A 72,089-nucleotide genomic window follows, 5' to 3' on the forward strand; every position below is an offset into this window, starting at 1 on the left:
GCTATTGGAGAGTTCCAGTTAAGAAGGATTCCAGCTAACAAAGATATTACTTATCAGTTGGAAAAATACACGAACTATCAGGTACCACAGCAAACAATTGTACGAGGAAACACACCTACTGTACCTTCACAAAAGTACACATGCAACTTTCATAAAAAAATTGATAATGATTTGTATGGTCACATTGCAGTCAGGTCTTACCCATCTCCCATAAGAACATACCCAGTAACAAATTCAGGGGGTTAGGGACCAGCCACCCTCCCAAAACTCCCATTTACCCATGATATATCTCTGTACTGCACACTGTCAAGCAAGAAAATAAAGCAGACATATAAAGCAAGCATTTTAAGCCTTAAATAAGCAATGTAAAGCATAAATCGCGACTATTATTTACCTGTGTTGAGGATGGTAGAGACGGTCTAGGGTAGCAAGTTTAAGTCTCTACCACTCTTTGCTGGTCCATCACCACTCTTATTAAGCCTTATCACATCACATCAAGTTGCTCACCACACAAGAGGAACTAACACTGGGGTGTTTAGGCTTGATTGAGTAACACATTAAGTCAGAAATAATGAAAAAACACAGTCAGAGACATAGAGTAAGTGAAAACAAGAGCAAAGATGGTGGGAATGAGTCCGAGGCAGCAAGCAGAGCTCTCTGGTGGTAAGAATTTGCACTACACCAGCTCTGCCGATCATCTGATCTCCGGGGTATCACCGAAACTTGCAGGGTATTTCCCCTATACAGTATGTAATCGTCGGTTGTGCGATTCGGCTGTCAACGGGACATCGGTTATCAGGGTTCACCTGTATTTGGCTTAGGAATAGACAGTAAATTATACTGTCTATCCTCAATGATACGTGAATGTTTAAATTATGTGGACTAAAATAATGCTCTTAAGCCTCTACAGTATTTGGACCCCTGTTTTAGGCTCATTTGCTTGTCTCTCTCAGGCCCCCCTTGGGTCGAGGCCTGGATCAAGATGAAGAGCACTAGATATGAAAAATCTATAAAATATATTAGTAATTCTGAGATTTAAAAAAAGAAAGAAATGTAAAGACAGGAATAATGTGTGGGGTAAAAAAAAGTCTCTTAAGAGTTGACTGGATGAAAATGTACTAAGGGAAAGTGGGCGTAAGAGTTCATGGGAAGCAAGAGATTGGTAAGGAAGGTCTTGACAGTATAATACTGTATAGTTGGGGGCATGGAAGTGAAAGACTGAGCAAGGGGTGGACAGTCTGTAATGGTGAAGTAGTGAGGTCAAGAGATTTAATGTTAGATAAGACTAAAAGAATATACAGTGATGTCATTTTGTACATGAGATTGTTAGTATGAGCGAGCCTGAAGACACAACTTCATATGCTCAGTGAATTGTTATAAAACACTGTAATTAGTATGATGGTTAAGGATTCACTTTGTGTGGCAAAAGAGAAGATAAGAGGTAATGTGTGTGTGGAGGGTTTGTACAGGCGTCCCCCGGGTTACGTAAGGTATGTGTCCTTGAAAATTTGTCCGTAACGTGAAATTCTATAACGCAAAATCAATTTTCTCATTGACTTCCATTATATAATTGGAGATGTGTTCCCAAGGAAATATTTTCGGCAAAAAGACGTAACACGAGCACATTTATGAATGATTTTTTTTTTAACACATACATTGAAAATTTTATGATATAATATGATAATAAATATATAAAACACTTGAATTAAACTTATCACAAATGATGTTGAGTGCTGCGTTAGGTGAGGTAGTGAGGTAAGGTGGTGCAATCAGAGTTACTGGCAGGGAGATGGAGGGGCACTACTGGCTCCTGCCTCGCCCTGTACAGTATTGTAGCAACCACCAAGAAATCCACACGAAATAAATTTTATAATTTCTGAATTTTTTTTCTCATACAGAGCGTCTTCACTTAACATCGAGGTTACGTTCCTGAAAACGCGATGTTATGCAAAACATTGTTAAGCGGATCAATTTTCCTCATAAGAAATAGGTAAAATACGGGAGTTATGTTCCTGAGCCTCCCTTTACCCCCATGAAAAAAGTTACATATACAGAAAATCATTGCCATTTCTATAGAAAATAATACTAAGTTTGTTTTGGTACTCGCTGATGGGCGGAGGTGGTAGAGCGAGTGTGTGGTGGTAGTGAAGCGAAGTTAAGTTGGAGGATGGCGGGATCGGACGAGGAAGGTGGGAGCGGAGGAGGGCAGGAGAGGAGGAGGGTGGTGAGTCACTGAGACTCTGCGGCTGCCTCCTCCTCCTGCTCTGACTGGGGCTCCTCTGCCGCTGCTTGCTCCTCCTCCGTTGATGTTTGCTCCTCCTCTGTTGTTGTTTGCTCCTCCTCAGCTGCTGGCTGTTGTGAAGAAGCTCCTTCTGCCGTCCCGAGACGAAAACATTAATTCAGTATTGACTGCTTGGTGCTACTCATCTTCTTTTCCGTTTAGATCTCGGTGTAAAAACCAAGACTGTCCTCAATGCTGCGTTGAACCTTTGAGCTACGTTCTCTGTTTGGGTCGTTCATCTAGAAGCATTTGCATTGCTTGCTGGAACATGTTCAATGATTCTGCCAACCTTTTGGAAGTTAGCATTCGTTGAGGTTCTTCTTCTTCGTCGTCGTCGTCTTCAACGGGACTGTGTTCTGTTAATTGTTGCAGATCTTCGTTGGTGAGCTCTTCTGTATAGGATGCCAGGACGTCCTCAATATCCTCTGATTCCAGCTCATCAAAGCCTGCCTGTCTAGTCAAGCTGAGGCTATCCCTATTCACAGCTGGGACTAAGTCAGTGAATCCCGTAAAACTGTTGATGCACTCGGGGCACAGTTTACGCCACACATCATTCAGGCAACTTTCTGAAACCTCTTCCCATGCCTTGCCAATGTTGTCAATTGCATGAAGAATGTTGAAGCCGCGCCAATATTCTCGGATTGTTGGTATATTTTCTCCATCTGCAGCCTTGAGCAGCTAGGACATGGTACCATGTAAATAATAAGCCTTGAATGCAGCGATGATGCCTTGGTCCATAGACTGCATCAGTGCTGTCGTGTTGGGAGGCAGGAATACAACTTTTACACTTTCATGCAAGTCATCGAGATTGGGAGGAAGAACTGGAGCATTGTCAAGAAAAAGAAAAATTTTGAAGTTAAGGTTCTCCTTGGCACAGTATTTCTTCAGTGCAGGGACGGCGTACACGTTTAACCACTGGCTAAATATGGCGCCGGTTATCCAAGCCTTTTTGTTTGCCTTATAAATGACAGGAAGGTGATCCTTAGAGTAACCTTTCAGGGCCCGTGGGTTGGCAGCGCGAGAAATCAGCATAGGCTTCAGCTTGAAGTCACCGGCGGCGTTCGCGCCAAGCAGCAGCATCAAGCTGTCTTTTGCCGCTTTAAAACCTGGCGCTCTTTTCTCCTCGGAGATATAGGTCCTCTCAGGCATCCTCTTCCAAAGGAAACCAGTCTCATCAACATTGAAGACTTGCTTCAGTGAGTAGCCTCCTTGCTGGAGGGAATGTCTTGACAGCAACCGTATCTGAACTGGCAGCTTCACCAGTCATCTTTGTGTTGTGAAAGGTATACCCACGCTTAAATCGTTGAAACCATCCTCGGCTGGCCATAAAGGTCTCTTCCTTCGATCCTTCACCCTCTTCTGCCTTTAAGTAGTCAAACAAGGATCTGGCCTTATGCTGCATAACCATAAGGCTCATAGGGGCATTGCGTTGTTTTCCACCTTCTCTATCACAGTGCTTCTAGTACGAGTCGTCTTAGTAGCACTCAGAGAAAAACCACTTCCAGCACTAACCTTAATATTGTCAGTGTTGGTCCGGATAGTACGCACCGTTGTGGGGGTTAGACCAAGCACAGCGGCTATGTCCACAGCACGTTCCCCTTTTTCAAATCGGGTTAATACATCCATTTTCTTAGCAAGGTCTTCACTACACTAGCATCGGTAGCACTTGATGGGCGCTTGGAAGCCATTTCAAATGGTTAGAGTACAGTTTTAGAGCAAAAACACTTAAGCACCCACGAATGATGTGAAGTCCTAACAGAGACTGGCTTGGTTGCTTGGGGACACTGTGACGCTCTGCGAGTGAGGGCAGCATGCCAAGCTGAGAGAGCAGAGCGCGGCCACACAAGAGCGGGTAATGCGCCGTAGAAAGTAGTCTGTGACGACGCAAAACGACGTAGTATCGGATCACCGGGACGTTAAAAAACTTTTGGTCTCTAAAATTCAGCGACTTAGTACCAAAACAAAGTTAAGCGGGGCTACGTTAAGCGAGGACTTACTGTAGTATTGAGAAAAAACAATTACTTAAAAATTTACCCAATTTCCGTAAGGGCGAATTTTTTGTCCGTATCCTGAATTTATTGGTCATAATTTACAAAATCCGAAAGAGCGAATTTCAGTAACCAGAGTTTTTGTGACATTTTCTTGCTCTACCCTTCCCTACAATTTCCTCCCATTCTTGAGGCTTCTGTTTTCATTCATCAACCTCATCCAAAAGTGGAAACAGAAGAAAGTAATAGTAATTAAACAGACAGAAAATTTACTAATTAAAACTATTGTATTCCTTTCACATCTTCCTTTAGTACTTATCTTTTACCTATCTCAAGGGAAGGTGACTGGATTCAAATTTATTTTCATTGTAGAAGATTGAATGATACTGTACAGTGCTGGCAAAAAGATTAAAGTAAATTAAAGTGAAAATTATAACCACCCAGTACTGCATACCGGTAACAATTCTGTAAGTTCTGTAGTTAATCTCAGTGGAGTTACGTTCTTTGATTTACAATATTTGCACTGTAATTAAATATTTTAATTATATAGAAATAAAATCTTTTAATCAGGAATGTGTTTTCACTTCAGGCTTCAGAGAATTACCTGCATCATTATATGATGGCATCATTTGGACTTTGTAATTCACCTGTAGATTTCTGTGCATAGTGATACTGGTGTTAGTTACACATGCGGATGTTGAGGACAAAAATAATTTTTGCTAAGGCTAAAGATACAGTAATGACAATTTTTTAATAATTTTAATGATGATTGTACTGTAATGGTATATTGTGATGATGATGATAGTGTAGGTGATGATAATTTTGTTCTTGATAATTTTTGTGATGATAATAATAATTTTATTAATGACATTGATGATGAGGAGGAGGCAGATGATGATTCTATAGCTGCTGCTGATACTGTGGGCTGTTGTTGCCCTTATAAACTGCTTACCCTTTAAGGTTGATAGTGGTTGTGGTGGTTAGAGTACAATCAATAATGACATAAGTATATAGAAACTACAAGGACAAGTTCTTAGTTAAACCGAGAAATTTTTTCACTAGATTCAGGGAATGTTGATTAGATAATCCCCTAAAGAACCCTTGAGTTTTAGAGGAAAAGTTAGCATAATTTGATTGTGGAATTTTGGAAGAGGGATTATGGCAAGATCCCTCATGTGGACAAATATGTAACTCTATAAACCATAAACTGTGCAAGACTTATAAACATTTGAGGTATGATATATTTTTATAGATATATGTGATCCCTAATTGTTTTTATCCCATAAACCCATTAGTTCTACCAATCTTGTCACAAGAAAAAAGGTAAAATAAAGAGTTTGTAGGATGTGAGGTGCCAAAATGCTTGAGAGCTTGACCACCAAACCACCAAATTTAATTTGATTTGTCCCAGTATACTGTATTAGTTACATCTGCCTTTACCTAAAGACAATATTAATGTTGACTCTCACTTAAAAAAGGCTGAAACAAGGCTGTCTGAACTGTAATACATTACTAAAAAGTTTAAACAGTCAGATTTGCAGCCATATGTTTTTGTACATTATTTATGGTTGTCTCCGGTTATCATTAAAGCTGAACATCTAAGTATAATATTAAACAGTCGTGAAGAGTATTTGCCCTTGAACAAGTCAAGGCCACAATGAACTTTGGAGTATTGCTAGTACTTTATTGCTTATTACATGTCTATAAACCAGTGATATAAAATGCATACCCTGTATGCATATTTCTTGTCAATTTTGTTGGAAAATTCCTCAAATAGGATTTAATCAATCTTTTCATAAACTCACACACATTTAAAGGTGGAGTATCACTTGGCAGGCTGAGGTGTAAAAGCCTCTACACATTCCTGGGGTTGTGACTCTTAAGAGGCACTTCTGCATGTGCTAAAATGTTTCATTGAATTAATATATGATACAAGAAAAGAATTACAGAAAAGTACTTTTACAAGTGTGCTGGATTTTGGGTTAAAAATTAGCTTGTCACGAATTTTATGCCAGATAAGGTAAGGGCAAATAGGTTTGCTGTTAGGTGTTGCCATAAGGTACAGTCAGTGTCAATATATACAATTCATAACATTATATGGTAATGTACTGTTGTTAGTATGAATTGTTCTGTGTGCATCTGTCAAAAACTTATTTTTAAAACACATTTTAACATTGCATAATGTTGTTATACATAAAATAAGAAAATAATATTGCTAAGGCAACTTTCTCATTGATCTGAAGACTAAGCCTTCAGCACATACTGTAGTCAGCATGGTTGGAACTGCACTTGACTTTACTGCCTTTTTTGTAAAGTCAGGTGCATTCTGTATCTGTGTTGACAGGCAGGAAGGATACGGTTAATAATCGTAACTATGAAATAAAAATCATAATCACGTATCAGAAGTCAGATTAAATTTACCGTAATTCTGCATAAACAGTGTAAGAGATAAATGAGTTTACTGATTCATTAGTAACTTGCCCTGTAGTGAGAGAACTGGCCACCACATGTGTTGTACGTATGTGTTTATCTGAAGCTGAACACACGATACACCTCTGAATGCCCTCAATCCTTTGATTTGAATAATAAAATCGTACCTTTTATCAACCTCATCTAAGCTCTTTGAGGACTAATATCTTTGTAAAATTTAAAGAAAATCTATCCATTCCTTCACAAAGTATTGTGATTCAATATAATTTCACAAATTTATTTGTGATTACTGTATACAGTATGCCTGGATAATTCGCGGTCATCTATTATTCGCATGACACTCTGGATGTACCGAAGAATGTCTGCGGGTAGTTTTATAGTTGCCGGCATTTTCACGGCCCGGACAAGGAGCCATTCGTTCTAGACACAGTAATTTCCTTTACCTGTATTGTATGTATGTGTGTGTATGTAGACACATACACACAAAACACATACAGTACAAATAAATAATAATGAGAAAATCCTCTCACAATTAATCGGAAACAAATGTAGTATTAAAAATGTTGAGTACCGTCAAATCTACTGGCAGTCCCCGACTTACGACGGGGTTAGGGACCCAAATCCAGGTCGTAAGTCGAATTGGTCGTAAGTCGAAAATGCAAAAAATAATACATAGAAAATCTAAAATGAAATACAGTACAGTATAAGTAATCAATAATGAAAAATGAATAAAGGGTTACTGTGCACTTACCTTTAATGTAGTCAGCTGAATGCACATGGGGCCCCAATAATTTTTTAATTAAACATGGAGACTACATTAATTGGATGAAGCAGAGGAGGAGACAGGGCTGGGTAGGTCACCAATTTCGTTTTCTTCAGACAGGCTAACATACTTGCTTGTTGAAGGTATTGGATCATCTTTAGGGAGTGAAGAAAAAAAAGCAGGTGGGGCGTGAGGAGACAGCAGTGGGGGACTTCTTAAAATATATGTCCAATTTAGACTGCACAGTTTGCCTTTTCTTTTCACTGTAAATCTCCCTGTAGCAAGCAAGTGCATCTTGGATCATTCTGTCAACTTTTGCAAAACGCTCAACACTTTGATCCATTTCGTTAAACATTTGCATCCCCTTATTAATAGTAGCAAATGCCTCTGCCATTTGTTTCTTCTGATCACCACCAGAACTCTCACTTTTATGCTTGCCAGTCATTTTAAAGGGAATTAGAACCAAAAATATTGAAAATGTTGTCAGTACACAGCGCGATCACTACCGGCAACAACGACGGCCAAACACCAACTGAGCACGCTATGGCGTGGACACTGTACACCACGAGGCGGCCCAGCCCAGCCCACGCCACGCTCTTGTACGAGACGGAAACATTTCGGTACTGGAAAATACGTACGTAATTTGAATTTTTTTTGGTACGACTGCGGCGGTCGTATGTCCGGGTGGTCGTATGTCGAAAGTTGAGGAGTACCTGTATTCCGTGCTTTATTAATAACAAAGCAAAAGCACGGTGTAGACTTCAGGGCGGACTCAACATTTTTAATACTGCATTTGTTTCAGATTATTTGTGAGAGGATTTTTCCATTATTATTTATCTGTACAGTACTGTATGTGTTTTGTGTGTGTGTGTCTACACACACACATATATACAATACAGGTAAAAAAAATAATTACCCTAAGGGCAAACACATAAAGGGAATACAGTATGCATTTCTTTGCACACAAGTAAAAATGCAACCCCCCCCCCCATGGTCAGCGAATGTTATTCGCGGATTTGGCGATTCGTGGCCATTTTGAGAACCTAATCCCCAGGAATTTGAAGGGCCTACTGTATCTGTAATCATTCTATTTAGGCAGGGATATGGGAAAGGATTGATTTTACTCCTTTATGACCTCTCCAGCTATATTGCTGAGTTGCAGTAAGAAGTGACATGTAAGCTACAGTAGGAGGATTCATAAGAAAAATATAGTACTGTAACTGTATTCATAAATATTAAATTTAAAAAAGGGACAAGTTGTGGAGTGTTGTACAGAAATTTCCAACTGATTGAATATACTGTAGTATGAAGAAATTGACTCTTGGGAAGTGAATGTGGTATAGTGAGAAGGAGTGTTCAAGAGAGGTGAAAAATTAACATGATATTTAAACCTTGACAAATATTATCAGATTTTATGAGAACTATACAATATCAGAAAATATATAACAAATTTAAAACAGTCCAATATGGAACAATAACAACACATCTGTTATGGTTTTTTTTCTTTAAATATGTTTATACTCAGTACAGGTCAAATTTAAATGTACAATACAAAGCAAATATGACAATAAATAAATTTGGTATTATTAATGCTTTAAATATAATAATATTAGTGTACAGTATAGCATATTTAATAGCAGTACAGTACTGTATTTACAAGTGTGTGAAATGAGTAACATATACAACCTTAAGTACTGCACATAGTGCAGGTAAACAATAGGATAACACATTGGAAGACTGATCTACAGTATTTAAACCTGTATAGTACTGTTTATTGCATCCTGGATAATGATAAAAACTGTCTCACATAACACAAAGAAAAAACTCCAGTATTATGTCTTTAACTTTATACTAATATTTAGTAAAGATTATACCTGTATCATACTACAGGTTGTACCTCTCTAGTCCGGCATTCTGTGGTCTGGAAACTCCAGTGGTCCGGAACGATTTTAGTTTGCCCAATAGCCAACATCCCTGATGTAACTCAAATGAAATTTTAGTTACAGTACCATCACTTCACTTTGGAAGCAGAATTATGGTAGCATTAAAGGTAAATGAAATAGTATTTTAACCGTATTACTTTTTCCTATTTATTTATTTCCTATCTTATGTTTTTATGCTTTATGTAGGGTGTTTCGAGGGTGAATTTCCATGGTCCGGCACCGGTCAGGTCCTGAGGTTGCCGGACTAGAGAGGTACAACCTGTACTGTACTGTGTATTTCACATTAGTATACTGTACAAGACATTGTTTGAAACTGTACTCTTCAGGTTTAAAATAGTTGCTGATGAAACCTTGACAAGACATATGGTATGGCATTGTATTCTAACAAAGTATTTATTCCTATATCTGAGTACTTTATAATATTGCACTTACAAAGCTAGCTATTGAAGAAATTGCACTACAGTACTGTACAGTGTACAGTATTGTATACTGCATGTATTGTCATAATCATCAATGTTTTATGGGCGTCTTCCACAGAATATGTCTAGTTTTTGAGTAGTGTACCTGTATAATATATTGTTCTTACATAGCATACAGGAATACCTCGCTATTCGAAACCCCACTTATCCACAGTTGATATTTTAACACCTCCATTCGATATTCGCAAAGCATACCCTACTTATTCGCAAAGGAAAATTTTGATACCCTACAGTAATATTTCAAATTGGGTGGACTAGATGGAGCTTTCATTATCTGCTGTAAGTCCCACTTCACATGAGTGTGTTTTTCCCCCCACGCGCGAGGACCCGCACAGTTTAAAAATTAATGAAATTCAATGGGACAGTTCACACAGAGAACGCGCATGAAAATTCACAAACGAGACGCTCACCCTATGCCTGTACAGTACTTGTACTTCCAAACTGCAGCATAAAAAAACATGCTGAGTATGCTAGAATTCTTCATATAGCAATGGTAAATGCTAGTTTAAATGTTAACACTCAAATCAGTGTAAACATTTAAACTAGCATTTACCATTGCTATATGAAGAATTCTAGAGTGCTTGCATACACACACACATACACATAGTATTCTATACCGCCCTTCAGGATTTATTGAACAGTCTCCAAAACTGGGCCACCAACAACCATGTCACCATCAACCATACCAAGACCATGGTTATGCACATCAACCTCTCCTCCAACATTGTCCCACCTCCTTCCATTACTTTAGGTCCGAACACACTCCAGGTTGTAGATTCCACGAAGCTCCTCGGCATCACCATAGACAACAAACTAAATTGGAAACCACACGTCAGTGAAGTTGTCAAATCCTCCAGTTTCCGTCTCCACCTCCTCCGCCGACTCAAGTCCCTCGGAGTTCCTGCACACGAGCTCCTCAGTGTTTACACAACATTCATACTTCCCAAGCTCACCTATGCCTCCCCTATCTGGTCTTCCTCCCTAAATGCCACACAATGTAAACACCTAGAAAAAGTGCAAAAGAGGGCATGCAAGATTATTCTCTCCCCTTCCTACTCCACATATCAAGAAGCGCTCAACACACTGACCCTTTTGACTCTCACTGACCATCACCACGACCTCATCTGCAAATTTGGTAAGAAGCTTCTACACCATCCTCGACACCGGCTCCTACTACCACCTAAGATCCCTAGCCCGAGAATTGCTGTTCGACACCAGAACCGCATCCAGCCCATACGTGCACGAACTGATCGCTATAAGAACAGCCCAGTCCCAACCATTGTAAAAATTATCAATAACTTGTAATAAACCAGTGTATTCACTCCCAGTAAATACTACTTCTTGCACTGTCACTATGTTGAAATGCACTTTAGTTTGAGCTTTTCCCCATCTAGTTATTATAGATCTTATTTGTATCACTTATGTTACTTGTATATTATTTGTAATTCGAAACCCATTCCCCAAATATGTAACTGTATATTTTCAGCCTTCTGGCTGCCAAGCTCTTTGAATAAACCGTTAATTATTATTATTATTATTATTCTTTTGTATTGTTTTTATGGTTGAAGTTATTTTATTGCATTTCAGTATATGGAGAGTACCTATACTGTATATCGAAAAATATGTTCCTTTAAAATAAGAAATTTAGAAGAGCATGCGTGTGTATGTGTATGTGAATGTATGTGGGGACTTGGCATGTCGCTAAGTTAGAGTGTCCCTGTAGCTACATCCTCTTAGCTCTCCACCTACCAGGACAGTATTTATATAAAGTGCTGAGAGTGTGTGAGCTTTTAGATGATGTACAGTAACTTCCTTTTACAAGGTCTTTAACATTTGATTTACGTAGAAGGAACTCGGATAGATTGAAGTGCAGCAACTTTACAACTCAAGGTCAATTACATAAAATATTGTTATATATATTTCTAGGATTATGGTCTGAGAATAGGTCCTCTAAATATCTTGCATGTCATAGAGGCAATTAAAATGGAGGGTTGAGGTTAGGGACCTCTTCCCTGAGTATGATACCTCATGAACAGAATAGTCAGTGAGAGAATATAACGTGTGTGTGTGTGTGTGCGTGTGCACGCGCGTGTTTCACAAAAGAATGGAAGCGGTATATGTTTGTAGAAATAAGAATTTTTACACGTTACGGGTGTGTCAAAAATAATTAAGTATTATAGTGAGAAGTTTGCATAGAACAAGGTGAATGGTGTAATGTAAGGATTGGCTTGCTGGAGAATGTTGCAAGTTTTGGCAGAGAAAAGAATGATGTATGAAAGAAAGTTTCCTGTAAGTAGATGAAATCTAACATCTTCGTTGTGATTATCATGTATGCTCCATATAATGATAGGAAAAATAAAGCTAAGGACAGCAGTTGTTTGAAGAAATTGTAAGTGTACAGAAGTGATTCTGAAATTTCGTTTTGTGGCTTTGGGCCCCTGCACACGAGCCACTTTGTGGTACACAGACCACTATTTTGTGGCAGCCACAAAAACATGGCAACCAGATGCATTTACTCTGCCACACCACAGTGGCTGGCCACCAGTAGCCAGTGGTAGAAATAAGTACAGTACAGTATTTTAAATGAGAGTGCGCACACGAACCACTATTTTGTGGTTAGCTTCAGATACGTCAGTACAGTCCAGTACACAGTACTGTAGGTATTTGCCTGATGTTGAGGTGCAGAACATCTCACTCATGCTGTCTCCTCATATGACAATAAATATACTGTATCTTGTAAAGAACTATTTGACTGAATAATTAATTAAGTTCAGAAGTGTCCAGCTTTTTACAATTTAAAATGAAAGTAATACAGTACTGTATACTAGTAGAAACTTAAAAGAAAAACTGTAGATTGAAGTATGTGAAGCCATCATCAGTGACTAGAGTAATCTTCCTTCAATAGAAAAAAGTGAGAATAGTAAGTATTACATAAAACAATACAGTAATATCCCCGTTAGCCGGAACAATTGGTGCAGAGCACTTTCGGGAATGATTGATTTCCGGGTAATGAGACGACTCGCAAAGCTGGAAAAAATCCCTCATCCCCGGAATTTTCTGGTTAACGGATTTTTTTTCTCGCAATTCCCAGAAAATGCGCCTGATTTTCATCTCTCAATCCCTGAGAAAAACTCCCTATCTCCATAATTTTCCGGGTATCGGGAATTTTTTTTTTAGAATTTTCTGGAAAATGTGCCCCTCGGAAAATTTCAATTCTGGCTATCGGAGAGTTCCGGGTTTGAGGGATTCTGGCTGACAGAGATATTACTGTAGTTATAAATGCATATACCCTCTACTGTAATCTTATTTGATTTATACTATAAAATAACATATAAACTGACCTATTTAGCATCTGTATGCAATCTAGGATCATGAAATATTAGCCAAAATAAAATCTGGAACTGTCTATAGCCTCTCATGTAATATACCAACAAATTCCATATACAGTAATACAATAATATAAAAATTTTCCGTCTATTTAGCAAGTGTATGTAGCCTAGGATCATAAAGAGTATAAAACTGACTTCTGAGCGCCTATAACTAAAAATGGGATTTACAGTAACGTAAGTACCGGGTACTCCGTACTGTTTTTTTTTTTTATGTTTCTACCCTCTTCTTTTTTAGCAGTAGAGCACAAATACATACCACCTCTTCGAAGTCCATGTTGTGACACTGCTAATGGAAGCCCATATGTGGCCGCCACAAAAAGTGGCTCGTTTGTGGAGATAGGAAAATATCATCTGCCACTTTTTTGTCCCACCACAAAAAGTCGCTGGAAAGTGGCTCTTTGTGCAGGGGGGACCCTTAGCCTGGTACGAAGCTGAATGAGATTTACAACCTTGAGTCCTGGGTTGTAATTTCAGGTTTAACTCTTAGTTTTGTTTATCCATCACAACCAAGTCCCAGTAGAGACCTTTAGAAGCAACAGCTCACCATTTAAAGCTAGAAGCAACAAGCTGTTAACACTGTCAGTAGACAAGCATTTTGAACTTTGTATGATTCAGTTTAGCCATAGAGGGCTGTCAGGCACTAAGTGTTTCAGTTCAAGTTGTCTTCACACCATCTTGTGGGAGGAGGAAGGGCATCTGAGTCATGCATTTATGGGCCCAGCCATAAAATAGGATTTCATAGTCAATCCTAAATCTATGGCTGCACTGAACCCCTTAACTACACAGTTTATAATTTCTAAAAGCAGCTCCAAAATGAGAGGTGGTGGTTTCAAGTGCTGGTGGTCCAACGGTAGTGTTCATGTCTTTCATCATTGCATTCCGGGTTCAATAGCCAGTTAGGATGTTATCCAGTGTGACCCAACCAAACACCCCAGGTTTTCTCAAAGAACTCCAGTTTCCCTCCTGCACTAACACTGAACAGTGAAGGCCAAATTCATCAAAAAACAATGGGGGGGACTAAACAAAGCACCCATTTTGGGAGTTGATCTGTATGTAACTTTTAAGGATACAAGGAAATGAATCTCACCATTTCCTACAACTCATTAGTATTGTTTTGGATATCAAGATGCTTTATTGACCTGATGACTCAGAGTCTCATGGATCATGTAAAGCCATAAGCCTTTTGGATAGGGAACCAATCCACTCACATTTAAGATAAAATACCCCCTCCCACATAGGTTGCTCAAGGTAAACAAGATTAATACTACCTTGATACTTCTACAACCTAACATTAAAGGAATATGTTCATCTGTGAGAAGCACCTAATCTCTCATTAAAATACAATACAACAATCCCGTGGCAAAATCTTCCAAGACAAAGCTCTCGGTAATCATAACTGAAGGTCCAACATGAATCTTATAAAACTGAGGGATAGAACATGATGCCATTTCATTTCCAACTTGCTGATGTGAAGTCAGAAAATTGGTCTGTATTGGTTATAGACTAAACTGAATAGGGAGAGGAAACCAGATCTGGTAGTGTCAGAGAGGATCCACAAAAGTAATATTTGCCCCCAATTTTTCTGTTTCTTCAATACTGTACATACCTGTAAAATTTAAAGATAGATGTGGAAAATTTTATTTTATTCTATAGAAAAGGCAAAAACCCCAACAAAGCCTTCCTGTTGAGTTAGGGAAAAAAAAAAAACTGTGATTAGATGCTTATCTGCCATTGCAAGGAGATCAGTGGGTGGCTCAACACCTCAGTAGAGTACCTGTACTATATCTGCCTTGACATTCAGCATCCCCACAACAGACAGTGTAGCAAGAAAGCTTCATTATCCTAGAAAAATTATCCACATTTTCTCACACTGAAAAACAAAAATAGAAGAAACTTGTTATCCAGTAAGTACAAGAAACTACTGACACATTATCTTTATGCTGAACAACTCCAAAAATCCCTTTGGATTCACACGAATTCCTTTCAAAATAGGTTTCAGAAATCACACCAGTAGACAAGTTCATCCAAATGTAGTAAACAAATCTCCTTGACCCAGTACGTACAGTGAAGTTGGTCCCCCTAAACCAACATGCTGGCTGGGCCCTGGTTTAAGTTATCACATTTATACTACCCTTGCAGTGTGAAGTCAGGGATCTGTGTTCATAAGTGGACCAATACAAGAAATGTAAGTTAGAATGTGTGACTGCAGAATGCAATTGTGAAATGGTAACAAAAGCTATTAGCTGATCTAAGGAAAATTTGGAGAAAGGTATAAAATTTTGGTAAGTTATGAGAAGAAAATTTAAGGAAGATACTAGAAGGGACAGTTACACTGCTTGAAAGAGGAGAGTCAAATGAGTAGTGCCTCTATGAATGGAGAGTTTGTGAATTAATTTAGGCATTTTGTAGTACACTAATATGCCAGATGGATGAAAACAGAAAATTGGAAGTTAATTACTGTACTGTAAGTATAGAATGTGCAAGAAGGCTTCATGGAGTTGGGATCTTTCCAATCGTTCTTTACCAGTACTGTATGTGTGTACGAGTTACTGTACTATAATGCTGTGAGGAAAAACAAGTGATGACCTGATAACATTGTTAAAGGAGAAGTGTTTAAGAGTAAATTGTGGAAGAAGGCTTCTTTATGAATGTGAAGCTCTGGTATATAAGACAAACTGTATGCAAGTTAAGGATACAATATACAGAAGCATGTGTGAAGTATTTGTACTTGTTATTTGAGCCTTTTCTTGCTTCTTTTTAAAAAAATTTGCACCATTTTCCCTGACTATTTCCTCTTTTCTTGGTTTTCAAGGCTTTTATCACCCCAAGAAAAACTGGAAACAGAAGATAAATAACAAAAAGTTACTTAGATATTTTTATACTTTGGGCCTCTGCATGGTAGCTGTTGAAAATCGTTTTAATACCAAAGTTTTATCATTGTTTTGCATGTTCCCTCATCACGATCCCCATGACTTGTACTCCTTCACTCTGTCTTTCCATCATATTCTCAATCTTTCTCTAAATGTTCACCCATTCCTTGGGATTATTCTAAGTACAGAACAGGGTACTGTACTATAATATATACTGAATCCACAACAGCTCAATAGTCAACTCTCTGCTTCATCAGTCATTCCTCACATTCCATACGTTTTTTGACTCCCCAAATATTCTTTGCATTTCTTATAAACTCTGTCTCCAAGTCTTAACACTCAAGTCAGTTGACCATTCACTTCATTAACATACACTAGTTAGCAGGATATAAATAATGTAGCTAATATTTTTGTACAGTTTAACATTTACAGTTATCCTCATTACCATTGTCTCACACATTCACATACCCTGTACTTGTTGTTCCCACTTCTACAAGTACAATAAAGTCCTTTATTGCAATGACAGAGTGTGGTCAGAGTCAAGTGTAACACAGAATCTCCCTCAGTTGCTGCAATTTGTTCTTTCAAGTTGCCTTAACAAATTAGTTCCACTGATAATGGCCTAAATTAAATGGCTGTTACATTATATGTATACCAATAAATTGCCATTTGTCTTCCTAAATATCCCTTTTTTATTTGTATTCAAAGCAAGGAAATGCCATTGAAGAATTTTCCTCAAACAATATGGCTCCCAACATTATCTGCATGTTTGACCAATGAAAATCCATTATCACAGCTTGAAATATTTACTAAAGAATCATACATGCTTGTACAGCTGTCAAGTGCAGAAAGAAAATGTAACTTGCTTGTGCTACGAAGAGAGGTAGTGTAAAATGAGTAAGTACTGTAGTTTTTGGAAGTATTACAACTTAAGGGGATATGAAAGATAGAAGTTGTACTGTCACTTTTTGTGATCTTTTATTGTAGTACAGTACGTACCGAATGTATATTTTTATTTTCAAGTCTTTGACTTTGTTGTGTTTCGAGTGCTAGTGAATTCTTTAGAAGAACTGGTGCTTTTGAGAAACAAAAGACCAGCTATTATTATTATTATTATTATTATTATTATTATTGTAAGAATTAGGGACTATGGAAAAATAATAGAAAAAGAACAACAGAAATGTAGGGAACTAATGCAACATAGGGAAAACGGCAAATTGTATGACAGTATTCAAAGGATGGGACACATAAGCTGCATTAATGAAAACAACTGTACAGTATGACAATAAAAATTATGAGTGACAACACCCACATCATACAGATGTATACAATATACAGTAATTAATCACACTATCTTTCTAATAAAGTGATAATTTTACTGTACATATGTACTGTACATGCAACAAAATGAGGAGACCAAGGTATCACCAACTTTTCCAGCTATTTCCACACTTGCATGGGTTAGCTGTAGTTACCTGATGCTGCACAGCCTCTTGCAGCCTTTCTGTATATACAACTGACTGTATACCGTATTCCTAAATGAGTTTACAGTATACAGTATATTAATTGGCAATAACTTAATAATATCTGACTCTTAACCCTTAAAGCGCAGCAGACTTCATATGATGTTTGAGAGGAAAATGCGTAAAAGGGGGCAGACATCATAATATGAGGTTTAGGTTTTTCGCGCTATTGTTTGGGTGCACTCGTGACTGTTGTTGTTGTCTGGTTACTTTGATGACGCTGGTGGATCGGTCCAGACACCACCCACCCTCCTCCCCAGTTCAAATTGTGACTTTCCAAGAAATTATTATTTTTCATATTTTTTGACTAAATATAAATTTGTAGAGAAAAGATTCTGCTTTCTAATGATACCAAAAAAAAATCTCATTTAGGGTGTGTTCTACATATATTACATATATTTGAACATTATCTTCTGAAATTTGCTCCATTTTCTATGTACAATACTGAAATACAGTATACCCCGTCCTGGACAGACAGCCCACATAAATATACTACCAATAAAGGGTTAGCCCACATTTCTACCCACAGCTGCACCAAAATTGATTTTTTATAATTGATAAATCAACCAAACCAGTGAGCTGCCATGCATTCACGTGTCCACTCAGTCTGACACACCCAGCACCAGTGAAAGCCACACGAGCCACGTGTACACACCATGTGCATGCATCCTCCATCACGTTCTGTCGGTGTCCGACATTTAGGACAAGGCTTGGTAGTGACACGGATGGCCACAGATGTAGCCTCATCCCAGCGAGAGCTTGCAGCTCTGGAAGGATCAACAGCAAACCCTCCACTGCCTTCTGCAAAATTAGGCCCATTCCCATCTTCTGGATGACATTCTCCTATATGATACCCCTGTAAGCAGAGTCGGCAAAATACATAGCCACAACCACCCATACAAACTACTCTGCGACAGTCTTGGTCCGGAATGATGCCCTGCCCACACCCTGGGTATGGGCACAATACACCCCCAACTGCCAATACAGCTTCTTCAGTGCCCCATCGCTGATAACGCTCATAGTGATTGTCACCCATCAACTTAAAGTGATGCACTTCACGAATGAATGAATTCTGGCAACCAATTGGACAAGATAAAGTATAACCTAATTCTGGATCTTGTATAAACTGTCGTTCACTAAGTCTTGATACACAAAATGTGACAAAACAATCAAGGCACATTACATGAGCATCTACACACTCAAATACAACAACAGGAATGAGAAACATCTGTACAAGCCAGGCAGGGAATAGCTGGAAGATTTGCACGAACCAAGTACAGGGCCACAGAAGTGTCATCCTCTCCACTTGTTTCGTGGCCCCGACACTTGAAGAAGAATTCGGCCTTGGAACCATTGCAGCCTAAAGTCTCACAGGTAGCACTGATCTGCAAAGATTACTATCATTAACAGTTGAATATTTTAGTATAGTGTAAATTTCAGGCACAAAACTTTACAAAAATAGCATAGGTGCCAAAGGCAGATAATTTTTTCTCTTGTCTATACTGAGCTTAGTGTTGCCTGTACAGGTAGATAAATGAATGACTGAAGCAGGAAATTCAGTTGTTTGGTTGAAAGGGCAAAACAAATGACTAATGAATATACAGTATAACACCACTAAGATTTCTCACTATAGAGGACTTTTCATCTCTTATGATCTGAATGTTTTCATGCATATAACAATACTGTAGATGACTGTACCATGTTTCAAATGTCTGCTTTATTGAGGTGGGGCAGCATGGCCCTGTAATTTCCAGCAGTTTGCAATATTTGAAAATGATGATAATGCAATAAATAAAGAGCTAAACTACCTGTCTGCATAATACTCATAAAAATCCCCAGAACTACAAAGAATATATCTGTTCTACTTTACTGTATGTGGTATTTGTTAGGGTTCCAGTATAGGCAAAAAAAAAAATAAACAAATAAAATAAAATAATTCCACAATGATCATTCATGAAGCAAACAAGCAACTAACATCTTCATATAAAAACCAGTCAACTAAAACATCCAAGCAGCGTAAGAGAGACATGACCAACCAGTCGTCAAGATGATAATGTAGTAAAGTAAATGCCAAATGCAATATAAACTTTATACTGTACCATGAAGCGAGATGGTTACGGCTAGTGCAGTGATAAGATGAAGTGACGCGATAAAATCTATATTTCATTGTGTCACAGACCCAAGAGGATGGGGTGAGGGCTAGTGGCATGGAACTGAAAGTACAGTATTATACAGTAAATCCTTGATATAATGTGAGTGTGTGACTGAGAATTGTTGCACAATATCAAATTGCATTATTTTGTTCAATATATTTCAATTGGAAATACAAGTCACGGACACCATCACAATAACATACACAAAAAATTCCTTTAAGACACCATTATTTTTCACTTCAATACAAATAACTTTATATATATATATATATATATATATATATATATATATATATATATATATATATATATATATATATATATATATATATATATATATATATATATATATATATATATATATATATATATATATATATATATATATATATATATATATATATATATATATATATATATATATATAACTTCTTAAGCCTAAACAACTGCTTCCTCCAGCAAAAATTTTGTCCACATGGATAATGTGTCCTACCACTGAATTACTGTAGAGTATGTACTTTTCAAACATTGGTAGGACTTACTGATGGATTATCTGAAAGGGCACTTATGAAGACGTACTGCCATGAAAATTGGGAAGTATCCACATAACTTTCTAAACTACAGTTTTCTGATAAGTGACAGTTTTCATACTTATTAAAAATTTCAGAACAAATACCTGTACAACTACAGTATATTTACTAAAGAAAATTCTAATGATTGATTAGATATCTAATTTGTAAATGAATTGCCAGTACAGTACAGAACTGCACTATTAATATTAGATATGTCATTTCCATCCACAGTTGATTTGTGGGAATTAAATTTATCCTTACCAACTGTCATCTCCAGTTAAATTTTCAGTTCTACATCATCCATGTTGTGAGTAAGAGGACAACTGTGTACAGATTAGTACCTGCTTATAATTATGAATGATTATTGTATCATGTTTATATCTGATGATTTTGCCAGTTAATTTGCCTTTCCTTAATTTTAGTAATAATTTAATGTTTAATGACAAGTACTGGACAGATAAATGGGCAGAATTTTATAAGTAATCTCCCCGTTGTGAATCCCCGGTCCCTGGAACTTTCCAATAGCCTGAATGGAAATCGAGCCAGAAAATTTTCAGAAAACTCTCTCCATTCTAGGTTTGTGAACAAGTTTCCAGTGATGAAAATTATGTGCATTTTCTGGAAAAATTCACAAAAATCTGTCCAAATCTCTCCATTCCAGGCCTAGGAACAATTTCCAAGGATGGAATCATCGTTATTTTCTTGAAAAATTCAGAGAAAATCTCTCCAAACCTTTCTGTTCCGGGCATGGAAACAAATTTTCCGGGAGTTACGAAATACTGTCTTACATTCTGCTTTGACACTGTCACATGTTTCCCCACGTTCAGGTGCTTGGGTGGGCTAGCAGCTTGGGTAACTTGGGCTCGTGTGTTGTGATTGACTAAAACTGTCATGTGACTGCATGGGATGCCTGTGATAGCTTACCCCCCTCAAAGCCTAGCAACAAGACATGTTATGTTCATTGTAGAAGGTTGATCCTTCGCTGCTGTTTTTTGTGTAAATTTGCATTCTGTAGTAATGTACTGCACATTACTGTTCCAGGACACAATCAGCCAAGAATAGTGTTGAGACATACAAATTTATTATACAGTCAACCCTCACTTTCTGCGGTTAATGTAACCCGGAGGGTACCGCGGAAAGTGAGAAACGCGTAAAGTGAATAACATAACATATGGGATTAATTGAAATGGAGTCCGGGCCGATCCCCAAACTCCACTTTTTGACGACACACAACTATGTTGTAGTAAAAATATTATCTTAACTTTATGATGGTATGCACACACAATTAATAATTTACAGAAATATCAATAATATTAGGTTTTTTAACACATACATTAGTAGAAAAGATGGCTGGGCACACGGGGATGGGCGGTTGGTTCCGAGGCAGAGGGCAGATTATTGGCCCTCACCTGTATCACTTGTAACAATTGTATCACTATCCACCACAGAGGCTTGTAGGGCCTCTTTGTTAAACCCCCCAAAGTTCATATAAGTCCATATCCTCACTATAATTATCACTATCACTGACTTGGGCCAGCTGTAGTGGGTGGCGGGTGAAGAACTGATAATGTTTTGATGACTGGGCGACCTTGTGCGCACCATGTTCACGCAGCTTACACAACATGGCGGATGGCGGGAGGTTTGGATCCAAAAATGGCGCGGCTCGCCAGCCGCTCTCCGCATAATGGGGTACACGCACCGCGGAATGTGAGCATGTTAGGTTCCGGCAGGGCACCGCTTAAACGTGGAAACGCGGAATGTGGGACCGCTTAAAGTGAGGGTTGACTGTAATTATGTATACTATACATGTAGTAAGTGTGAAAGTGCTGTACTTACAGTATTCTACATGGCAGAGTGGACAGTGTATGCCTACTGTAAGCTAGTATAGAGGTTTATGTATAGTATTCAGTGCATGTACAATCCCCCCTTCATGGAGGGAGAGGAGAGTGACAGCTAGCACCACCAGTTGTCTTAAGATGGCACAGTACAAAGTAGGCCATCCTGGATCATTATATCACCCCATTTGGCCTGCCTACATCACAAGCTCAAGACGATAGCATCTGGTGGTGAGTACTATAGAAAACATTTTATTAGATTTTTATATAGTGTGTACAATATTATATATACAGTAGTATAGTACATTACAGTACAGTACTTTGTTTATTTACCATAATGTACTGTACATGTACAGTGTCTTTGCATAAATAAATACAGCTCTGTGTCTGTCAGCAAGATACAGTTTTACCCCGCCTAACGCGGTTTCACTTAACGCGTTTTCGCATATACGCGGTGCCTTGCCAAGACATGCGGTTTTACATATCTGGCGTGTGAGTGTCGAATATTTTTAGATTTGCCCCACCAGCCACCTGACTGCCTGTTTTAGCTCATAAAATTCATACAAATTACCAGGCCAGAATATAATTTACATTGCTGGAATTCTTATAATTTGGTGATCATTTTGAATATAAACATCATATATTTTGAATTAAACTTACAATTTTAGATAAAATTTTTCTCTAGGTAACATTGGTATCTTTTGTGCAAAATATATGACTATTCAAAATATTCCTGGTCTTACAAGGAATCCAGCAATGTCAATTATATTATCTAACAGTTTGAGGTATTATTTATTAAAATTTAGTGGTTATCCCACATCTCCTTGGGACGGTTGGTGGGGGGTGGGGAGGAGGCCGACCGACCATCTGTTACCCTGTGAAGAATTATTATTTTTTTTAACTGAAGATATTTGTTTTAGCTCATAAAATTCATACAAATTACCGGTCAGAATATAATTTACATTGCTGGAATTCTTATAATTTGGTGATCATTTTGAATATAAACATCATATATTTTCTTTAAACTTACAATTTTAGATAAAATTTTTCTCTAGGTAACTATGGTATCTTTTGTGCAAAATGACATTTATATTCAAAATATTCCTGGTCTTACAAGGAATCCAGCAATGTCAATTATATTATCCTAACTTTACTGAGGTATTATTTAATACTAAATGTTAAAAACTCTGGAGGAGGATTGTGGGGGAGGGTTGGGACTGACCACGCGGTTGGAAGAGGCAAGGTGGGGTACTTTGATTGAAGATAGTGTCGTGAAGATTATTTATTAACTGAAGATATTTGTTTTAGCTCATAAAATTCATACAAATTACCGGTCAGAATATAATTTACATTGCTGGAATTCTTATAATTTGGTGATCATTTTGAATATAAACATCATATATTTTGTTTTTAAACTTACAATTTTTGAAAAAAAATTGTTCTCTAAATAACTATGTTATCTTTTGTGCAAAATATATGACATTTATATTCAAAATATTGATCTTACAAGGAATCCAGCAATGTCAATTATATCCTTTAAGTTTGAGGTTATCCCACACATCTCCTTGGGGACGGTTGGTGGGGGGGTGGGGGGAGAGGGGCGACCGACCATCTGTTAGCCGGCTGTGTAGTGTGAGAGGGAGAGGGAGTTGAGTCCATTATTTGAATGGACATTAACTTGCGACTGTATTTCTCTATCTTTATTAAGTATTAATTGTGCATGTACCATCATAAAATTAAGATGTTATTTTTACTACAACATAGGTATGTGCCTTCAAAAAGTGGAGTTTGGGGGTCGGGCCGGTTTCTATTGGAATTAATCCCATATGTTCTGTTGTTCACTTAGCAGCAGTTTCAACTTGCTTGGGCCCCTCTGGGTTCAATTGACCGCGTTAAGTGGGGGTAACTGTATATAATTTAGACTCTCAGAAAACTTTTCACAGTACCCAGAAAATTTTTTGGGATGTGGGATTTTTTCCAAGTTGAGAAAGTTGTCTTGTTTTCGATCTCATTCCCGGAAGAGCTCTGCACCATTTATTCTGGGCAATAGGGATACCACTGTTTATCTGTTGAACAATTGTGAAGGCTGATAGAGGTATATTGCCTTGTATGTGAAGCAGCTACTAACTGATTGCATTAAAAAGTGTGAATGTTGGAAAATTATCAAACTTACAGGTGCTTCACCATACAGTACAGTATATTCTAAAGTAAGATAATAGACAAAAACTATAGATAATTAACCCATTCAATATTAAGCTCATTTTATTTTTGCATCCCCCCCAGCCTAAGCTTTTTTTAAAACAAAATAAGAATGAATAAATTGGTCTTATAAATTAATAAACATTAAAAGCCTTAAAACAAACAAATAAATACTGTACATCATAGTTAGCAGCTGCAGTTTCTTTGTTTCCTTTGCTGTAAAATAGTTTGGCCCTTATGCTTCACTGTGCTGACAGGCTGGTTGTAGGCTCAAGCTAAACTTCATCATCATCATATTCCTCTGTATCATTGTTTTTTATTAAAATTGTTTCTATTTCTTCTTATGTTACTGTGCATTTATACAGGTACATTCCCGGGCCCAGAAGGGTTCAATTCCTGAAAATTTATTCATAAGGCAAAATTCCAGAACATGGGACTATTTTTACCATTGACCCCATTACTGTACTGTACTCCTTAATAATTTATAATAAGTTTGTTATAAATGCTTTTGAAGTTAAATAATTGATTTATTAACACTAAACTTCTATATCTGAGGTGTGATCCAAAAGTTCCAAGACTGCCTTCATAAAACCTTTCTCTTAGCAGACATTGAAATGAATCATCAGCAGTTACTCACCTTTAGGTAGAAGTTGTTTGTATCGATTTGGTAGGAATTGGTGGCGTCAACTGGCTGTAGTGCAAATTTGTGAGTGTGTGTGTGTGCCGGACCATCTGCGAAGATGAGTCAGTCGCCACTTAACCTCAACATGGAGGAAAGTATCAAGCAATGCTGCACCATCAGATTTTGCTTCAGACTAGGAAAAATGGTGCATAAACCCATGAGATGACCAGGGAAGCCAACAAAGATGAAGCATGCCCAGGGCCAAATTTTCAGGTGGTACAAGCGCTTCAAAAAGGGTGCATCTCCTTCGAAAATAAGCATCATTCCAGGCGCCCTTCCACTGAGAGAAATTATGAAAATGACCAGCTTGACCATGAATATCGTAGGGTGACCATCTGTGAGATTGCCGAGCAATTGGACCTCTCATATGGAAATGTTAACCGAATTCTGACTGACGACTAGCAATTGTCTGCTTAACCAGGACAACGCACCTGCACACATTGTCCTCTCTGTGAACGATTTTCTGGCCAAGCACGGCATCCCAGTGGTCCCCCACCCTCTTTTCTTTCCAGATCTGGCTGGCCCCCTGTGACTTCTGGCAGTTTCTGAAGTTCAATTTGAACCTCAAGGGGAAGAAGTTCATGGACAGAATGGAGATGCAGGACACATCGCAGAAGGTGGTGTCCAGCCTCACCAATGAGGACTTCTAGATCTGCTTCCAGAAATGGGAGGAGCAGATTTAGTGCTGCATTGAGGCCTCTGGATATTATTTTTAGGGTGACTAAAGTTTCACTGTAATATCTTGAAAAATAAAGATTTTATGAAGCCAGTCCGGGAACTTTTGGATCACACCTCGTATAAATGATGTGGCTTGGAGTTAAATGATTTAGTGAGCAAACGGTGAGCTTAATTTAAAAAAAATTCAAATTGCATGTAAAAAAAAATTGCGATGATAAACAATAAAACTGATACATTACATAGCATCTCACAAAATACAATACTGTACTGTAGCACTCAAATCATCCTCTGGGTGATGTAACACAGTTCAGCTTGGCAATCACCCAGCTAACTCAGAGACGTGTGGCAGCTACTGCCGTGTGTGTATATGCAAAGACATCATATTGGGAGAGGGAGTCAGCGACCATGGTTGGGGTTGTGATGCAGTTGCAGCCCACACACACACACACACACACACACATACATATATGCTCTTCATATTTCTTATTTTATAGTTTTATATATTTTCTTTATTTTTAACTTCATCAGATAATTGTACTGTAATGATTTTTCCACAACTTTTATAATTTGATTACATGTAACAATGGCATCTTGTAGGCTGCCTCATCCCCAGTTTTTTCCCCTTCTCATTGAGTCAAGGTATTGTTAAACCAAATTTTGACCTAATGTTAATTGAGAAAGGGTGTCCAAATTTGTTTATTGCTAAACCGAATTAACGTTAACTGAAATAATACTAAATAAAGGATACTGGTACACTTCTCAACATTAAAATCCAGTCTCTTCCAAAATCAGTACAGGTATTTGTACAGTAGCTAAAACAACTATCTGTGCAGGTAGGGATTCGATATGCTCCGAATTGCTGTGACTAGTGACAACCCTCATATGCCCAAATTTATCGTCCATGGTCTCATATTGTTTCCCTAAAATATGCACAGGTAGTTGTTTTAGCTACTGTACCTTCCAGATATATCTATTTTACAATTTAAACTTTTGAAATGACTTTTTTTTTTTTACCACCTAGACATACAGCATAGTCTATGCTGTAGATCCACCAGCATCACCTGAACTACCCCTGTATTTTCTTACCGTCACATAATTACCATGAGGAATATTCTTAGCACTAAAGATGAAGTATATACAGTACAGGAAATATGTACAGTACTAACCTGCCCTGGGTTGAGAACATCTTGCCAGTTGCATGGGTCACGGTGAAGGGTCAAAGCACCTTGTTTACAAGATGCACATCGTACCCGTAATTTTCCCACTTGGACTGAGTTACACGGTCTTACACAATATACGTAAAAGTGGGGACGCTCGCCTGATCCATCATAGGTCTGAAAGACAAGATAGGTATTACAATAAAATACTGTAATATGTAATTGTAAGTGTGATTGAGGTTCCTTTTCACCATGTGTCACAGCTTGTGTGTTGGTGATCAGCTGAATGAGTCATTGTTTAAGTGTGAGGTCCTCGCTGTGTGACAACAGTTACTGTGTACTTGTAGTGTCATCTGCCATGCAGGAGAGAGTTGAGGTACTGTACTGGTATTTTGAATATTTGATCGACTGCAGTTGAATAACACTTCTAATTGTTAAAAGTTCAACTGACAATTTTTGTGAAGCCAAGGAACAACCTGAAAGTGGCAACTGTTAGTCACATTGTTGCAAAGCAGAATGTAACAGTATTTTAATGTACCTAATATTTATTGTAACATTTTATGTACCAAATTACTCATATATTGTCTTTTTAATTCTTTTTATTTATTTATTTATTTATTTATTTATTTATTCTTACTTTCACTTTTTCTTTATTATCCAATTCCTTTTTCTTCTGTGTTCGTTATATGTGTGTGGTTAGTCTGAGGGGTAGAAATGTAGGCCTACAGTGGCCCCTCACACACCAGCAAGGGAGATGGGAGGCTGGTCAGGGGAACTAAGATGCAACACTTCAGAGGAGAAAATATGAAATACTTATTATTTAGGACTCACTGTATTACTGCGTAATACCAAAGACATGCATGACAATATTTTAGTCAACACAAGGGAATTGAGAACTAATCATAATGGTTCTTCATTTTAATGCGACGTTACTCAAATTGAACAGTTACACTTTCGAAACAATAACCTATCTTCCAAGCTAACTACCTAGGGGTCATATGAATCACAATACATTTCGGGAAATGGAGCAAACCTATCGTACTCACATTATAGCTGCCATATGAGGAGGTGACACCCAGGACACAACCACACTTAACTCTGACCAAACACAGACTCAGCTTTTCAAACTGCATCAGCCCACAAGGGACGCCATAACTTTCATGATGTCACGCCTCAAAGGCTTTCTCATTGGTCGAAGACAGGCCTAAGGCCTTTATACTATTGGCTCGAAATTGGCGGGAACTCTCTGGTGGCAGGAAACTCATGACATTGTTACAAGAAGATGGTGAACTAATTAAGGAAGGGGCTGTTGATGCATTTCTTTGTTTGACAACTACAAGAAGATAGAAAGTGTTATTATATAAGTGATAATTAGTTCTTATGAAACACAGAAACAAGAAGAATTATAGTAGTGTCAGTGAACTTAAGAGTAACATAAAAAATAAAAGATTGCAAATTTTCTCTTCAGTTGGATGAATCAGTGAACATCAGCAACACAGTTCAGTTGTGTCTTCATATTAATAAAAAATCTGCACAGTTTCAGACTGAAAGTGTGTGCAAAAATTCAAGCTTGATTTTGGGAGTTTAGTCACTAATATTTTTGGAATACCCCTGCAGTTATTGTTTCACAGCCTACTGCATTATACTTTTCACTCTTGACTGCAATTTTCTCTTATTTCAGAAATTCTATTCTATCAATGGCTTCCACAAAAAGCCCAGGCAATGAAACCTGCAGTGGTGTGAAGAGGAAGAAATTTTTTCTTAATATCATTCAAAAAAGCTGTACATGTATGTAAAAAACTAGACAAAGAAATTTCAGTTTAAAAAATTTACTCGACAACATAGTGTTGGAAACAACAGATAGCTTGACAAGATTTTGCAATTCTGTGCTGACAGTAAAACAAACAAGGGCCAGGTTAGCATAAATCATTGCATGGAAGAAGGTCAGCACACTTTGAAGCAGTGTTGTATAAGTGGATGAAGCAGCACAGAAGTAAAGGGGTGCCTAAACCCGGTCCCCTTTTGTATGAAAAATCCAGTGTGTTTCACCACAATTTTAAAATAAATGCATAGTATGGTGCATAATGGTGACTGCAGCTACACACACCTTTAACTTCATAATCATAATTATCATAATTTTTTGTATTCTTGCATATATTGGGTGATTGTTTATGCAAGAGCTCTATATAATTCCCATACACTAAAAACTATATCATTAAGAAGCTAAAGTTTTGGAGTTATCAGGTATCACGTGATTTATCATGTGACCCGTAAGTGATGTTTTAACAGTTTTTACTTGATGTCGCCATGGCGCTCACTGTGGAAGAACGTGTTTTTGTCGTCGAACATTACATCACGAATGCATATTTTAGGGAATGTCAAATTATATTTAAAGGTTGCTTTGGTGGTCATACGAAACCTACAAATCAGTGGTATGGAAGCTGGTGAAGCATTTCAGAGAAACAGGTTGCATTAAAGTTAAAAAAACACATGTGACAGCCAAGTGTTGTTGCACCGGAGAAAGTGGATGAAGTGTGGAAAAGAATGGAAGCAAGTTCAAAAAAATCTCTCGAGACGTTTAGCACAAGCTCATTGTTCATATTCTAGTGCAAGGAAGGCGGTCAAGTCACTCAAAATTCATCCTAAAAACAATAATCAGTGATGGCAATATATCCCAAGAAATGCGACATGCTGTAGCATGACGCAAATAATAAATTTGTGGTGGACACTTTCAGCACTTCATTTAAGGTAATTAGTTATGTGGATTATGTCATGTTTTTTATGTAACAGTCATCAAGCTACATTTATGCAAAATAATAGGTTCTTAACTTATATATTTTTTAGTGTGAGAATTATTTAGGGTTCTCGAATAAAAAAAATCACCCTGTATTTACTTTAAACTAGTACCCTTTAATCCCTGGTGGACATATCTCACAATTGCAGGACAGAGGGTCACACTCTTCTGAATACATCCCACAAATTCCCCATGTTTTGTATTTACTGAGCATCTTTGTGGAGTTTTCTGGCAACTTCCCAAGGGCAGTGTAGTCCTCTTCCCTATTAGTAATGGATGGATCCATGGCCAAGTCAAGACATATTGCCTTTGCTCATGTACGGCACCCCTTGTAGGAGGAATTTCATGCCACTATACCCTGTACAAGAGTATTTGATCCTGGAGATAAAGATTACTCTCCCATGTATAGTGACATTGATACATGTGAAGATGGTGATTTTTATCAAGATCTGACAAGTGATTCTAATAAAAGAGAAAACTTGAGGACAGGGCATTTACATTATTTTCAAGCTTTTCATCAGAGATGAATATATGACAATTTACACGCTTGTATCAGTTACAATACCACTGATGGAACACTTCCCATGATTGAATCTCATAATGTTCTTTTTAGCATTTTGCTAGTAAGATCCAGGTTTCCCTTTATTTTTTAAATATCAGTGTTATTCACCAACAAACTCTTTGTGGCATATTGTTTTTAGTGTAAAAGAGTGAAGGATGTAGAACAAAGAAGAGTCAATCCACAAATTTTAAGCCAAGAGATTGTTGTTCAAGTCACTCCTTGAAGTACTTAAAGCTTACTATGATATATAACCTGTACAGTACACAGTGGTTAAACATATATAAAATTCTGCAGCAGTTTAGGGGTCTTGGTGATGTCTTACCTAATATAAAATATTGTCTGAAAACCAGGTGTGGTCTTCAAAATAAACTTAAAAAATAATAAGTAATTAATGGATACAGCTTTTTTTTACATACTGTACAGTAATGGCAAAGTTGAATTAACAGAATTTGAAACGTCAAGTGTACCAAACATGATCATCTCCCTTATTTATTTTAAAACAGAAATAAACACAAGTACATACTGTATAATTTACTATACAGGAATACCTGGTTATCACAAAGGATGCAGTCTTAAAAGTTGCAAACATCGTGGCAATTTTCCCCATAAGATATAATGTACGTAAATGGGTGGGTGGGGGTGATGTATTCCCAGGTGGCTAATTTCTCCACATATTTTACAATATACACTCCTAATATCTGAGGCTATAAGGGATTACGATCGTGTGTGTAATGTAGTACAGTACAGGCATCCCCCGGGGTACAGAAGGTATGTGTCCTTGAAAATTTGTCCGTAACGTGAAATTCTGTAGGGCGAAACTAATTTTACCATTGACTTCCATTATATAATTGGAGATGTGTTCCCAAGGAAATATTTTTGGCAAAAAGACATAATACGAGCACATATATGATTTTTTTTTTAACACATACATTGATTATTTTATGATTATTCCCTTTATGTTTTTGACCTTATGATAATCATTTCTCTTATTTTTTGCACATTCTGTTTGAACGTTTATGTGTGCATGTAACAGAGTAACAAAAAAAATGAAGAACATTACATATATCTACCCGAAAATACGAGGTGAAAAATAACAATAACGCAGCTAAAGCTTGGCCTGGTAGGGGGAGGCTATGATCCCTGACACTACACCCAGCTTCTCCCCTCCCAAAACTACCACACTAACTTCTGCAGACATTAGAAATGTTTATACTCTTTGTTTTTAACCTTATGGTACCAGTAATAATCATTTTTATTTTGTTATTATCTGCACATTATGTATGAAAAATTTTGTGTGTGCATGTAACTGTAAAAATAAATAAATAAAATTACATATATCTACCGAAAGTACAGTGGTCCCTCGGTTAACTGACGCCTCGGTTCTTAATTACCTTCCATAAGAATCTTCAATTCGGTTAACGAACAAAATTTGATTAACGAAATCCTTAAGAAAATCACATTTTGTTTTGAACATCAGCTGATAAGCTGAGGAGGTACTCAGCCAATTCAGTGATCTCTTCTATGTTTACATTCAAATTAATCACTTCTATTAAATTTTATAGAAAAACAAAAACTCAATCTAAAGGACATAAATTAACAATTAAGTAAATACTTCACACAACAGGCGCCAATTGTCAAACGTGTCACTGTCACCCTCCTCCCTACCCCCCACTTTCCTGAGAAATGTTTGGGGAAAAAGACTAGGTTTACACATTTAAAAATAAATAATACCTCAGACTAAAGTTAGGATAATATAATTTGCATTGCTGAAATCCTTGCAAGACAGGGAATATTTTGAATATAGTGTATATTTTGCACAAAGATAAAATTTTGCTCTCCTAATAAAATTCTTGTTAGATCTAAAATTTGTATGCATACAAATTTTAGCTTGTTTTATTCAAATTAATCACTATCTTATAAGAATTCCAGCAATGTAAATTATATTCTGGCCGGTAAAATTTCTATGTATTTTATGAGCTAAAAGAAAAATCTCAAATAAATAAACAAATTATACTTCACCAGACACTCTGTCACCTGCCTCCGCTCCCCTCTTCCCATGCTCGCTGGCTACCTCCCTCGCTAGTTCCCAGACAAAATATTGGTGATTTCTTTGTAACAGGTGTTTATTTTATATAATATCTCAGACTAAAGTTAGGATAATATAATTTGCATTGCTGAAATCCTTGCAAGACAGGGATAAATTTGAATATAAATCTCATATTTTTGCTACGAGATAAAATTAATCACCTGTATCACATTACAGTAATGATTTGAGAGTTCTAGTGTATATGTACGATATATATATAGTGATTTAAGGGCGATAGGAGTGTTTCTGACTTTATGCATTTTTGGCTTTACTTTGTATATACGTTTTTGTGAGCTGGAACCAATTACCCAATATCCCATTGAAACAATGGTTTCGGTTAACAAAATTTTCGGTTAACGAACGACCTTCTGGAACGAATTGTGTTCGTAAACCGAGGGACCACTGTACAATTAAAAAAACAATAAAACAGCTTGGCCTGGTAGGGGGAGAGCTAGGGGCTACAGTGTGTGTGAGTGAATACGCATGCATGAGTGTGTGTGTGTGTGGATTTAGACACTCGGCACCATTGACATAATCTTTGCTGCCTGTCAGATACAGGAAAAGTGCAGAGAACAGCGTCATGACCTGTACATGGCTTTCATCGACCTAACCAAGGCCTTCGACTCAGTCAACAGGGAAGTCCTCTGGTGGACCCTCAGCCGTTTTGGCTGCCCACCAAAATTCATCGCCATTGTGAGGCAACTTCAAGATGGCATGAACGGCAGTGTCCTGCACAATGGCACCCAATCTGAGTTCTTCACCATCCAAATGGGGGATAAACAAGGGTGCATACTGGCACCAATTCTCTTTTCTATTTTCTTGGCTGCCTTCCTTACTCATGCCAGCGCAAATCCAGCTGACGGGGTGGACATCCGGCACCGGATGAAGGGTCTTTTCAACAAAAGACGACTCCAGGCAAGAACAAAGGTGTCGGCAGCTTCTAATACTGAACTTCAGTATGCAGACGACCTCACCCTTGTGTCGCTCAAGCTGAACGTGACCTACAGGAGATCCTGAACACCTATGCAGATGTGTATGCACATTTAGGCCTTGAGGTGAATGTATGTAAGACTCAGATTCTCATTCAGCCTGCCCCTGGTTCAGCCACGTCTCCACCATCCATCAAGCTTAATGGTACTACCCTCACTAATGTTACCCACTTTCTGAAACCGTGTCTTCGGCTGTAGGGAGCTGAAACTATCTACAAAGTTACACACACATATCGAACAATGGTCCTCCCCACTGCGATATGGCAGCGAGACATGGGTCACATACAGGAGGTACATCAAGGCACTTGAAAACTTTAACCAACATAATCTACAGTACTTTCCATCCTCTGAGTTCGCTGGGAAGATAAAGAGAACAAATGCCAATATTCTTGCTGACGCCAACTGTAGAAGCATCGAGGCTACCATTATCCATGAACAAGTGGCTGGATTGGCCATGTACATGGACGACACAGTAGACTGCCAAAGCAGCTACTTTACTGTCACCTAACGAATAGTAAACGTAATGTTGGCGGGCAACTGAAGAGGTATAAGGATAGTCTTAGACAAACCTGAAAAAGTGCCAAATCGGCCCCCCTCACCTGGGAGACGATTACTCCACACACCCAACGCTTGGAGGAGCACCACAAAAAGGGGTGTCAATATTTCTCAGCTAGCCCGACTGCATAACGAGGCAGAGAAGCCAACGCCGAAAGACGCTGCTACAGCCCTCCTCCACTAGATGTAGCCCCACACAAATGTTACTTCTGTGACCGATCCTGTCAGTCTCAGATCAGCCTTTTTAGTTACCTCAGAACTCACCAACAACCTTAATAACTCATATCATAGCTGGATGGTCGTTATACTCGATTCTGAGTGACAGCAAAGTAGTAGTAGTGTGTGTGTGTGGGTGTTTAACTAGTATTTACCCTTGCCATATGAAGAATTCTAGAACACTCAGCATGTTTTTCACACTGTGGTTTGGAAGTACAGGTACTAGGCGTGGGGTGAGCGTCTCCAGGGCATGAATTTTCCTGCGCATACTTCATGTGAACGGTCCCATTGAACTTCATTAATTTCTAAACTGTAGTGGTGAAGGGGGACTTACAGCGGAATATGAGAGCTGCAGCTAGTTCACACTGTTTGAAATATTACTGTAGGGTATCATAATTTTTTTTTGCAAATAAACGGGATAAGCTTTATAATATCAAATCGGGGTGTTAAAATATCAATTGTGGATACTGTAAGTGGGGTTGCAAATAGCGAGGTATTCCTGTATTTTAGCTTTATTGTATTTGTGTTTACTTCTTATGATCCAACCTGTCATACACTATTTACCAGAAAATGTGAAAGTTCACAATTTTCCAACAAAATAAGATAAAAATATTTTAAATAATGCCTGTATTGTTTGTCCATATTTTATTACTGTTCAGTATATGAATTATTGGTGGCTGTAATGAAGAAAAAAAAATGTATAATTTAATAATCTTACTTTTATTTTTCCTTCATAATGAAAAACTTAAAGATCAACCGTGATAGAGATTTTTAAGGTTGCTACAGTACAGTAAAGTAAATAGACAAAACTTCTGTAGAAGACTAAAATTTTATATTTATTATCACCAAATAGACACAACTGTTACAAATTAGCATTAGAAAATCTGTTAACCCCTTCATTATGGTGATGCCACTTTTAATATTTATTTGTTAACGTCAGATGATTTTGTTCAGTAGAGAGGGGACCCCCATACAACGTAGTTAAACAAATAATAAGTTATTTTAAGGTGGCAGCATGGAAACATCCAATCCCACCATCTGCTAAGTGACTACTGAGCTTGTGAGACAGTCAGTCACTGCTGCCACACTAGAAGTAATAACTTGCCTTTTGTGGCAAGAGTAAACGTGCACAGATAGTTAAAAAAATAATTGAACAAAATTAAAGACCTAACACTGATAATGCCCAAAAAGCCTTTAACCCTTATGTCCTGGGCGACGCCTTGTACGCCTGACTGGCGTGTTCCCGGATGACGCCCGAATGCGCGCCTTTTCCCGCCACTGTTTAAATGCCCAGTGCGGGTTATCAGGTTCCAGTGTGACTATTTGTCTGTCATGCCAAATGCTCGGCCACAGGGAAGCTTCCTGAACATAATTACCTACTTTTTCTTTTTTTTATCATATTCGCCACTTATCAGCTTACTAGCCGTTTGGTCTATTGTTTGTCCATTTTGTCTTGTTGCATCAAAGTAATAATGCTAAAAGTAGTGTAGTTGTATTGAGGTGTAGTATTACTGGAAAATAATGCTATGATTATGTTATTCCGATAATTATTTCTACGCATCCTGTTCCTCCTAAACACACAGACAGCCTGGCTACAGACTGCGTGTATGTCCCCGAGCACTTTTAAGAAAATAATGCAAATAAAATAAATTCTAAATTAATGATTTATAAGAAATATGTATTATGATCAGTAAATATGTGCATTACTGGCCATCCCGGACACAAAGACAAGCTGAGTGTGTAGGTGACCACAAGCGCTCACCATCATAACAAGCTGTCCCTCCCTCTGCACTGCCAGGGAAGTTTCTAGAGGGTCAATATATTGTTTTTCTTACTTTTTTTATATTATTTTATCATGTAAAAAGGTTAAAAATAATTTTGGGGAAAGTTGATTTTTATTGATTTACCCCGTGTGGGGGGTAATGCCAGAGGCACCCTAACCCGGGGCTTAAGGTTTAATATAATTCTTATCCACTTCAGGAGATTTAAAAACAGATAAAAAAAAACCCAATCAGTGGCATTTATCACATGGTCACTGCGACTCTTGCAACAGATTTTTGTTCATTGAGGCATACAAAGGAAATCAACAATACAGTATTTTGCAAAATTTCATCCAAAATTGCTCCTTACTGATATATTATATTTTAGTTTTACTCTAATTTTTTCATGCACATTAAGTTTAAGGTAGTGTATTCACCTTCAGGTCACGAATGGTCTTTTGTTCTGCCTCAGTCATCTGTATGGTCATGACAGTAGAGGCATCACAAAGAAGCCGTCCACAACTCCCTGTTTGCATGATGCCTGGTGGAGGAGGTTCTGTCGGTTGTGATGGTGACATGGCTGCTCCACCATCTTCAACTCTAGTTTCCTTCACTGCTGATTTTTCAGGGTAAGAACTTGATGATTGAATCGCTTTATTCTGTGATTCTTTTACTGATTTTTCAGTCTGTGAAACAAAAATATGACATTAGGAATAATCCATAATGTGTTAATAACATATATATTTACCTCTACACTTCTTGTCAAAATATGGTGTTACATGTTTCTTGTTATCTTAGAAAATGATTCTAAGAGTCTATACCAGGGGTGGGCAATTATTTTTGATGGAGGGCCACTTCATGAATGGTGGCACACTTCGGCCACACTTAATGTAGATGCAGATGTATTATATTAACACAAAGTAAAGCCTTGTATTTGTAAATACAAATGCAGTGGCGGGCCACAAAAATAATTTGGCGGGCCAAATGTGGCCCTGGGCCGTACTTTGCCCACCCCTGGTCTATAACACTGAATGTGTACTATGTATAATGTAAACCATCATGTATCCAACTTTAAATCTAAGTTTCACTGGTTACATTACTCCTCCACAGTGTACAGATATCTTGTAGGTCATGTACTACAGGAAAATTAATGTTTTTTTTTTTTTCAAGTGAGAGAATCACAACAAATCAACAAAGATGGCAGAGAAATAAACTGTGATCACCCATATGCCTGGGTTGTTGATTAAAATGTTTTTGTAAGTGATCTGTGTGTAGCATCTGGCAGTCTATACATGAATATTAAACGGACTCTAGTGTTAATTTCTCTGTCATCTTTGTTGATAGTTTATGATTCTCTCACCCCTCCAAAAAGGAAAAAAGATAATTAATTTTACTATGGTGCACAACCTATGAGACACCCTTTTCCCGCAGTGATTTTATCAAGATTTATCTTATCCATGTTTTCATTGTGGATCTACATGAAATATATATATATATATATATATATATATATATATATATATATATATATATATATATATATATATATATATATATATATATATATATATATATATATATATATATATATATATATATATATATATATATATATATAATATAAATATATATATATATATATATATATATATATATATATATATATATATATATATATATATATATATATATATATATATATATATATATATATATATATATATATATATATATATATATATACTGTCTTGATATCGAGGTCTGACACAAAAATAACGAAACTGACCCTATAACTCAGTAACCAAGAGTGGAGGAAGGACAAACAGACGGTTATTGAACATGTTCTAACCTGTCACAGTGTGTGGGGCTCAACTCGATTGCTTCACACAGTACAAGTGGACGCGTGTGGAAGTATAAGTGTGTTCTTACACTTGGTCGTAGAATGTCGGACTGCAAAACTGAGCAACAAGTTAGCATCAAGTTTCTCGTTCAACTTAAGAAATCCACGACAGAAACTTTTCAATTATTGTCTAAGGCTTACGGTGAAGATTGCATGTCTCGTGCACTCATTTTTGAATGGCACAAATGATTTTCGGAAGGCAGAGAAACCGTGAAAGATGATGACCGCCCAGGCTGTCCACGCACAGCAGTTACCGATGACAACGTTGAAAAAGTGAGAGATGTGATTAGAAAAACCGTAGGTTGGGTGTTCGAGCAATAGCTGAAAAAATTAATTTAGACAGGGAAAATGTTCAACGCATCAAACTAAAGCATTGAACATAACAAAGGTTTAGGCAAAAATAGTTCCAAAAATACTGTCAGATGAACAAAAAGAATGTCGCAAGGAAATTTGTTTTGATCTTTTACAACGAATTGAGGACTAGCCAGATTTGTTGAATTCGGTAATTATTGTGATGAAACTTGGATATTTACGTATGATCCAGAAAGCAAGCGACAATCAATGCAGTGGAAGTCACCAACATCACCAAGACCAAAAAAAGCAGTTGTTCGAAGTTCAAGGCCAGGCCATGTTGATTGTTTTCTTCGATATCAAGGATATTGTGATGGCAGAGTGGGTTCCCAGCGGCGGTAAATCAGCAGTATTATATTGAAATCTTGACGAAATTGCGCGAACAGGTGAGAAGGAAACGACCAGAATTGTGGAGAAACGGATGGATTTTGCACCAGGACAAGGCACCAGCCCAAGCTTTGTCTGTGAAGCAGTTTTCAGCTAATAAAAACATCACTGTGCTTGAGCACCCACCTTATTTGCCAGACCTGGCTCCCTGTGACATCTACCTCTTCCTAAATATCAAGTCCATGCTCAAAGGAACCAATTTTTTGTTGGTAGAAAAAAAACCAGAGCTCCTAACAACCTTACAGAACATGATCTCGAATTGCTTTGAACTGTGGCAGCATTGTATGCAGCTGTGTGAAAAATCAGAAGGCAATTTGAAGGAGATCACAGTTGATTTTCTTAATTTGGTAAATAGAAAGAGTTACAGCATCATTCTCTTTTTTTGTGTGTGTGTGTCAGATCTCGTATCCATCTTTGTCAAAAATTTCTTACACTTAAACTGTGACACCAGGTGAAGTACCTTTAGAAAATATGTTGGTCTCCACACAGCCTCTCATCTGTAAGTGTTAAAGATTTTGTGACCCATTTAAATTAACCGAAAAGCTGCTTGTACAGTACACTGAGGAGCATGTAAAGAGATGTTAAATAACACTCTTTGTAATACAGCCACTCCTAGACTTACGACCACCCGGACATACGACCGCCCCAGTCGTACCAAAAGTTTTTCAAATTATGTATTTTCGAGTCCCAAAGTTAGTGATTCGCTGTGTACTGAAATTTTTTTTTTTGTAATTCCATTTAAAATGGCTGGCATGCTTAGATATCTCGGCCTACAAGGCGACGGGTGTAAGGCGGCCCCAAAATTTCCATTTAAAAAGTAGCTTTGAGCCCTATTCGCTGTATAAGACCGTTCCCCCAAATGGACACTTACCATTGGGAGCTTACTGACCCAGTAGTCCTTACCAACCATCCCATTGACCAGTGCTGTTTACACATCCTTGGTTTTTAAAATAAAGCCAATTCACTTCATGGCATCAAACGTTACCGGTTGATGTAGTGTAAACACGTGACTCACTTAAAAGTTTATTTAACTGAATAATGTCGGTGTCGAATACAATTGTTTCATTTACTTAAATGGTTTCGATTTATTTGTTTATTTATATCATACTGTAATATATTAAACACACTGGAAGTATTTTCTTTAATTTATAAGCTTGCTTCAGAGCTACAGTATTCTAATTCAATAGTGTTTCATTAGGATTTGAGTGAAAAAGATTACTGTATACTTAATACATACATTTATTAAAAATATATATATATATATATATATATATATATATATATATATATATATATATATATATATATATATATATATATATATATATTCTATTTTATAATTGCAGTCATGTACTGAATATTCTATGTAAAAATATAAATTTAAATGAATTATTTCTAGTGTGGTCGACTTCCTACAAAGACAGGCTATAAATAGCTGTCTTATCTCCCTCTGTTCTGAGAGAGGTCTTGGTAAATAACTTTTGTTTGTTTATTTTCATTGTTTGTCAAATTTATCATGTTGTATCAAAGTAATATTACTAAAAGTTTTAGGCAGCTACCAAACAGGGAGATTCTACTGCCTGGGAAGATATTGGAAGCATAATGTATAGTATTGTCTAATGGTAGACCCTACTTCATATGGCATCACGAAAATTGTGACCAAGTCAGTTGCTGATTTATCTTACTGCCTCATTTACACACAATTGCTGAGTTTCAATTGTTTCTCTTCCGACAACACAACATACATACAATATAATGTTTCACCTTTGATCTTTTTCCATTTATTTATGGTTGGTTATTTAAATAATGCCAATTCACTTCAAGTATTGGCATCAAATTTACCCGCTGTTGTACACTAGTGACTCACTTAAGCGTCAGTTATTTAACTGAACTAATGTTGGTGATACTTGAAATAGATTTGCCGATTTATTTGTTTATTTATTTAGCTATAATATATTGTAATACATTAAACACACTGCAAGTATTTTCTTTAATTATATATTTGTTTCGCATGAGGCTACCATTATACCTGGTAGGTGAAGTTGACCAGACATTTATGATCATTAAGGACCAAACTCGAATCCATGACGTGACTTCTGTTAATCATTCTCATCCTAAATTTACCACTGTCGGTAGTTTCAAAATTAACGCAGTCATTTACTGAATATTCTTTGTAAAATTAATTTTTAAATTAATTATTTATAGGAGATAAGTATTATGATCAGTAAATATACAGATATGCATTACTGACCACCTCGAACACAAGGCGGCTAAAAAGAACAGGCGGTCACTGTCCTGGTTGCTTTCCCTTTCTCGTTACTGGCAAATAGGGGGTGATGATGATAGCAGCTGTGTTTATTACCGGGGTATATTGTTCTTTTACGGTATGTTAGACTGGTTTATAATACATTTTTATTATTTTAATATACCGTAATCTTCATTTAATCCAGCTTCCCAAATGTAAGTTTCAGTATAAAATAATTAGTGGTAGGACCTTGTGAGTGGTTTACCATGTTTCCATCACCACTCTTGACACGCTAAACCGCAAAATTTAAGAGGTAGAATTTTATCTCTGGTGCTTAAGACGACCCTCTAACTTTGGGCCGTTCTTTTTTTCAAATTCGTCTTGTAGGCGAGATATACGGTAAAAGTGAGAAGTTTTGTGGTGCTGAGAAGAAATAGAGACCCATTTTAGATTTTCTATGTATTATCTTCACATTTTCACTTCCGACCTGGATTTGGGTCCCTAACTCCGTTGGAAGGCGAGGTAGCGGCATATATAGATTTTTAATAAATAAATTGGCAGGTATCAGTGTGGAGCAGAAATACAATTTTGGCTGCAAAGAATAACTACCTGTTATCTTGAAGTGGGTCCCATAGGCCTGATGGTCCATTAAGGGCTTTGCAAAAAAAAAAAAAAAAAATGGTGATTACTAAGCCTCAGTACAGGAGGTGATGTGGCTGGCAATATACTTGACTGTATTCACTTTTCAATTTTAATCAAGTTCTGTACACTCCCTATAAAATGTACAGGTTGCCTCTCTAGTCCGGCAACCCGCGGACCTGACCAGGTGCGGACCATGGAAATTCACCCTTTTTCTGGATAGATAGTGACTTGTGCTTATGCCGACTAGCCCATTTCTCCATCATGGTCTCTTTGAAGACATATTGAAGGGTTAAATGTCGTATAGTAGCTTCTCAAATTTCGCGAGTTTTTAATTCTTAACGTATTTTATTGGAACACACACAAAAATAAATAAATAAAAATTTTGACGGCGGAAACTTGAATTTCGACGGGTTTGAACGGCCTGCCAACGTGCAGACGACGTGCATAATCGTGTAAACAGCGTCATTTCTCTTATGTACAAAAGATTCATTGTTGTTTATTACTGAATGTCTTTTTTATTGAATTAATGTTTATGTGTGCAAAATGAGCAATAGAATTCATTAATAATACGTAGAATATTAAAACACACGAGGAAATGACACAGCATTGTTTTCGTTGATTACAAAACCAGTGACTGACTGGTTCTACATATAAAACTGAAGAAAATAAGACCTTGGTTGTAGCTGTAGTAAAATTAATATGGTTGTTTTAAGTAATGTTATTTAATGTTAATAAACGGAACAATAGAAGTAGCTAACAATAATAGTAAAGAAAAAGAGATCGCATATGTAAGTGCTCACACGTGAAAATATATCGTCATTACCTTACATAAGAATATGAAAGCAACACTTATTTACTGTTCATATATATTTTAATTAATGTTTCTGAATTTGTTTTTATTGAATCAATGTACGTGTGTGCAAAATTAACAATACAATTTATTAATAATACGTGGAATATTAGAGGAGACGAGACGGCTGCCGGCATTGTTTATGTTAAAGCTTACAAAACCAGTGACTGATTGGTTCTACATATAAAACTGAAGAAAATAAGACCCTGAGTTTAGCTGTAGTAAAATTAATGTAAAAAATGAATATGGTTGCTTGAATTACCTGTAATGTTATTTAATGTTAATAAATGGAACAATATAAGTAGCTAACCATTAATGGTAAAAAAAAAAGTGAGACTGCTCGTATGTAAGTGCGCACATGTGAAAATATATCGTCATTACTCTACATAAGAATATGAAAGCAACACTTATTTACTGCTCATATATATTGAAGGGTTAAATGTTGTACTCTGTATAGACAAGCAGAGAGAGAGAGAGAGAGCAGCCGAACTGCCGGATGTAAACAAACCTTAATTTTCCGCGGCTTTTTTTTTTAAGGGGAATAGCCCACCAGGGCATAGGTCACTGACCCACATTGGGGCCTGAGGGGCAAAAATTTAATACTCCTGTAATAATAATAATAATAATTCAGATAAGTAAAAAAAAAAAAAAAACTGCCTATCTACCTATTGGACAAACTAAAATCGTTCCGGACCACGGGAGTTTCCGGACCACAGAATGCCGGACTAGAGAGGTACAACCTGTACTATACCTGTACAGTACAGTATGTGCAAAATTTTTTGCTAGACCATATGACACAACGGACGAAAGATTTTGACATCCATCAGACTCCACCTTACAGATACAGCATGCCCTGACAATTCACGGATTTTTAATTCGTGGACCTCGATTATTTGCGGATGACACCCTGGATGTACCCAAGAATGTCTAAGGGTAGTTTTAAAGTTGCTGTCATTTTTGCTGCTGGGATAGGGAGCCATTCATTCTAGAAACAGTAATTTCTTTTACCTGTGTGTGTGTGTGTGTAAATGCACAAACACATACAAATAAATAATAATGGAAAATCCTCTCACAAATATTAAGAAACAAGACAACAAAATTTAGAAAAAATGTGAGTCTATTCCCCCCCCTCGCAAATGTTATTCGCGGATTTGGCTATTCGTGGCCATTTTGAGAACCTAACCCCCGTGAATTTTAAGGGCATGCCATACTTTCTGTAGCGAGTGTACCTGTTCATTGATAGTTTGACCTGGTGGGAATCAGCATCTCCTAAGACAGGAAGCGAGTACTGTATCCACCCAACCACAACACCCCTAGTACAGTAGTTAAATAAAAGGATTCCTTCTTTTGATAAACACTATCACTCTCTGAAAGACTTAACTGTTGATTGACGAAAAATGTACCTTGTGACAGCTATAAAGAATAAAACCCACATCCTATGTCTCTTTTCTGTCTAGACTGTAGGATTTTCTTCACAAAACTTCCTACCCAGTGCTTACATATGTCTTAAGATTTCAGTTTTGTGAAATCCCAATGACAGAAATGCTTTTTATTTCTCATAAAACAGTGTACAGTCTCTCCTCGACTTATGACAACCCGGACATTTGACGGCCCTGTCTCTTCCTCTGCTTCATCCAATTAATGTAGTCTCCATGCTTAATTAAAAAATTATTGAGGCCCCGTGTGCATTCAGCTGACTACATTAAAGGTAAGTGCACAGTAACACTTTATTAATTTTTCATTATTGATTACTTTTACTGTACTGTATTTCGTTTCAGAATTTCTATGTATTATTTTCGCCTTTTTGACTTACGACCAAATCGACTTACGACCTGGTCGTCGGGACGGAACCCCGTCGTAAGTCGAGGAGAGACTGTGCTGTATTCAATTGATTCTGTTAAACTGATTCTAATTTTTTTATATCTGAATCAATGAACACAGTACTGTATTCTAACCACACCACGCAGTGTACTGTACATTACATATACTGGTACCTCCTCTTCAGCTTCAATCGTTCCAGTAGATTTTGGGTCTTCATTCATATATTCCAACTTAGCGACAGCACCAGAAGATGTTGAGGCTATGCTCTTCAGTGTATTACCATCATTATCCTTAGACACCACTTTCACAGCATGAAGGACGCTTCGATTTCCAAGATCACATTGACGGATTACCATTTCATTGGGCAGCTCCTTCCCAGCAAATATAATTCTTAGATCTTGGTAGGAACTGTTAAGTTTAGGTGCTAGTGTAGTTTTGATCTGTTCCACCGTCCATGATGGGTCAAGGCAAACAGAAACCTGGCAAATGTGTATTCATTAATGACTCTTTTTGTGCTATTGCAGGGAATACTGTTGAAAAAATTAAGGGTGGTGGCACCCCGTGAGGCGTATTGCTTCAAATGAATTATGATTAAGAGGGCAAAGCGAGTAAAGCAGTTTATATATAAATAAATATAAGTGTCATCAGAAATAAAAATTACTGGTAGTTGAAATCTGATTACAACTACTGTACTAGAAATTGTAAATTAAATGCTGGTTATCAGCATTTAATCTAAAGAATGTAATAAATGTAAAATATTGTTTGTTTTTTTTATGAATTTTGATGAGTAGCAGGCAAGAATATCATCATAGCACAAAAAAAATAAATTGCATTGGGATGAAAATAAAATATGACAGACTCACATTCTTGGAACTAAAACTTTAGGCAGTTATTGTACAGGGGGTCCCCAGGTCACGAATGGGTTCCATTCCTGAGGATGTTCTTAGGTCGGATTAGTACGTAAGTCGGAAGACATGTTATGTGCATACAGTACTTACAGAACAATGTTTAAAATCCCACTATATGATGACCTAAATCTTTATATACACATAAAATCACTTAATTTAAGACAAAATAAGAAATAGAATGGCAAAATACAGTAAATGAAAGCAAAAAATAAGTCATCAGTAAATAAATTATTTTAAATTTCAAGTTTAACCCCGTTTGTATCCGCGGGCGTTCATTAGCCGGGGACCCCTTGTAAACTAATGTTTTTCTTGCAATTCAAGAGCAAACGGCTTTAAAAATTCTTTTCTCCCACTGATACAATGAATAACACAAAATACATATTGTACCTTTAAAATGACAGAATACACTACAATGCACTCACTTTTATCAGGAGAAGGAATTTTGAGTGAAAAGAAATACAGATATCTGTATACTGTACTGTCTATAAATATTAATGAAATATTAAATTTCATGAATTTTATACAAAACACAAACTCCAGCACTTTTAAGTACAGTACAGTAGACCCTTCACATTCGCCGGTTTGCGATTAGTGGTAAGCAGATGGTGGCTATGGTGGCTAGCTTGCAATCTTTTTCCCGCAGCACAACGTGTGACCCCACACAGAATCTTGTGGTGTACTCTCAAAACTTTAGTGTTTTTGTGTGAAATGGCCCGTAAAAGACTGCGTAGTGTCAGTGCTAGTGTTGTGAAATGTAAAAGGCAAAAGTCAGTGATGACCCTGACAAATAAAGATGAATTATTAGACAAGTTAGAGGGGATGAGTGGTGTCACGGCTGGTCGGTTGTTTGGTATAGGTACACAGTAGTGCACTAAGGTAGTATAAGTTGCCATTCACAGTTTTGCCTATTTACGCCATTCTTTGGAACCTATCCTTCACGAATAACAAGTGTTTACTGTACAGGTACCGGTATACAATATCTAATGACCTAAATAAAACTCTTATTTGTCTTTAATCTCTCATTTTTGTGTGGGGTGAATCAAGGGATACAGAAGGGGGGGGGGGTAATAGGTTACCTCATGCAAGACTATTGTGGTAATCAGTAGAAAGGAGCCAAGGCAACAATGAAAAAATATCCACACATATTTGTTCATATCCTCAACTTGCATATGTTTTATACAAAGTGAATCTTAGGATCCACAATGACAACAAAGCATGTACTGTACAGTAATCACTTTGTCATATCCCACCAAGTCCATGGAGTTAAAATTTAGAAAACCCATAGAACATTGCCTGCTGGAACTTATTCATAGATAAGTTTTTTATTCTGACACTAGAGTTGTAAGGTAAGTTTTTGTACGGTCTTTACTATATCTGTATAGTTGGGGTGCCTGTCATACTAACATTTGGTGTTTATACTGGCACCACCTTCCTGTAAATGGCTGGTTTAAGATATACAAGTCACTTAGGACAGACAAAAGGTTATACAGGAGGATTTAACCTGGAATCCCATTTTACAACAAAATAACAGTTTTAACAAGCTGTGAAGTCAGCTGGAACTGAGTTATGAACACAAGTGACAAATGAGGTGCTAACAGCTGATGTAATTTCATGACATGACTAGTTAGCCTAGGGTGGCAACTGCAATATATCCAAGGCCATTTTAATCCCATTTTAACAGGGGGTCTCTGTGCTGAATAAAATCATCTGGCATTAACCAAATAAAATACTATAAATGTGAGACATCCAGTAGTTATGGGGTTAAATGTGATCGATCCATGACGACAAGTGAATTTGATGGGTGGGAGGGAACACAGGAGTGAGCTGACTATCTTTATTTCTCTAACATTTCTGGCTAACATATGAAATAATTCCATCCAACAATGTTGTAGCTGTTCACTCTAGACATGTACCATTGAATGAGTCACTTAGTCCAGACTCACATTTAAAATACGATTTCATTTATAACTGCAGAGAAGAAGTGAGTGACCTGTGAGAACCACTGCTCATAAACACCCCCCTGACAGAGCCCAGCATTGGTAGGATACTGTACTCTATCTAGGCAGCCAAGATAATGGTTTCTGTTGTTAGCAGTAGACTGCACTGTACATCTTGCCCAGATAACTCAATGCTGAACTGATTCTGTTTGAACCAGTGGTTGATTCAAGGCTCAGTGAGGATTCATATCATGTGGCTGCAGCCCTTATTTGTTTGAACACTGTATTATGTCATTAAACAGATCAGGCCTAATGGCATAAGTGGGTTTTGCCATAGAAAATTTGCCTAGTAAGAATCTCAGAGGTCATAAACTATATTCAGGATATACATAATAATAATGTGAAATATAAAATAGTTTCGTTCACCTTTTCTCCAGTGTTGGTCCGGACAAAGACTTCAAGCCTGTCTGAAACAGCAGGCTGGGATCTGCCAAAGCCAAACATTGCAAGTATGGACTGCCATAACCCAGCAACAAAGTCGAAGAGGAATCCAAGCATAATAATAGTCACATGGGAGGTGATTTTACCACTGTTCTCAAGCTGAAAAATGCCACAATCCTGTAAGTATTATTGTGCACTATACTGTACAGTTCAGTATTCCATTTTTTTAAACAGAAATTTACACTACCAGAAAACAGTCTTGTTTTACCTACTGATTGTGGATATACTAATATTAGGGTACAGTTTGTGTCCACTCACTACATTTTTATTATTTGGTTAATTTTTATTCACTTTTTTGTGTTTTGAAACTTCCAAATTCCCCCAACTTTGTTGAGTTAAGGACAATAGTATAAGAAAAGTAAGATGGCAGTACAATAAAGCTTCTGTTACCACAGGGGTAGCATGTCCCTGAAGAAACCCATTGGTTGTTGAATTCACTGAAATGGAAATCTGTAACTTATACAGTAGAGTACAGTACTGTATATGGAAAAAAAAAATAAAAATCTCATTTCGGTACACTAAATTAAATAATAAAAAAAACATAAACTTCCCTATTATAGGAAGAGTTTTGATTGTTTCGTTATTAAACTTGCTCTTATATAAGAGGCTTGGTGGTTATTAGTACTGTAGTGACCTTTACATGTATGCAAAAATATAATATTTTTTTAACAATTTCTCCATTATCTGTAGCAGGTAATAAACAGAAGCACTATACTGTAATGGTAAAAATCTCTATAAATAATTGGGAGGAAGTGAGATGTCCTTGTGACGTAGGGCCCATGCATGGTACTGATTGGCCCACCTGTCTTCCCAGTTCATCAATTTTATCCAACCAGCCAACACCATGACCATGAGCATTTTCCCAATGTACACCCCTTTAAACATTGCACATCTAATTTTTAAATACTACTGACAAATTAGCATCTTGGAATATTGTTCATTCACTTCTACAGATATTACCACAGAAAATGGATTCTCCCATACATGTTGAGGTCATCACTAATATCTGCAATGCCTCATATGTTCTCTTACATAATGGCTGGTAACTGACAGCGAACACAAAATATGTTATGCCTTTTTTTTCTTCTTACATATAGCTATAGTACACTGTAACTCATGATTTTGAAGCACAGCACTGGCACTCTTTAAAAGTTTTGAGTGAAGCCCATTATTGAAGGGTGGACATGAGTCAATGGACTGTATTCAAGAACATAGTGTAGGGTATCTCTATAGGTAATCACTACCATAGGGAAACATATTCTAGGTCGTTCAAACTGTGCAGCTTGCCCCAGGGCTTCTAACATATGAAAAGGGGTGATCTTTTTGACTACTGGCATGCTCATATCTCCATTAATATCAATTTGCAAAAGAAATACCATTGAAGAAAATCGATTCAGAATTAAATTTACATAAGAAAAACCCATTGTCATCCTTATGTAATGATTATCAAAAACTTAAAAACAAATTCTCGTAAAATTTTACAAGAGGTGCATGGGTTACCTGTAAACATCATGAAATTTGAATAGAAGAAAATTTCTTCTTATTCTCAAGAACACCCTAAAAATTGTAGGGGAATAATTTTTTAACAAACCTAACCTAACCATATAAAGAAAACCTTAGGAACAAAGCCTTACAACTCTCATTTACCGTACAGTACAGTATTAAGAATGACTTTTCCATCCTAACTTAACATCCCAACTATGTAGCCTTCAGTCTGCTCAGCCGGAAATTCCCGGCTAAGTAGCCACTTCCAATTCAGTTAATTGATGTACAGAGTAGACCATCCATCCTGGTGAAAAAGATATATTTTTGTTTATCATTTTAGAATTTTGGAAGCTGACAGCTTCAGCACACTTCCTGATGTACAAGACTCATTTCGAATCGTTGATCCACAAGAAATTTTGTATTATTTCCCCCAGTAGAAGTCTAGTGTAGTTCCTGTAAATTGCACCTTAAAGCATACAGAAATTGCTCTACAAGCAGCAAATCATCATCTGAATGTTCCAGTGACATTTCTAAAAATTAGGGTGCCTTCCCTCCTTCTCATGAACATTCTAGTAATCCATAAGGAATCTCGGTGAATATCCATTGGCATTCACCACACCGTGGGCTTTCACTACACTTCTTCATTACCAAACATAGGCATTCCCTATAGGGATACCCTATGCTCAACGTTCTTGAATGCTGTACCAATTTAGACATTTAATTTTGAGATATTTAACAAGCTGTTAAATACATAAAAACACCTACTTTATTACCCAGCAAGTCGCCGACATACAAAGTAATGCGCTCTGATGCTGTTGTTTATTTTTTTTATTACAGTACCATACTTAACAATTATCTTTAAACTTTGAGTTCATGGAATACTGTACTCAATATTAATTCTCCTGTCTATGGTTGTAGGTATCATACAGCAGAATGCACCTTACTCGTAACTTGGAAGCTTCATTATTTATCTTTTGGCGGCACCACTGACATGTGAAGCTCTACCAAGGCTCTCCATGCCAAACACCACGGGGCACTGAAAGCAGAGGATATATTTAATATCACAGGGAAGTTATACAATATATTTTCAGATTTGAATGGTAAAACTCATATTGAAAATCAGTTTTAAAAAGAAAGGTGTTCAAATAATTATATTTCTCTTGAATAAAAATTATTTATGAACTTTCTAAAAGTACTGTATAGTACAGAACTGTAGTGAGTTCTTGCACTGTTTATTAAATTATACTCTTGTATTGTATTTTAAAAAACGGGACTCCTATTACTACACCGCTGGATGGTCAGTGGCCCATGACCAAGAATAACCAAACTTTAGATTACTACTTACAAAACACTCAGTGCCATGCTCTGTTGGACTTTAGCAAGAATAAAAGACAATGTTTGATAATGTTCAGTAGACTGTTCTTGCTAAATAAAATCAGACATAGTTCAAGAACACACTTTCATTCACCAGTGGAGCAGAGGCCTAAGACTAATTCCTGAGAGATGATCATCTGGCAAGATAGTCGGGTACTTATTCTGAATGTTAAGTAATAAATTTGTGAAAAGTGAAATATCTGACCGTTTTGGGCAGGTAGAAAACTTTTTCTTTGAAGCCAAAATATAGGCTATTGTAGTTTTAATGATGCCTTCATGTAATCTTTTGGTTTAGAATTATTGAACATGATTTACTTCCATATAAAAACATCCATCTTCTAAATAAACTTGCATTTTCCCTGAAATTTTTTAGAGGTTTATCCATCTTTTCTCGCATAACTAAACACTGTCAACTAAAAATGGAAATTTACTATGCAAATCAAGTACAGTGATCCCTCGGTTAACGAACGTCTCGGTTAACGAAATTTCAGTTAACGAATTACCTTCCATAAGATTCTTCACTTCGGTTAACAAAACAATTTCGGTATAATAATTCCTTACGAATTTTCCCCAACATGTTTTCGCTTGCATTCGGCTGCTCACCAGCTGTAGCATTAGTCCGCCAATACAGTAATAGGGTTCTGTGGCTTAAATTCGTTACCATTTTAGTAAATATCAAGAAGGTTGTACTATTAAATAATTTTAAAAATTTTACATTAAATTTTTTAGTCACTTTAACAATTATTGAACATAATTGAAGTACAGGAAACTTGTTTTTCGAGCGCCAAACAGCCACTCAACACACCAAGCTTGGCGTCAGTTTGCTCAGTGGAAGGTACAGTACATCTTGTTTGAGACTCTTCAACATAAATGCTTTATTTTCTGTTTTTCCAGTCAAATTATTGGTCATTTGGAAATATATTTTACATATTGATAATATGTAGCGCAGTGCAGTGTTTATTTCAAGAAAATATTCTTTATTTACAGCAATAAAACTTAAAATTTCAGTGTTAAAATCGAATCCAGCATGGCTCCAAAGAAATCGAGAAAAGTTATTTCAATCCAGGTTAAGCAGGAAATCATAAAGAAACATGAACAGGTCATTAGAACAAATGTGCTTAGTAAAGACTATGGCATGTCGGCATCAACTGTGTCAACAATTCTTGCACAGAAAGACAAGTTCAAAGAAGTGAAAGTGAGAGACAAATTTACCAGACTGTTTAAAGGTAGATCATTGATAGCAGAAACAGAAAGGTTACTTCTCATTTGGATCGAGGAAAAGCAAATGAAAGGCGATTCAGTTTCTACTGAATTTATTTGTGAAAGAGCCAGGGAGATTTACGAACATTTAAAGGAAGATCAACCTGGTTCTTCTGGCACAGAGTTCGAAGATTTTCGGGCAAGCAAGAGCTGGTTTGAAAAATTTAAGAAAAGAAGTGACATTTTCAGTGTTATTAGGCATGGTGAGGCTGCAAGTGCAGATAAAGAAGGAGCAGCAAAGTTTGTAGTGGACTTTAAGAAACTGGTGGATGAAGAAAATTATCTTCCACAGCAAGTGTTCAATGTGGACGAAACTGGGCTGTTCTGGAAGAAAATGTCTAAAAGGACATTCATCACCAGAGATGAAGCCTCTTTACCTGGGCATAAACCCATGAAGGACCGACTCACTCTATTGCTTGGTGCCAATGCTTCAGGGGATTTCCGACTGAAGCCTAAGCTTGTCTACCACTCAGAGGAACCCCAGGGTGTTCAAACAACAAAAAGTGGTAAGAGGAAAGCTTGGAGTTTATTGGAAGTCCAACCGTAAGGCATGGGTGACAAGACAGCTCTTTAATGAATGGGCTGTTGAGGTGATTTGCCCTTCTGTCAAGAGCTACCTAACCACCAATAAACTCCCTTTAAAGGCTCTTCTCCTTATGGATAATGCCCCTGGTCATGACCCTGAACTTGCCAGCACTTTGGAGGCTCAATTTGACTTTGTCAAAGTGTTGTTTTTGCCTCCCAACACTACATCAATCATGCAGCCAATGGACCAGAATGAGATCAGCAACTTCTAGAAGTTGTACATGAAGAAAATGTTCAGGAGGTGTTTTCAGGCAACTTCCACTGATCCTGAACTAACACTGGCACAGTTCTGTTAGACACAATTTAACATCCTCCATTTGATCCCTCAATTCTGCATGGAAAGCACTGTGGCCATCAGCAGTTCATGATTTTGAGGGATTTAAAGAAGAAGCAGAGTTGGACAAGGAGATTGTGTCCATTGGTCAGTCATTGGGCCTCGAAGTGGAGGAGGTTGATGTGGAAGAGCTTGTGATGTCTCATGAGCAGGAACTTACTCCTGATGACTTGCAAACTGGATGAGATGTTGGAGGCTGACAGTGGTGAGGAGGAAAGTGATGACCATACAATGTCTACTTCAGTTTTGAAAGATGTTGTTCACCACTGGGAGATGTTCAGGAAACTGGCTTCAAGGCACCCAGATGTGGAAACAACAGAACCTATTTTGTGTAATGTTGAGGACAGAATGGTCTCCTTCAAACATCAGTTAATGATGAGGAGGAGAAATGCCCCACAACCCAAAATTGACAGTTTCTTTACTAAAAGGCATCGGGAAACAGATGCTACCCCTCAGCCTTCCACTTCAAGAATGAGAGAGGATGTTCCTGCTGGAGAATTTGTCAGTCCAGAGGTTCCTGACATTTTCATGGAAGGTGACTCACCTTCCAAGAAGCAGTAAAATGCTTCTCCTCCACCTCCACTTCCTTCTCTTCTCCCTTCTCCTCCTCCACCTCCCACTTCAAATGCACATCAGCATCATCATCCAGGAGCCTTCTACATACACACCTCAAAGTAAGTGAACTTTACTGCATTTTTTTTTTTTTTTACTTTAGGTAATTTTCGGTGAGCTGGAACCAATTAACCAAAAACCCATTGAAACAATGGTTTCGGTTAACAAAATTTTCGGTTAACGAACAACCTTCTGGAACGAATTGTGTTCGTTAACCGAGGGACCACTGTACTGTATGACAGAACCTATATACAAATATAAAATTTTGGTGCAGCAACAATAAGGATTCAGTAGAGGACATGGATGGGAAGCTATATTTTTTTTTATAGGATAAAAGATAAAGCTTTAATTGCATTTTTGGAAGAAATTTATAGTTTGGGAGGTATTTTGATGTTATAAAAAATCTTACATCTTTGGTAGTTCTCCAGCTTGTTGGGTTACATTTGTTATTTACTTCTTCACATTAATTACTTATGAACAACCTCCACCATTGGTTAAGGTAAGGTTAGGTAAAGTTGGGTCAGGTTTCTATATGTTTGTTTGGTTTAGTTTTTCGCAGCGGATATTTTGTCGTGACCGGCTAAGTTCCTACTAACGCTAATTTACTGTGAGTGTGCTCTGATTGGCTAATCGTCCATTACTGGCAAAAAAAACCCTGCAAAATATCCATCATGTTCATTTTTTCTAGAGATGTTGTTTGGATGATAGTAGCAAAATAGAAACGACAATGTACAGGTTAAGACGTTAGGTGAGGTTAGGTAGTTGAAATGAGGTTAGGTAAGGTTAGGTGAGATGAGGTTAGGTAAGGTTCTGTGCATTGTCGTTTTGATTTGATTCGTGCATTCATTTTCATTGGTAGTGGGTCATATCTCCATAAATATTCATTTTGCTCTTGAAAAGTAAAGGTTATATTCATTTAAATCACCATCAATTACAAAAGAAAACGTTATTTGTTAGAGATTCCCGTTTATTCTTCTAATTAACTTCTATTTCTTAGTACAGGTATTTTCCCTCTAGTAACCTTACATTTTCCAGTGTGGACTAAATATGCAAATCAAGTACAACTGAACCTACCTTTTTTGATGTTTTGCTGCAGAAACTCCTACAATAACTCTTAAACTCAAACTACTTAAAAATGGCTTTAATAATATTTACTGGGACGGGATGAGGACTCAGATGGTCACCGTCAGCCCCTCGTCTGCTCCACCAGGCTCAGCTGATGGTTGTTTACATTCGGTCTCACGGTTACTAAAACTACCGAGGAGACGCCGCTTACATGTGAAGTTACTTCTCAGGCATAAATCAACTCTACTGACAATTTTTCAGTTTAATTAATTTAGGATTGTAAGAAAATATTAAACCATATACTACAATTACAAAGTTTAAGTGGATTGCCCGGTGTTATTAGGGAGGTTCAGTTTTTGTACATTTGAAGTATTTTCATTCCAAATCAGGGCCGGATTCAGGAGTGGGCAAAGTGGGCAGCTGCCCAGGGGCCTCCACATATTACAATATTTTATTTATTTGTTTACTCATTTGGGTTATTTTTATTTTCATTCTTTAAAATTCATGTTAACTATTCCATCACGTAAAACTATGTTCAGCAAGAAGCGTGATAGAAATTAGGCTAGCTACTCCTTGAAATTCATGAATACCTGGTTTTCCTATGAACCGTATAACTGCATATGGCTTCAAAATTCTCCAAAGAAGTGTTCAAATTTCAAAATCTTCCCGGGGGGCGCTGTCAGCCCCCCGGAACTCCCAGATGTTAGGCTCGCTTCACTCGCCACCCCATCCTCTTGGGTAGTTATAATGAGGGGGGCCTCCACAAAGAGGCTGCCCATGGACCTCCATAGGTCTAAATCCGGCACTGTTCCAAATAAATGTTTTATTTATTTTTTACAATTAATATCTGTACAATAAGGCGAATTGGTCTTAGAGGTGCAGTGGGGGTCATTCCTCTCAAGTCCAGTGTTAATACAGGAGGGTAGGCCTACCAGAATTTATGCAGGTCCAGAAAACTGTGAGGGCAAACTTTTTCGGCGTGAGAGTTGTGAACTCTTGGAACAATCTGCGAGAAAGTGTTGTGCACCGAGTGTGAGCTCTTTCAAGACCAGACTTGACCAACACTGGAGCAAGTTTAGGTAAATTCAGGAGCCGGTGCATGCCCAATACTTGCCAACAGTGCGTTACAGAGACGTGACCGATCGCCCAAGCGGCTAACGAGCCGATCTGTGAAGAGGATAAAAAAGTAAGTAAAGTAACCAGTGGTGGAAGCTGGGTAAGCGATGAAAGGAGGAGGATCGTAACACTGGTGTCAGGATGGGATAGCCTAGCAGTGAGATATCAGTCAAGATGGAAGGAGAAGGTGTCCAGACCAGAAGTCAGGTCAGGCAAGGGGAGATTTTCATGGCTGATCTGATGCAATTCTTACAATCACAACGAGAAGAACAGAAACATCTACTGGAAGAACAGAAAGAGCAACAAACAAGGTTGCAAGAACAGCTACAAGAACAACGAGAAGAGCTGAAACATGAAAATGTGCAGGTGCAAGTGAAAATTCAGGAACAACTGCAGGAATAGAGAGAAAAAACATAAACAAATACTGCAAGAACAGAGAGAAGAACAGAAGCAACAACTACAGCAGCTGCAGGAAGAGATCGACAAGAAAATTCAAGAACGGGATGAGGCTTTGCAAGCGATGTGTAACAGATGGAATGGTGCATTTCATGAGGTGTAAGTGGAAGTGGGTGAAAAATTAAAACAGCACAAACAAAAAGTGAGTGGTGAGATCACAGATGTACGAGAGGAGTTAACAGTGGTGAACAGTGAGCTACAGAAAGTCAGTAGCAGGATGGAAGCACACTCTGAGCGGAATGCATATGTTGAAATTTCTGGAAAATACGATGAGCGTGTGGAAAAGAGAAGTGTTGAACTGAATTACAGAGCACCTGAGTTCAGACCCCGAGCTACGTCAAGTGAAATGATGAACTATCCAAGAGTACCAGTGAAGAAGAAACCAGTGGAATTCGATGGCAAGGTCTCATGGGAAGCATACCAAGCACAGTTTGAGTTACTGGCTGAACAAAACGGATGGGACGACAAGCAGTGTGCAGTGCAATTAGCCACGAGTCTTAAGGGCGTGACTATGGACCAGCCAGTTGCCATGAGCAGAGCGAAGCAGTTACATGTCACTGGTAAAGGTAATGGAACGAAGGTATGGAACCAAGCACCAAAATGAGGTTTACAGGGCCAGATTCTGCACTCGTACCCGTAATCGTGGTGAAATACTCCAACAGCTAGCTCAAGACCCGAAAAGTATGGCTCATAGGGCGTACCCTGGAGCATCACCTGGCCTGTTAGCCGTGTTGTTGAGGGACCAGTTTGTGGACGCATTGGACAGCTCGCTGCTCAAGATTCAGGTGAAGCAATTCAAGCCTGTAACTCTACAGGAAGCTTTGGCTAGAGCCCTGGAGTTTGAATCTTAGGTGAGGTCAAGTTTACCAAGCTTCAGGACGGAGTCTAGCTCCGGGTTTAATTCACGAAAGGGCCAAGTACAAGAGACAGAGAGATTTAAAGGAACCTGCTGGTATTGCGAAAAGATTGGGCATAAACAGGAGGACTGTTACAAGCGTGAACGAGAGCGAGAGCAGGGCAATACAGAGAAGAACGTGGAGAAGAGAGGATGTTGGACGTGTGGAGAAGATGGACACTTTAAGACTAAGTGCCCACAAAATTCCAAGGGATGGAAAGAAGAGCGGCCAACTAAGACGGGAAAACTAGAGGTGGCTGGTGCTGAGGGGCAACGACCAGCCTGTCTCACCAGAGCCCCACTGTTGACAAAATACAACCGAACCACTGTAAGCAGTGTCTAGGTTGAAGGTGAGATCGATGGCATAAGGTGTCCGTTGGTGAAAGACACAGCCTCGAAGCAGACTTTTGTGAGGCCGGACGTAGTCATCGAAAACTAGTTGAGACCTCCCAGCAGCTGTGCGGGATAACTGGACAATCTGCAATGCTAAAGGGACCAGTGGATATCGGCATCAAGCTAGGAGAGGAAGAAGAAACCCTACAGGTTTATGTAGCGGATATAGAAGACCCTTGCATCCTGGGCCTGGACTACCTCCTACCTCGCAGGTGTCAATTGGACCTTGGCTCGATGCAGCTGAATATTAAAGGAAAGTGGGTACCGCTGAGGACTGTGAAGCATGAGAGTGCTAAGGTTACAGCTAGGCGGTCAGTAGTTATTCCCCTATGTTCAGAGGTGCTGTTGCCATGCAAGGTAAACGGTGCCTTGCATACCCGTCTAGGAATGGTGGAGCCTAATGATCAGTGTGGAGTAGAAGATGGAGTGATGGTGGGGATAACTTTAGTCGATCCATCTGCAGAGGAAGTACCTGTAATTGTGGTCAATTTCTCTCTCCGGCCAAAGAAAATACAGCAGGGAGTGGCCGTTGGACTTTGCCAAAAGGTCGACCAGGAGTAGCAGCCCAGGACTTGCAAGAGGAGCGTGGTCAAGTAGAAAAATGGTCTGCCCGACCATTTGCAGGACTTGTTTTCCAGGAGCTCCCAGCGTCTGGGTGAGGCTCAAGTGATACAACTGGAACAATTGTTATTGAAGTATACGGACGTCTTCTCTGCAGGAAACCTAGACCTGGGTTATACAGACCTGGTACAGCATCACATCGACACTGAGGATCACCGCCCAATCAAGCAGCCGCCTCGGAGGATAGCACCAGCTCGTCGCCAGGAAATGGAGAAGGCGGTAGGGGGCCTTATTCACCAAGGTCTGGTCGAAAAGTCCGGCAGTCCGTGGGCGTCAGTAGTCGTCCTAGTGAGGAAGAAGGGTGGCTCAGTGTGGTGCTGTGTGGACTACCGCGCCCTCAATGACGTGACGGTGAAGGACTCCTCCCCCTTGCCAAGAATCGATGACACACTGGATGCTCTGACAGGCACCAAGTGGTTCTCAACACTCGACATGAAGTCTGGGTATCATCAGGTGAAGATGGCTGAGGAAGACAAGGAAAAGACAGCATTTTCACATGGACAAGGGCTATGGCAGTTCAAAGTTATGCCATTCAGCCTGTGCAATCCACCAGCTATCTTCGAACGCCTCATGGAGAGGGTTCTGGAAGACTGCCGTCATATATCCGGACTACGTGATTGTCTTTGGCAAAACTTTCGAGTAGGAACTGAGGAGGCTATCGGAAGTGTTTGGCCAGTTCCGGGCAGCACACCTTAAACTGAGCCCAAAGAAATGTTACTTGTTCCAGAAGGAATTTTAATGTCTGGCACATATAGTAAGTGAAGACGAAGTACGCACAGACCCAGAGAAGGTGGCGGTGGTGAGAAACTGGCCAGTGTCAACTTGTATAAGGGAGCTTTGTACCTACTACTGTCGATGGTCACAGCACCGTTGCACAAGCTGACTAAGAAGGGGCAGAAGTTTGTGTGGACTACTGAGAGTCAAGGCTCCTTCGACCAGCTAAAGGATGCCTTGGCCAGCTCCCCGGTTGCTCCCGTATCCGCACCCAACTCAACCATTCATCTTGGACTGTGATGCTAGTGATGACGGCATCGGTGGGGTGCTCTCCCAGAAGAAGGATGACATCGAGTACATAGTGGCATACTACAGCAAGAAGTTAAGCTCTCCATAAAAAAATTATTGTGTGACTAGGAAGGAACTCTTAACTGTGGTAGAGTTTTGACTTTTTTCCATCCGGATCTAGATTCACCATCCGGACTGACTACGCAGCTTAAAACTGTAAAGAAACCAGAAGGACAACTGGCACGGTGGATTGGGAAGCTGGATCAGTACAATTATACCATCCAGTGTAATGACCACGGTCTTACACGTCAGTTAGCGCCAAAAATCAAATGATTCATATTACGCTCAATAGCCCACAAAACATGTAACTTGGCTTTCGTTTGAGTCCTCCATCTGAGGAGTCCGTTTTCTCATCACTTCAAGACACCTCAGTCCTCCGTTATCCCATTTTCTCTGACTTACTGAAACCAACCTCTCTATAAAATGAATGTGAGTGTGAGAGAGAACACCTTTGTTTTGAGTCAACTTAGATATGTCTGTTTACAGTTGGAACATTCAAGATCCATTGTGAGTGGGGTAGAATGCTTCAACTGTCCTTATCGTTAGTAGAACGTGTCAAGTAAGTGAGTGTCGAGTTTGCCAGCTAGAGCGGCGTATTTTATGTCGTCCGTGGGGGTATCCATGAGTTTCTGATCGCGCCTGAAGTTATATCATTTTGTCGCCCCGACATCAGAGAATCTGATGTTTATAGTTTAATTAGTGTCAGTTGTCTATTTGAGAAAGTCATTAATCTCCTGAACTATTCTGTCAACTGGTATAATCTCCAAGATCTAGCGCCTCCCCGTGAATAGCCCCTTGTTCGCCTCAGGCCTGAGCTTGCAGAATTAATGTTATCAACGTGTATATTCCACCTTTTCCTGGCAAGCTCAACCTCTGATTAGATTATATGAATAGACATAGGAAATTACCCTGATCAAGAACACCGGAGTTCATAACTAAGTATACAGTGATCCAAAATGATAGAGAAGTTATGTTGTTGGTAAGATCGACCCTTCTGGTATGAATATGGAGGCCCAAGCTGCCCCGCGGGTGCACGTAAATACCTCTACACGAGGGAGAATCACGCATTCGTGACTTCCTCAACGTCTCTCCAGGTATGTTAACGTGTGTTCCCGCCGCCTATTAATTCAGTTTAACTTAGTCAATTTTGGTGAATATCAGTGCTCATGTGTTAACATAGTGAATTCTGTGCCAATTAAGTCGAGTAACGTAGAGATTTAGATATTGTCTGAACCGTTGCCAGGCGTATGTTTTGTATAGTTGAAGTTAGACCTTTACGCATTCGTGACTTCCTCAACGTCTCTCCAGTGGGTTGAGCTGAATACTCATCGGCTAACGTGGGGCGGTAACCGGGTTGGACGATGCCGTAATTCGACAGGACTGAACTGGGAAGTCCGTTTCCTGCAAATCAGGCGCCCCCTCCCGGAGCGTGTGTCGGTCTACAACCGACCCCTAACAGCGATCTTCATTTGTTGTAGAGACCAGCGTTACCCTGGGGCACTCCTCACAGTTACATAGGCCTAAGTATTATAGTACCTTGTTTGGGGAATAACTAGCAGAAATATAGTATACCAGGTTAAGTATTGAACCACTGAATGAGAGTTAAAAGTGCCATGTTGTTCCTTGTGAATTAACAGGAGGTATTGTATGTTGAGATAATTGTGGAGTTGTCCAGTGTGCTATGTATTCATTGGTAGTGACCATGAAATGATAATCTGAGAGTATAATGATATAACCAAGAAGTGAAGAGTTAAGTTGCTACTTGGTAAGGTAAGACCTGAGGGTCCAGTGATATCTGGTGTATACCCAGTACTGACTGTCATGTGGCAGAGTGACAATACCACAATTGTCGATTGAAGTAATAAGAATTTGGAGGTATTTAATGAGGTAATAAGTTCTTGAAGTGTTTGATGACTTAAGAAATAAATTGCAGTTCTGTTTTGTCTGAGTGAATCTAAGATGCATCTTATCCAATCACTGTGTTAATAAATATTGAATTAGTAATCTACGAGTATCACCACTCTATCCTTTCCCACATTGGTTCTCAGAAAATAACTAACTCACGTGCCTAGAAGCTCGCTACCTAACAGTTAACTAAGAGATGTTATATCCTAGAAAAATCCTGGGTGGTGGCAGGCTACTGTTGTAAGTATAATAAGTGTGGTAATAACAAAGACATGGTTTCCCAGGTTAATCCATGGTTTAGAATATAACTAGAACAAAATATATGGAAGAGATTATAATATATGAAAGGAAATGAAAAGAAAGAACATTGACTTGGAAAATATAAGCAGAGAAGCATACAAGCTACATATATAAGAATATAAGCAAGAATATATAAAAGTAAGTATGTATGTAAAGAAGTGAAGAAGGATAAGTATATAAAACCGGATACTCATTGAAAAGAATAGCTGGATGGTAAATTATTGAAAAGAGGAAACTCGGCCCGTTACACCAGTACAGGCCTGGGCAGATACATGGGAATGCTGACAGTCTGAGCCGACGACCATGTGGTTCCGATTGCCTTAGCCGACGACCTTATGATTCCGATTTTCAGTAGTGCTGCAGGAGAGAGACAGTTCCCAAGAAGTGTAGTCGCACCACAATGGAGGAGGATCCCGCCGCTGCTGGGGAAGGCCTTGAGAAGCTGCAGCTGGAAGACCAAGACCTGCGACCATTGGTTGAGTGGATGAACCAGAGCTCAGTGCGGCCAGCATGGGATACGATCTCTGGAGCAAGTCAAACGACTACTGGGCGTAGTGGGATGCTCTTCGGCTGAAGGATGGTCTGCTGCAGCGCCAGTGGGTGACTACAGACGGCCTCAACAAGTCCTGGCAGACAGTACTTCCCCGGAAGATGAGGTCAGAGGTCCTGAGGGAGATGCACAACAATCTAACGAGTGGACATCTGGGAATGAAGAAGGCCCTGAGTCGCCTGCGGCAGAGGTTTTACTAGGTTGGCATGCGTTTGGATGTGAAAGAATGGTGCCGTTCATGCGATGTCTGCTGCGCCAAGAATGGACCAAAGCTACACATGCGTGTCCCGCTGCAATTGTACCGTGCAGCTGCACCAATGGAGAGGGTCGTAGTGGATATTGCAGGACCTCTGCCACTCACTGCAGATGGGACTAGGTACATTTGCGTGGCCATAGATTACTTCATTAAGTGGCCAGAAGTTTATGCCATCCCAAATCAGGAAGCCACGACTGTTGCCTGGGTACTGGTGGACCAGTTCTTCTGCCGGTTTGGTGTGCCCCACGAGTTGCACGCGAACCAGGGCAGAAACTTGGAGTCTGCTGTGTTCAGAGAGTGCTGTAAACTGTTTAATTGGACAAGAACTGGCCAAGTACTGTGCTGAGGGGCAGACAGAATGGGACCAGAAGCTGTCTGCTCTGCTGATGGCATATTGATGGGCTGCCCATGAGTCAACTGGATACACACCGGCAAAACTGATGCTGGGTCACGAACTCCGGCTGCCAGTGGACCTGCTGACAGGAAGACCACCTGATGAAGAACTTCCTGAAGAAACTACCAGTTACGTCAGAAGGCTCCAAATAAAATTAACGGAGCTCCATCAGGGTCGAGGAGCGTTGGAGTTCTCTGGTGAATTGATGAAGCGCAGCCATGATGTCAAAGCAAGCCAGGTCTGTTACAAGGACGGTGATAAGTATAACCCTCTGCGGAAGAAGGGTCAGTCACTAAAGTTACAGAGTCCATGAGAAGGACCATACACTGTCGTGGAACGCCTTGCAGATGTGACCTACCGGATCACGGGAAGAAGGGAGGCTCAGCCGAAGGTAGTCCACGTCAATCGTCTGTGGTAGAATCATGGGCCAGGGCAGTACACCTGAGGAGCAGCCACCTACCACCGACGAGGACCAGACCTGTGATCTTGGAAGACGAAGAGTGCGGGTAGATATGATAGAAGTATTTAAGTGGGTGAAAGGAATCAATAAAGGGGATATAGATAAAGTTCTTATAATATCCGAGCAGGATACGACTCGGAGCAACGGATTCAAGTTGGATAAGTTTAGGTTTAGGAGGGAGATAGGAAGAAACTGGTTCACAAATAGGGTGGTGGACGAGTGGAACAAGCTTAGCAACTTTGTAGTAAGTGCGGGAACTCTGGAAAGTTTCAAAAGGAGGCTAGATAGATTCATGGATGATAGAGTGGTAGTAACTCTCGACAGGAGCTGCCATGCACAGGCCAACCGGCCTATTGCAGACTCCTTATTTTCTTATGTTCTTATGTGACTGAGGTTGCTGCGCCAAGAGAGGACTCTGAAGACATCGCAGTACGTCGGTGGCAGCAGCGGAAAAAGAGGAGACCTACCAAGTTTCAGGATTATCCTGTTTATAGTGAATGTGTGTGTCGGGACGACACAAGGATTAGGGAGGGGGTAGTGTTATGCCGAGGCATAATTTCGTATTATAATTTTGTAAACTTGGTGTTTTTATTGTTTTCTGTCCCAAACAGTAGTTATTTGGGCAATTTAGGGAGATTTCCTTGTATATATTGATGTATTACTCATGTAAGAATATTCTAGAATGTATTGTATCGTTTTCGTTACGATTTACTTATTATTGTAAGCCACCCAGGCGTTTTTGGGTGGTGCTAGGCTGTTCAAGATGCGTTTGTTGAGATATATAAGCGACATCGAGCGGCCTTGAGTCAAGTCGATCTCTTGTGTTCAGAGTGTAAAGAATAAGCCTAGCAGAACAACTGAAGACAATTGGTGTACGTTCAAGTATTGTGAAGTCGTTGTGATTAATATAAAGTGAAAGACTAAGAATTGTACTTTGGTAGTGTGCCGACTACAGTATATATTATTTGAAGTGAGTAGTCCAGCTGTGAAGCCATTACCTGGTAACCGTATTGTGAGGAATTAGTGCTTACTGAAGAAGACTACAGTGCACAAGTGTGTTTCTGTGACCTGGTGGAAATCTACCTGCCTGTTGTTTGTCTGTACACTGATACCGATCGTCGGGAAATTACCGGAGACTGGCGGCACAGCCAGTGGTAATTCGACAACATTTGATATATTTACTGCTTCTGTACACACGACCCTGGCTGCTGGTAACCAGTGGTGTAAGCGGTGAAAGGAGGAGGGTCCTAACAATATAGTCATTTAACTCATTTTTATTCATTACAAATAAATTTTCTGAAAGCCGTATTAGCTTTCTGAATGTACACGTGTAACAGTATAATCATTTATATTATGTAAATTATAAATATGAGAAGACATAATAATGCTTTGAAATTTAATAAGAATGGAATTCAAGTATATTAAATTGCCTTATAAAATAAACAACAATAGTTTTATGAAGTGAAAAGCTAAACTAAACGAGAAAAAAAATATGAGCTTATGGTGCTGTTTGAACACTTATTGAGACTTTCTTCCTTGTGTTACTCCGGGAAAACAAGCTCGGAAAATAATTCATCCAGCAAAGTGAAGAGACCTTCAAAATTCAGAGACGACCTCAACAAACACGATGAACTGACGTGATTGTAAAGAAAACATACAAATGCCCACAAAGTCTTGAAGAGACTGCGGGAGCATAGAAAACGGGTAAAACGTGGAGCACAATCTTTAATTTTTTTCGTATTTGTTAAGGCAAATTCGAAAATGTATAGAGTACTGCAATAAGATCATTACCAGTAAGAAGAGGGGTAACGACTGAGTGGTGGTGGACGAACGTTTAGGCAATGGGCCTTGATCCCCGGACGTTTGGGCCACTAGCTGACCTGATGTAGGGTGGACGTTTGGACCATGGACCAAAAATTTAATGATTGAAAATTATAATCATTAAAGAAAATCCTCTTAATACCTATGGGAACCTTCCAGTCAGGAACCTTCAGGTTAGGTTAGGTTAGGTTAGATTATTATGTTATTTATATTACTTTGACCGATGGCCCAAGCGTCCTAACCACTATGGCCCAAACGTCTGGGGGTCGTGGTCCATGGCCCAAACGTCCTACAGTACATTCTGGGTAGATAGATGACTTGATTGTTATCCTTCCCTTCCGGTTGAGAGATCAGGGTGTCGTCAGCTCCGTGTGGCCAGGCGTCAGGGCAATGTGCGCCATCTTCCCCTCACTCTTGTTATTTTCTTCTTCCCTTACATTAAAAATATCTTAAAGCCCAGATTAAATATAACCATAGTATCAAGAGCGGAGACAGGAGTTTATGGAAAGGAATTTGATCAAATCACTCGACGGCCAGAATGGGTCACGTGTGAGATTAGATCACCTTAGTGGGCTTGGGACTGGAGGCCGGGTTACCTGGATTACCACACCTTAAGCTCCATCCACACGATCAAGCAGTGCCCGGCTGGCTTTGCCCGTTTACCGGGCAAAGCCTGTGTGTTGTTGTACACAAGGGGGGTGGTTGGCGGCAGTCATAGTCGGGCGCCGGTAGCTAGTAGGTGGTCGGCAGTGGCGGGTGCGGTACGATCACCATGGTGTGTCGCAGGGATAATCGCCGGACAGTTGTGTACTATAATAATTGCTGCTTTGTGCAAAAAGAAGAACTAAATGCAGAAAAGGGAATGGTGCAAAGAGTGGTTAGGTCGAAGAAAAGTATTGGGAAGTCATGCCACGATTTTACGTGAACTGCAAGATGGACATGAGCAAGACTTCACCAATTACATGAAAATGGACCCCAACACCTTTTACAAACTTCTAGCGAAAGTGGAACCATATATAAAAAAAAAACAGGATACCAATATGAGGGAGAGTATATCTACAGAGGCTCGTCTAGAGGCAACGCTCATATATCTTTCACCTGGGTGCACCTACACGTCACTTCAGTGTAGAACGAGGATATCAAAACAAAGTTTGTCTCGCATAATACCTGCAACTTGTCAAGCCATGTATGAAGTACTCAAGGAAGATTACTTGCAGGTGAGATTTGTAGTACATAAAAATTTATTGAATAATGTTAGAATCATGATATGCATAGACAGGAAGCTATGGGACTAGAGTGAGGAGAGCGGCAGGAACGAAGAACACACACGAATGTCCTCATTACATAATACATAAACAATCTCCCGTTTATTATCACGTCAATAATGTACATTGCATAAGCTTATTTGGTTATACACTGGACAACTGGACCGAGCGGGGAACACATATGTATCACATTTGCAGGACTTAACTCAGGTTTTACAAAGTGCTAGCATACGTTCTGTCAGTATCTCTGTTCATCCCTCACCGACTTGAGGACCCCGACCCCCGAGGTCAGCGGTGGCGTAGTGATCAGCTGTTTTTGACAGTCACGTGAGGTTCCAATAATAACACGTGTCTTGTACTGCAGGCTTGTGTAATGTTGAATATTAATGACAATCTTATAGGAATGTCGGTTTTCCGGTTTTATCGTTCGTCTGGCAGAGTCGTCGCTCCATATCCGGCAGCAAACCACCAGACAGGCGGACCATGATTTCGCTCAACGACGGGCACGGGCAATCCCCTGGTCTGCCCGCCAATTTTGCCCGATTACGGGCATTTAGCGCGTGCCCTCCGGGCACTGCTCGATCGTGTGGACGGGCCTTTAGGGTCTCGTCTGCTTTTTTCTCTGTGTTCGCTGGAAGGTTTTATGCGGTAATAAACTGAAGGACGCCGGTAGATGTAGGCACACAAGACACATGATTATCGTTGATATTCAAGGACCAAGTAACCTCCCAGTACAATAGCTTTTAGCAAATAATGAACAAAATGTAGATTAAACTCTGCAAGAGAGAGAAGGCCGGGTAGAATGTTGGATAAGAGATCAGTATATTGAGTTTGAGTTGAGCATTAATAATATTTGTTATCGCATGTTTGTATCTACAGTCGCGATCCAAGACTTGTAACCAAGCCACGTCATAGCCGAGGATTCAGAAGGGCCGGGTGACTCAACACCGTCTCCCCCCAGTAATAGTTGGAGTGGTAGTTGAGCAGTTCATGACCAGGATTTTCGTATGTTGTCAAGTCTATATTTGTTATTTTTATTGCAGGTGACACCGGTCTGCACGCTTAATAATATAAATGTGACAAGAGTTAGACTAACCGAAGTGCTTTATGTCAATACATAAACATAAGAACATAAGAAAATAAGGAGTCTGCAATAGGCCGGTTGGCCTGTGCATGGCAGCTCCTGTCGAGAGTTACTACCACTCTCTATCATCCATGAATCTATCTAGCCTCCTTTTGAAACTTTCCAGAGTTCCCGCACTTACTACAAAGTTGCTAAGCTTGTTCCACTCGTCCACCACCCTATTTGTGAACCAGTTTCTTCCTATCTCCCTCCTAAACCTAAACTTATCCAACTTGAATGCGTTGCTCCGAGTCCTATCCGGCTCGGATATTATAAGAACTTTATCTATATCCCCTTTATTGATTCTTTTCACCCACTTAAATACTTCTATCATATTTCCCCGCACTCTTCGTCTTTCTAGGGAATGCAAGTTAAGTTTCTTTAACCTATCCTGATATGGAAGGTTTCTAAGTCCCTGAATCATTTTTGTCATTCTTCGCTGCACCGACTCTAGTGAATTTATAACCATTCTATAATAAGGGCACCAGAACTGAACCGCATAATCGAGGTGCGGCCTAACTAGCGCAAGATATAGTTGCAATAAGACCTCTGCACTCTTGTTACTTACACTTCTAGATTACAAAAGCCAACATGACAGCAGCATTAAGGTTTCGATACATGTGGTAGGTCAACATTTACCTCTATATTTAAGCCTACCAACTAATGATTTCTCTCGGCCTAACATCTGTGTTGATATCGTAATTTAAATGCTGCGCCAATACTCAGTTTCGTATGTTATTGCCTGCCCGAAAGTCTAATCTCTCTTCCCTCGACACCTCTCGCTTGTGTGCCTGCCTGCACCCGTCTCTGCCAACCTGCCACCTGTACCAGTCTTTGTGCCTGAGGAGCAACTTAGCAAATATAGCGTCTGCTTATAAATATACGTCAGAATTGATGCCACACTCACGTATCAAATATACAGACGCCATAGATAGATATAAGTGTGTATACTTCAATAAATGAGAAAAACTTTTGTTTACAGAAATGAGAGGAAGGAAGGGGAAGAGAACGTGGTGGGCCAATAGGCCCAAGGAGGGACCAGAGTGACTAAGGGGAGGTGACCAAGGGTCACCTCCCCAGATGATGACAGGCAACTGCTGGAGGCTGTAACCTAGAACCCGCTAACAATGGCTGGTTCCGATAGCAGGTTCACATGGCTTGACATGTGGTCACCACAAGGCGGCGGCTGAAGAAGGTAGGTTTACATTGTCGTGTACTGGATAGAAAAATTAAGAGGAAAAAAAAAAGTAAATAATTAAATATATATATATATATATATATATATATATATATATATATATATATATATATATATATATATATATATATATATATATATATATATATATATATATATATATATATATGCAAGTAAATCACTGTAGGTATCTACCATAACCACAAGGAAAGAAGAAAACACGAAGTTCCCAAGCGCTTTCGTGTAATTCACATCTTCAGGGGTGAGTACAGACTAGAGAGAGTAATACAAATCAAGGTGTATATATACAGAGGAGGGTGAGACCAGGTCCACAATGGTCAGGTATTAGGTAATGACCCTACTAATCTTTAAATAGCACACAACGGTTGGTGGTCAGGTCAGATGGTCAAGTGACCCGGCCTTCTCACCTGGTCACAAATCTTCTTAATTACAAAATTGTCCAGCTTGTACAAGCCGTTACTCAAATTCATGTTGAATGCTTCGGTATGTTTAATGAGACTAGATTCTATGATGTTCCTACTATCAATTGAATTACATGGTAATATTGAGGAGGCATTATCCCAGTCAATGCAATGCTTGTTATCCCTCAAATGAACAAACAGAGCATTGGATTCCTGTCCTGTCCTAACACTGTATTTGTGTTGTTTAATTCTAGTTGCAAGATCTTTACCTGTCTGGCCTAAGTAAAACATATTACATTCCTTGCAAGGAACTTTATAAATGCAACCAATTGTGTTGTTGGGTGAGTTCTTGATTAACATTTGTTTAACAGTGCATGAGTTTTTAAATGCCACATTGACGTTCCAGGTTTTTAGTTGTGAAGGAATGTGTGAGAAATTTTTGTGAAATGGTAATATTAAGATATTCTTATGGTCATGGGTGGGCTTGGGATCAGTTCTATAAAAAGTTTTCTTTGTAATGTTTAGGCATTTGTCTATGAAAGATCTAGGGTATTTAAGGTTTGAGCCAATATTATATATATATTTGTATTCCTCATCGATGAATTCCGGACTGCAAATTCTCAAGGCACGTAAAAACATTGTTGAAAATACTGACTGTTTGACTTTATTATGGTGGGCAGAATAATAATGAATGTATGAACACACATTAGTTGGTTTTCTATAAATACTGAACTTAAAAGTGTTACCTATTCTGTGTATCAGACAGTCTAGGAATGGCAATTTACAGTCTTGCTCTAATTCCACAGTGAATTTGATCGAGGGGGCTAAGTTGTTAAGTTGTGGCAGGAAAGCTTTTAGGTCCTCATTACATGGCCAGAGACATAATACATCATCAACATATTTCAACCAGACTGCTGAGGGTGGTAAAATATTACTTAATAGTTTCTTTTCAAAGAATTCCATATATAGGTTGCTTAATACAGGTGAGAATGGATTACCCATTGCCATACCAAATTTTTGAGCATAATATTATCCATTGAATTCGAATTTGCAATCCTTAATCCCCCCCACACCTCCGGAAACTGTCAACTTAGGACCGGATAACCCCGAATTTAATTTAGCAGCTACTTATGAACAATTTATTGCGACAATCAATAATGCCCAAAATAAACACATCCCTAAAAGAAAATTCAGATCGATACGGAACCAACCAAATGATGAATAATAGACTTTAGATTCTAGGGAAAAAGAAAGAGTATATAGAAAAGTTAAGAAAGGCGAAAATCACTTACTTGGTTACTATCAGAACCTAACAAGACAGGTAAAAACAGAAATTAGGAAAGCAAAGAGAAATTATGAAATCAAGGTAGCAAACGAATCAAAAAATAACCCCAAAGCTTTTTATCAACTGTATAAATCAAAGGTTAGAGATACAATAGGTCCCCTTAAAACTACGACAGGAGAAATGACTGATGATGAGTTAGAAATGTGTAGCACGTTAAATAGTCATTTTCGCTCCGTATTCACAAATGAAAACCTAGCACAGTTTCCAGAAGTTCATAAGGTATATAACGACAGTATAGAAAATATGTTGATGAATATCAATATTACTAGTAACGATGTGCTTAAAGTAATTAATAAACTGAAGCTCTATAAATCGCCTGGTCCAGACGAGGTATATGCTAGAATATTAAAAGAATGTAGAGGATGGTGCTGAGTAATCCATTAAAGTTTTATTTAATAAGTCATTAGAATCGGGCCTAGTGCCAGTAGTTTTCTGAAACTTGCAAAATGTAGTCTGATTTTCAAAAAGGTGATAACAAATCAATAGCACTTCACCACGTCCCATTAGTCTCACGTCAACTGCGGCAGGCAAGTTGCTAGAGTCAATTATTGCTACAAAAATCAGAAGCCACCTTGAAACATTCAACTTAATTCATTCTTCTCAGCACGGGTTCACCCAGGGACGTTCTTTTCTCACAAATTTGCTTAGCTTTTTCTCAGAAGTATTTGAAGCGGTAGATAATGATAAGTCATATGATATAATTTATTTAGATTTTAGTAAAGCATTCGATAGAGTCCCTCATGAGAGATTGATAAGGAAGGTAGAAGCACATGGAATAGGTGGATCAGTATTAAAATGGATTAGGTCATGGTTAACTGGTAGGAAACAAAGAGTCAGCATAAATGGATTAAAGTCAGACTGGGGTGCGGTCAAAAGCGGAGTTCCCCAGGGATCTGTATTAGCCCCTCTGCTGTTTGTTATATTCATTAATGATCTTGATTTAGGCATAACTAGTAGGATTAGTAAATTTGCAGATGATACCAAAATGGGGAGAGTGATAAATTCAGACAGTGACTTTGAACACCTTCAAAGAGATCTAGATACCTTACATGAGTGGTCAGTAGACTGGCAAATGAATTTTAATAGTGATAAATGCAAGGTACTACAGATAGGGAAGACGAATACAAACGTTAAGTATAAACTAGGTAACACGGAAATAGAAAACTCAGTTTGTGAAAAAAATCAAGGTGTATTTGTTAGCAACGACTTGAAACCTAGAAAACAATGTATTAGCGTTCGCAACAAGGCAAACAGGATTCTTGGGTTCATATCTAGGTCTGTGAGTAACAGAACTGCTGACGTTATCTTGAAACTTTACCTAGCATTAGTGAGGCCACACATGGATTATGCGGTTCAGTTCTGGTGTCCTTATTATAGAATGGACATAGATTTTTTGGAGAGAGTACAAAGAAGAATGACAAAAATGATCCATAATATTAGAAACCTTCCATATGAAGAAAGACTGAAAAGCTTAGGCTTACATTCATTAGAGAGGCGTAGAGTTAGGGGAGATATGATAGAGGTGTATAAGTGGGTAAGTGGGATTAACAAGGGTAAAATGGAAGATGTTTGAAGCTCAGTAATAACGAAATAACTAGAACAAATGGCTTTAAATTAGATAAATTCTGATTCAGAAAGGATATAGGGCAAGCACCTGGTTTGGTAATAGAGTTGTGGATATGTGGAATAGGCTACCGAGTGCTATAGTAGGATCGGGGACGCTAGGGAGCTTCAAGACGAAGTTGGATAGGCACATGGAAGTGCTGGGATGGGTGTGAAAGGGATCTGCCCTGTATGGGCCAGTCGGCCTCCTGCAGTATCCCACTTTCTTATGTTCTTATGTTAATACATAGTCTGATGAGTTCGATGAAGTCGTCTTTCGAGACGGGCAGTGAAATATCATCTAGGGAATCTATGAGGAACTCTAGTAAATCATCAACTGGGACCTTTGTAAAGAGTGATGTTACATCAAAGCTGACCAGTTTAAAATCATAATTAATGTGTAAGTTTATCAACCAGATCCATATTATTCTTGATATTGGAGTTAGAAATGTTGCCAACTAGGGGATTTAGTAAAGAAACTAACCATTTAGATAGTTTATAAGGGATTGACCCAACTGAGCTAATGATGGGTCTTGCTGGGTTATTGGGCTTGTGGGTCTTGATTACGCCGTACATGTATGGCAGTGGAGGGGACGTTGAAGTAAGATGTTTAATGAGAGTAGCTTTGCCTCTCAATAGGGACTTCAGTTTTTTATTGAACTGGGTGTTGACAGTGTTGAGAGGATTATTTATGAGTTTAGAATATGTTGTAGTATCACATAAAAGGTCATTCATTTTAGAGAT

General features: G+C 38.6%; 1 protein-coding gene across 1 annotated transcript; it reads right to left on the bottom strand.

Annotated features, from left to right (window-relative positions):
- Nucleotides 1-13,462: 13,462 nt before the first annotated feature.
- On the bottom strand, nucleotides 13,463-54,307 carry LOC121876088 (E3 ubiquitin-protein ligase parkin-like). Its single transcript, XM_042381013.1, is given in 7 exon segments — nucleotides 13,463-18,882; nucleotides 18,884-19,051; nucleotides 26,952-27,119; nucleotides 36,342-36,590; nucleotides 44,274-44,579; nucleotides 47,372-47,545; nucleotides 54,252-54,307. Coding segments are annotated over 6 exon segments (1,677 nt in total). The 5' UTR covers nucleotides 47,504-47,545; nucleotides 54,252-54,307; the 3' UTR covers nucleotides 13,463-18,228.
- Between the last annotated feature and the right edge of the window lie 17,782 nt (nucleotides 54,308-72,089).

This window comes from Homarus americanus, unplaced genomic scaffold, assembly GCF_018991925.1.
Source record: "Homarus americanus isolate GMGI-L3 unplaced genomic scaffold, GMGI_Hamer_2.0 scaffold34921, whole genome shotgun sequence".
Lineage (NCBI taxonomy): Eukaryota > Metazoa > Arthropoda > Malacostraca > Decapoda > Nephropidae > Homarus > Homarus americanus.